Raw genomic sequence first — 72,089 nt, forward strand, 5'->3', positions numbered from 1 at the left:
AGTTGCTGCCGGAGTCACCATGGATGACTCTGCTTAGTGCTTAACTGTTTAAAAAAGCCTCTTAAAAAGCGCCCTCTACAGGAGGCGGCAGGAGAATGACGTGCCTCATCTGGTCTGACTTTTTATGCTCACTCGAGCAGAGTTAAACCAGGGTTAAAAGCCAAAAAATTCCTGACGTAGATGAGGCACGTCATTCTCCTGCCTCCTCCTGTAGAGAGTGCTTTTTTTGAGGCTTTTTTAAACAGTTAAGCAGTCATCCATGGTGACTCTGGCAGCAACTAGCCCAGCCTGACCTCAGCTCTTGCCTTTTTCCTTTTACATTTTTTTTCTTTTCATGATGGCAGGCAAAAGCAGAGTTGAAATCCTCTCTGAAACAGCTGGAAAAGGTATCTGTGGGTCGGAGGGAGGGGGAGGAATTCAAACTTCATCCTCATGGTGCAACTTTGTGTGTGTATGTGTTTGAGAGAGGGGAGAGGGAGGGAGAGAGGGAGAAAGGAGGGGAAGGGAGAAGAAAAAGAAAGAAGGAAACTTATTTAGCAAAGGAGAAAAACAAATGCTGTCGCTTTAAATCGGAACTGAGCATGCCTGGCTGTGGAATTCTGGGAATTGAAGTCCACAAGTCTAAATTGCTGCCTCACCAGCCATAAACCTCACCTCACGTCACTGGTATCTACACAGAATAGTTACTGCATTTTTCAGAGTATAAGACGCACCTTGTTCCCTCAAAAAAGAGAGTGAAAATCTGGGTGTGTCTTATACACTGAATACAGCATTTTTGCCTCCCCACCCCCATGAACACTCTATAAGCCTCCTAAAGGCTATGCATGCTTTAAAAAAAAAAAACAGGCCCGTTTTCGTGAAAAACGGGCCATTTTTGGGAGGTCTGCAGAGTGCAAAATCTTTTTTTTAAAACTTGCCTCTTCAAAATCTTAGGTGTCTTATACTCCGGTGTCTCTTATACTCCAAAAAACACGCTATACATAATTGCGAGCCTCAGTTATTTTTATTCTGTCCTTCCTTTCATTTCTTTCAGAAACCTGAAGAGTGTACAATAAACCTGCAATGTAGGTCTGAAAAATAAGGAAGGGCCCAAAAATTCTTAAGTGAACATCATGGTTGGGTTATTCTTTGTTTTTAAAGTGTGGGGTTTTTTTGTTGCTGGTCAGAACTCTAACCATGGAAATCGCACTAACTATGCCAGTTTAACTCTCTCTCCTAACCTTCTCCTAACCTGATATGTTGAGACTGTGTAGCCCTATCATTAAGCTGGAGGAGACAATCTGTTTTTAGCATCAAATATGGGAACGGTAGCAAACTGTCAACATATAGTTAATGTTGTTATTGTTGCTACTATTGCATTGTAGGTGTTCTGTCCTTGGAACATTTTGCCACCCTCACCCCCCCTCTCCAGGCCAATTTAAAGATACTGGCAGCACCAAAGAAGTCCAAATAAGATCAAGAGTAGGAAAGGGTCTGCAATAGTTTGCATAATTTGCAACAATTTACACAATAGTAGCAGTTCATCCTTAAAGTGCCCCAGATGTTTTATATTTTTTGCAGCAAGGAATAATCACAATTAGTCCCTTGCAAGCTATTGTATCTCTCTGCCGATCAAGCCACTATGGAGAAGCTGACTTAACTCTTTCTTTTTTTTTACTCTATGCTGGCAACCCAGAAACAAAGATTTGTGAGGATCTTAGGAGAAGTAGGATGAAATGTAGGTTAAACTTTATGCAGGGGATTAGATTCTTGTGCCTTGATGACCTGACAGTGTCCCAATTCTGGCAGCTTGGATGTACTATGTTGTGCTTTAATCAGCTTGGTAGGTGATCCAGACCCAGGATAAAGAAAAAAATGATGATTATGATCTATCTACATTTCTTTCTTTCTTTCTTTCTTTCTTTCTTTCTTTCTTTCTTTCTTTCTTTCTTTCTTTCTTTCTTTCAACCAATTTCGTTGTATTTAAGTACAATGACAATAAAGATTATTCTTATTCTCTCTCTCTCTCTCTCTCTCTCTCCCTCCCTCCCTCCCTCCCTCCCTCCCTCCCTCTCAAAAAAAGTAGGGGAATGTTAACTGGAATGATGCTGTTGCATTCCTTAACAGGAATGCCCTTCCAGTCTCCTTGCATTCCAGAACTGTGTTTAGAAGAAGCTGGTACCTATGGCAACGGCTGAAAAAGAATATCACAGGCAAATTTTCTGAATCACACGCTTTCTGCTCTGCGTGCTTATTATGCACTTCCAGGCCCCATTAAACAGAACAGAACCATTTAAAAGTCAGCATGAAGTGCAAGCAAGACATTTAGAAACAGGTAAAACAGTTTTGGAGGGGAAAAAAGGTGTAGAATGAACAACCATATATATACACCAGCGACGTTTGAATCTATTTTTGTCAAATCTTTCATCCAAAATACGGCAGCAAATATAAATCATAAACTAGATCTATAAATGAAAAAATAGTGCAGAAATTCTGAGTGTGAACTGCAAACTAATAATGTGTGTCTCCATTCACTTCCAGGTGAGGAAAGCCTTCAATATGTAGACATGGTTTAAATATCATGAATGAAGGCGAATATATGCGTCCCAGGATCAGCAGTGGGATTCCCTAGCGGTTCGCAAATGTGAGCGCTCGCACCAGTGGTGGGTTTTAATTTTGTTTACTACTGGTCCGCTCGTGCCCGCGCACCTGTGTGCATGCACAGAGGCTTCTGTGCATGTGCAAAAGCATTTGAGCGGGTGGGCAGAGTCTCCCGCCACCGCCACTACTGGTTCGCCTGATCTGGGCTGAACCGGGAGCAACCCACTACTGGCTTGCACCTGCTGCGTCTGCACATGCACATCGCCGCCTGCGCACACACAGTGCTCATGCATTATGTCAGGGAGAGTGGGCGGAGCCTCCCACAGCTGCCACTACCAGTTCACCCAAACCTGAGAGAATCGGCTGAATACCACCTGTGCCCAGGATAATGTTGCAGGATCCAATCTCGGTCGTTCACCAAGACCAGTTTTGTTTTCTGAGCTTTTTGGACTCGTGCTGGAGCCCATCCTCAGGGAACTTCTCTGTGTTGTGCACAAATATCATGCACAACTTTGGAATTTGCAAAGAGTTTGACCCTACTTTCAAAGAAACTTTCATTAACCAAGCCCTGGTAGGCCATGCAGCAAACGTGTGGGTAGAGGTGAACAAACCATTTAAATGTGCACAGCCTAGATTTCTGTTAGTTGCAATGCAAGGCCATTTATCTAAATTTCTCCTTGTCTGAACAGATTTCAAGTCTCCTGATTTATATGGACACAAATGTACGTGATAAATCACAATAGGTTTAACTATTTTTTATTGCAGGCAGAATTTCAGTTAAATTCATAAGACCGCTTTCTGAAAATGGTAACCAATATTGTTAAGTATTCCAAGCAAGGGTTCTATACACTTACCTTTCCTATCGGTTCTCAAATGTGTTTTGTTGTTGTTCCGCACATGCACTTTTGGTGAAAAAATGGCCTAAATGGGATGCCATAGAGCCATGCACGGGTAGGCGGAGCCATCCACGATTTCTGCTACTGGTTCGGGCAATCCGATCCAAATCGGTAGAATACCACCTCTGATTCCAAGGTACCAAAAGCAGAAGAGGCAAGTGTTCCAATATCTGGGAGGGTGCCACAAGAAAGGGTAGGGGGCAACCTATTCTCCAAAGCACCTGAAGGCAGGATTAGAAGCAGTGGATGGAAAGTAATGAAGGAGAGAATCAAACTAAAGCTATGGAGAAATTTCCTGACAGTGAGAACAACTAACTGATGGAATGGCTTGCCTCCAGAAGTGCTCCATCACTGGAGATTTTGAAGAAGAAATTGGAAAGCCATGTATGAAATGGAATAGGATCTCCTGCTTAGCAGAGGGTTGGATCAGAAGACCTCCAAAGTCCCTTCTGTTAAAGATCTTCAGCCTGGTATCATCAAGCCAGCATAGCCAAAGAAATGAAGAATCTATATCTGGACAAAGTCTGGTTGGAGAAACCAAGTGCAGCCATTAGATGGTTTTAAGGCTTCCATATCAGATCCGCAAATGTCAGAACAGCCACTAAATGGCAGCTGTTAATTTCCCGTATCTCTTTGCTGTCACCTGCAAGTCCTCCAACTTTTATAGTCCAGAGAGTGTAGCCTGGGATCAGTTCCACATATCATGTCGATAATATGATTTATCTGGTTTTACTTTAGTGTGATATGTGAACCAGCCACTTTAATTTAGGAACCAGAGTTTCTGGCCTATTATTTACATATGAATGAGACCACAAATGCTTTTCTAAAAAAAGATCAAAATATGGCTAAAGCAAACCACAGTGCCTGATTGTTTACTTTTGATTAAAGTTAAAGTTTTACTACACCCAATAAAATCAGAAAGACAGTCAAGGAATGGAGTAAGAAGCAGACTGATTAGATTTTTTTTTCAGAATCTCAATAGCAAAGAGTGGGAAACCAGCAATCAGTCTGCATTCTCTACAGAAGGAGATGAATATTATTGTAATCAAGATAATGTTTTTTTCTAATATAGAAAAAAATAAGGTTAATTAATTCTAAATCTTGGCTTAACTTCTTACAAAACAACACATGTAATTTACATTTGTCTCTGAAGAATGGCATATCTTGCATCCCACATGAGTGTACTGTGTGTTATCATCTTCTAACTTTAAATGCTCCCTTAATCATGAAAGCAAAATATTATCCAAGGGTTGAACTAGCCAATAGTCTAGTCATAATTGTTGGAAATCTTTATTTCCAGTAACAGTAGGGCTCTACCACAAGAGTAAATATCTGAAGAATTCATAAAGTCAGACCTCGTTCAAAACCTCTTTGAAGAATGCCATTGTTTTTTAATAAAAAATTTATTTTCAAACAAGCATAAACATGCAAAACATATAACATAAAAAAAACCTCTTCAACTACATACAGTATGTCGATTGGCTATAAAATCTTTCTCCGTCCTTTCCAAAGTCATCACCTGAGCTTTATCAAAAATCACTTATTGTCAATCAAATATCTTTGTATACATTGTTATTGTACTTCATTTGTTTAATTATCACTATTGTTTCACCATTTTAAACAAGGTATTCTAAATATGTATCCATTTATATTATAATGATTCATTATATCATCTTCAATATATCCAATAATAAAGAATTTTTTTGTATCCTATTCTAAATCATTCTATTATTTTAGCATTAATAACATTCTCTAATAATTTTCAATTCCATGTTTTTTCCATTATTAGTATCATCAATCTAATATACATTTATACAAATTATTATAATTGTTAAACTTCCATTAAGCATAGCTATTATTACATCATTTTATATGAAACATATTAAATTTGAAGTAAATTTATATTATGGCATTTCATTACATCATCCTGAAATCATCCAATGATATTACATCTTTATAATCTATTCTATATAGAATTATTTATCTTTTATAAAAAGGCTTTTCAACATCATCTCCATCATCCTCACTTACAGTTTATATAAAATTTCATATTATCAATCTAGTATATATAAATGCTTTATTATCATTATTGATCATTCATTTGACTACAGCTATTATTATTTTATCTTATGCATAATACTCAAAGTTTAATTACATTTAACTAAATTTCATCATCCTGTATCCTTCCAGAAATAGTGCAGTCCAATATCTCTTGCCATTTGTAGAATCTGTATTCTAAGTGTTTTCTTGATAAGTCTTATGTGGACTTCTCTTTATAACTTGTTGTTCATTGGTTATCTTAAAAGAATTCGAAACCCTCCATCTGTTCCTTTCATCTGCTTGACTTTTGTTATCACTGGTGCTTCTGCTGAAATTACTCTCATTGTTTCTGCCAAATTTTCTCCTCTTTCTTCATCTATGTTTTGACATCTGAGAGAGAGTTCCAGTTCATCGATCTCTCCTTTCCATATTCCACACTTATCATTTCCCTCCACACTCGATTTGCTGTCAATGTCAGCAATTTTCTTATCACTTTCATATGTTTCTGTAATTTTTTGAACTCTGTCCTCAAATTTCATAGTTGTTTTATAAGTATTCTCAACTCTTCCCTCCGTACTTTCTGTATTTTGATATTTTGTATTTTGATCTATAAACTCAAGACTCTTTTCAATTCTCTCTGTAGTTATTAAGAGTTTTTGAATTTCTAACATATTTTTTGCAATGTTAGTTCCTTTTCTTCTTCATATAGTGCCATTTTTCCAAATTATAAACACTGCCACTAAAACATCCAAGACTTTTGCTAGGTTTCAAACAAATTCAGTGAAGTTTTTTCCACTGACCCTTTCAGTAAACCAAGCTGACAGCTTTGTAATATTAGATGTTGCCAAGCCTCTAGCCACTAGATGGCAGTGTTAAATCTTTTCCCTCTTTTTTTGGCTCTCTTTTCTAAACTCCGGACTCCAGAAAGGGTTTTTCTCCGGAAAGAGAAAAAAATTGTTTAAAGATTACGATCCAGCTGAGCCTTGCAAGAGGAAGAAGGGGGAAAAAAGACCAGTCCAGTTTAAAAGTAAGAGGCTTTTGTAAAAAGTCCATCCATAAAAAACAAACAAAATTAAAGTGAAAAAGATAACAATAATTTTAACCCAGGGTAAATTCGCCGCTTGTTTCCTTCTGTCTTCAATTTTATTTTATCTCTGAGTCTTTTGGGTTTTCTCTTCTCTAATAATAAAGATTTTTCTCACCATTTCGACACACTGTCTGTTCTACCATTTCAGAAGCTTGTCCCAACCTTCTGCAGCCATATTGGGTGCTTCTCTTGGAGCCGGCAAAAAGAGCTTTTTCCTGGATCAATCAGGAGCTTTGAGATGCCCCTGAGATCAGCAGGACATGCCCTTCACCATCACCATTCCTTCAGAATGGTTTGGATCCAAAAAGGATCATCCAGCAACAGAGATATCAACAGCAATCCTGGAGCCCCAAGATTGCATGTCGTGTCATAGCAACGTCAAGCCCTGCCTCACCAAAGAATGCCATTGTTGATTCTGACAGAATGTTTCATTCTAGAGAAATGAAAGGCTGAGTAAAATATAACATCTGTTTCTATAAATAACTTTCTCTTTCAATGAAAATTATTATTTAAAATTTGGGGTGTTTTTTTCCCTGGATTTCTTGCTACTTCTGTTCTGAGAAAGCACTGTAATGTATTGATCGTACTGGAATATTTTTGTGATATTTTCTCCCTCTCCTCCTGGAGCTACAAGTGGAGGTTAATGGAGTAGCATATGGTTGTACAAATTACCTAATGGACCAAAGAAAGATTGTAGAAGAGCCAAGCCCTTCGACAAAAACATAGTAGAGCTCTGAAATTTAGAAGTAAGAGGAGTGGCACATTTTTTAAAACTGATTACAGATGTTCAACTGATTAAGCATATGAATATTATTTCAGTGAAATAATAAACAATACATCAATTCATGTGCAAGAAACTAACCAATTGGGCTGTCTTTGATAGACAAGCAGGTCTACAATGAGAGAAGCCCCAAGCTCTCTGCCTGTAATTTTTCCTCTGCCCCCAACCCCAATTTGAAATACCCTTTAAAGCAGTGGTCCCCAACCCCCGGTCCGCGGACCGGTGCCGGGCCGTGGAGTACCTGGCACTGGGCCGCACAGCGGCCAGGGCCCATGATCGCTCTTTTAAATCCGCTCCTCTTAAATGCATTTCTCTCCCCCCCCTTTGGTCCCACCCTCGGCTCTCTCTCCCTCCCTCCCTCGCCGTCTCCTCCCTTTTCTCTCCCCCCCTCCCGCACCGATCCATCGCCAGAGAAAGAGAGAGTGAGAGAGGAGGGAGAGAGGGAGGGAGTCAAGAAAACTGTTCCGGCCGCCGCTGAAATGACTCAGTAACTTTTGCGCTTGGATCTGCTTTTTCAAACCTCCCCCAATCATCATCGCCACCCTCTTCCTCCTCCTCCACCACCACCGTTTGTTCCACTAAAGCTCCTAAAGCTCTCTCCTCGGCTTTTCCTGCTTTCTCCCTGTCACCCAGATGCATGCTGTGGTTCGCGAGTGCGGCTCGGTTTTATGTGTCCGCTTCTCTCCCTTTCTCTCCACACACCCCCCACCTCCATTTAATTATTTTTTTTAAAAGAAAGAAAACCGTAGTTCTGCCAATTGCAAAAAAAAAAAAAGTGTGTGTGCGTGCATATCTGCCGGCGGGTGTGTGTTTGTGTGGTGTGTGTGTGTGTATGCGCGCGTGGAGAGAGACTGGTTGGAAAGGAAGGACAGGACTGGCGGTGTGTGTTTCTGCAGCCCCTCCGGTGGAGGCTGCACTAGCCGTCAGATCTGTTTGTTTTTTTTTCCCCTCTCCTTTTTCCGGCAGGTCGTTTTAATCCTTGCTAATTACTTTCTGTTCTTCGCTTGCCAGCTTCCTTCCCACCCTCCTTCCTCCTCCTCCCCCCCCCCCCCGCCGGGTGCGCCTCCCCGCTTTTACTCCCAAACAGTTATATATTTATATATATATATTTATTTTCTCTCTCTCCACGGCATTCGCGCGCGCGCGCTCTGTTCTTTGCCCGCCGAATGTGGTGGGGAGGGGGAGGGCGGGCAGAAAGGTTGGTCCGGGTTGAGGGTTCAGGATGGTCTTTGAGGAACATAAGTCTGTCCGGGTGGGGGGGGGGCATATTAAAGCACTTTATATTTATGTAATTGTATTTTATTTTGTAAGGCATGTTTAAATACAATAAAATAAAAGTTGTTTAATCAAAACAATCTGATATATAAACAATCAATGTGTCGTCGCGAACAACGCCCCCCTACCCCTGCGCGCGCTCAGCGGGCCACAGTAAAATTATCAAAGGCTGACTGGTCCGCGGCGATAAAAAGGTTGGGGACCACTGCTTTAAAGGATCAGATAAGCTTTCCCTTACTTTTTCACCTCCCTCCAATGTTTAGGCTCATTACAGGCCTGGGGGAAGGCATGTATAAATTACTTTAGACTCCTTCAAGCAAGTCCAGCCAGGAAGGACTGTCCCTTCTAAACAATAATACTGTCAAAACAGTACTTTGGAAAATAAATCCAGGACACAAAACATCCTAACAAATAGAAGAAATGCAGCATAACTGGTTTCATCGATGTTGACGTGAAATTGTACACATTACAACAGAATAGACCATTTGAATTCCCTTTCTGTCCTTGAAGGCACCTTTGACCACGATTGTGCAAAACTGACAGTAGAATTTCTTGCCCTTCTAATTAGAAAATAGGTGAAAAGTATGAAACAAACCTGGTTTGCATCAGATAGTAAAGAAAACTTCAAAATTATTTTGAAGAGAAAACCACATTCGATTCTGTGTAACTCCCAGTTCTTAAGTTCCAGATCCATCTGCCAAATTCAACTCGTGCCCCAGAAATTTTGCCATAACCTTTTCTATGATCCCCAGATTCTTCCAAATTCTGCTCCACTGACCATTTGTAATCACTAAAAAAAAATGGAACTTTTACATGCTTATTTGTCCTGCTTTTCTGTAATGTAGCCTGTCTATATAGACTGGGAAGTAAAACAAAAACAAAAAACATCCTGGAAGAAGGTACCGTAAATGGTAAACCATTTCCACTTGGCTGCCAACAACATGTCATTATTGGGAGTTTCATTCCATGAAGGAAACTTACTTGAGTCAAAGTCTCTAGCATGTCACATTTTACTATAAAGACTCCTTCATCTGTGCATAATGGTGCTTTCTGCCAGTCCCAGACATCAGCATTACATCATCCCGGATTTGCTGAAAGATTGGGCAGGTATGTGCTGTGAAAAATTGTAGAACTGCACACTATTTAGTGTGCCATTTGTTTAGTTAGATTATTCTTTGCCTCCTCCATTGCCCAAGCAAGATATTAACGTGCCAGAGAGAGAAAGAAGATAAGGCTACAAAGATTTCCTGGCTGGGGCCTAAGAGAGGACTGGGAAAGGAGTTTTTGTTCCGCTGTGCGTGTTAGCGTCTCCCTTTCCACCATTTCCTGAAAACAAGGCCAGGGGAAAGAAAAAAATCACACAGACACATAACATTTTTCCATTTGCAGAGGGAACAGGGGAAAGTAATAGGCTTGGGGGAGGGACGGGGAGGCATCAGATATCTGCTTAGTCTTCAGAGAAAGGAAAAATGCTTGGGCGCCTGATCTGCCATAAATTGCATCTGGTGGTTGGAGCTAGAGCAAGTTATTAAAGTGACTGCATTAAAGTCATAATTCAGCAGGTCAGCAGTGAGCCGACTCTGCAGTCTCTCTTCCATCATCCCTCCCAAACACATTTTCTGAGAGGGCTAAACTCCAGTGGCCTGAATCAGCTCTTACTGCAGTGCTTAATGACTTTTCTCCCCCTTAAGGGAACTGAAGCAAGGAGGGGAGGGGAAGGGAAGGAAACAAGCCGGTCTGCAGATGGCATCCTTTACACTCAGAAAAGGATAGTGCTGTCCACTCAGGATGAGCTGGGAGGAGAAGGAATTCCCCTATCCATATTTCGTCCCCAATCGGGTCAGAAGAAGAAACCACATTCAAGGCCCCTCTCCTATTTCAAAATAAATTCAATTTGACTCAATTTGACTTGAGGATGAAAAAGAGGACACAATATGTTGCTGAGAGGCTGCTAATGTGGTGGGGAGAAATAACCAGCAGTTATTGTGATTATCTGCATTATTAGAAACTCTTCGATTAGAGATTTTCACCCTGGAGTTTGGTATAGCTACCTGATGCTATCTACGGCTTTTTTTAAAAAATGTGGCCGAAATAGTGTCAAAATTTTCAGGGAATTCAGGCAGATATATTGAATTTCAACCGAATTACTGGTATAACCAGAGGGCACGAAGGCGCAGTGGTTAAAGACACTGAGCTTGTCAGTTGAAAAGCTGACAGCCCAGGTTCCAGACCGGAGCACCGTGTAATGGGGTGAGCTTCTGTTACCTGCACCAACTCCTGCCTACCTAGCAGTTTGAAAACAGGCAAATGCAAGTAGATTAATAGGTACCACTTCGGTGCAAAGGTAACAGCGTTCTGTGCACCTCGGGGCATAGCCATGCTAGTCACATGATCATAGAAAATGTCTTTGGACAATTCTGGCTCCCTTGGCCAAGAAATGGAGATGAACACCATGTCCTAGATGCAGACACAGCTGGTCAGGGAAACCTTTACCTTTTTACTGGTATAAACAGCAATGTACTGTACTTTCTTCTGACACTGAATCCATTAATCAGTATAGAATCAGAGCTATACAAAACAGTTTTTATGAATCTAATCTACATTAGAAACCTGAGGCCACTTTCAGAATGAGGATTTTTTTTTTCAGAGAAGGATGCCTTGACAAGCAAGCTTCTTCAGGATATGCCAATTCTGCACACAACCTATGTAAAATTGCCCTATATAAGCTCACCCCAAGACTCCATCTTGTTCCATTCAGGCATAACCATGACTTGTAGCAGCTCCAGAGCTTTCGGTAGAAGATTCTTAGAAGAATCCTCTATGTAAAGATTATTTCAAATAAGATAAAGAATTGAACCTGGGAACTTCGTGTGCAGTTCTAGGATTGATGTGATGACTTAGTTTGTTACAATTCCTTTCCAACCACATTGATTCCTACATTGATCCCAAGTAGCTCAGTGTCAGTGGTGAGATTCAAAAATTTTTACTACCAATTCTGTGGGCGTGGCTTGGTGGGTGTGGCAGGGGAAGGACACTGTAAAATGTCCATTCCCTCCCCACTTCAGGGGAAAGTTACTGCAAAATCCCCAGTTCCTCCTAATCAGCTGGGACTCGGGAGGCAGAGAATAGATGGGGGCGAGGCCAGCCAGAGGTGGTATTTACCACTTCTCTGAATTACTCAAAATTTCTGCTACTGGTTCTCCAGAACTGGTCAGAACCTGCTGAATACCACCTGTGCTCAGTGTCCTACAGCTCTGTGGAGCTTGAGAAACTGAGCTGATCAGTTTCTGAGAAGGTTGTTTTTCAGCATTTCCTATGTCCTGAAGTAAAGAAGGAATTGTCTCATTGACAGGAACACCTAATTCATTCAATTTCTTGGACTTATACCGTCCTCTCTTCTAAGCAAGGTGTCATGATCTCCCATCCTCCTCAGTTACTCAAGGAAGTAACAACTTTGTCATTCTCTAAACACAAAGGTTAACTGAGCTTCCCCCACCCATCCACATTCAACCGTTTCTAACCTACTGAAAAAAACAAATACAAAAAACCCACAGCAAGCAAAGGATGAAGGAAGGGCAGTGCACTAACTAGCTGCCATTTTTTTTTACATTCTCCCTCTGGCCCACTAAAGGGCTGACTAGATGCCTCCCTGGGGGAAGATGGCACACAGCAATGAGGACATTCACAGGTGGCACAAAACTGTTGCAGGTCAGAGAAGTCTGAGCTGGTAACTATAGAAGTCTCTGGAGTCCTACAGTCCTTCTGTCGATTTCCCATTGCAAGCTGAGTGTTGCAAGGCAAGTGCTGGTTGCATAGTCCAAACAAGGGATTATCATCCACACAAAGCTCCCTGCAATATTCTTTTTCCCCCCAGGCATATCTTCCTTTTTAAATTGCTTCTGCAAAGCTGTTTGCTAGAGAACTATAAATGCTGCATTATGGTACTCCGCTATCTGGAAACAGCCCGAGTTACAAAATGTTCAGTAAAATTTCCAGAAAGGAGTGTGAGCTGGCCACAAATAACAGACACAACAACAAAACCTGAGACCTGCCTGTACAATCAGCCGGAATCAGATCTGTCTTTCCTGGGATTTGGGTTTGCTAATGGAATCAAAGGTCTAACATGTTGCTTACAAAAAAGAATTCCCTGCATCTTCAGTTTATGATCCAATCGGACAAGAAAAGCAAGAAAGGGTAAAGAATGCAGGAGAAAAATATAGAGCAAGAATAATGACAAATAGCCAACTATGTGCAGCCACTTAGAATGCTTCTAAGGATTTATGGTCAGAATTAAGTCCAGACATACTCTGTGGTATGTTTGCAACTAAGATCTAGTATCCATGCCGTCCATGGAGAAGTAATTCTTAATAAAACCATCCAGGTTTCACACACACACACACACACACACACACACACACATTATTCAGGGTTGTGTTCCAGACATACAGTAATATTGTAGGACACATTAAAGATGTGCATTACCAGTTAAAAAATAGAATAAAAGGTTTAATGCAAACACTGTGCAATATAGTTTTTTATAGATACCTTAAATGATATTTTCTTCTGGTCCACTCAAATTTAAAAATATGCAATACAAATACTGCCCCCCCCTCCCCAGAAAATCACCACTTTTAAAAGAGTATTTGATTGCAAAGTGCTGTTTAAATAAAGTGCCAGCCGTCTGCTTGTCTGGGCTTTTATTGACTGTTGCAGAAATGCCTGCAGAGGCGGTGGGGAGTCAGAAGCTGGAGAGTGACGTGGGGGCTGGAGGGGGAGGGAAGACTCTTTTGACAATACCTTGCAAGATTCCAAGAAACAAACATGCAATTTCACAATTCCAGGGTTATCTCTCAGGCACTCTAAGGACAAATAGGCTGTCTCACAACCTGCTGGGGGTTGTAGTCCACCACTGAGAATGGAACTTTGTCCGTGAAATGGAGGAGGGGGGAATGTTGAAAATTACCAAAGTGGAAACCTCCTGAAGAAAGAATATCCAAGCAATAGCACTACTTCCTGTGCCCTGTGACTCAGCCTTTATCTGAATGCCCTGTTGACGAATGGGGGCAGACGAAGGGGCAGGAAGGAGGTCAGACCCATCCAGCAACTATCCTTTTATTTAGTAGGTCATACTGGACTCAAATATAGAGTGAATCTGGTTGGCATTCAAACACACAGTAAGAATTAGGAAGGAATGAAGAATACTTTATATAGTGCCATGATGGCGAACCTATGGCATGCGTGCCGGAAGAGGCACATAGAACCATTTCTCTGGGCACGCGAGCCAACGCCCATTGCTCTTCCGGGTTCTGGTATGCCAACCAGCTGGTTTTCACATGCATGGGAGTGCCAGAAACTGCAAGAACAGCAGCCTGGTGGGCACTTGCATGCCAGGAAGATGATCTTCTGGTTTCTGGCACATGCATGCACACCAGTGGTGGGTTTCAAAAAATTTTAGAACCTCTTCTGTAGGTGTAGCCTACTTTGTGGGGGTGGCTTGCTGACCATGTGACTGGGTGGGAGTGGCTTGCTGACCATGTGACTGGGTGGGAGTGGCTTGCTGACCATGTGACTGGGTGGGAGTGGCTTGCCAGTCATTGACTGGGTGGGCGTGGACAACTAGTAAAACGTGGTGAAACTCACTTAACAATGCTCTTGCTTAGCAACCAAAATGTTGGCTCAAAAACTCTGGCATTTGAAGCACGCAAGTCTTAAAGCTGTCAGGTTACAAGACCCTTGCACCCCTAACCCTTTAGAAAAAAAAACCAAGGGTGTTCAAACTTGTGGACTTCAACTACCAGAATTCCTCCTCTTGCTCTTCATCTTGATGATGTACAGACAGAACCGGTTCTAAATGACACAGTAGATTTGTGGAACCTCTTCTATAGAAGAGGTTAGAACTGGCAGGAACCCACCCCTGATGCACATCGGCCAGCTGCTCTTCGCACAAGCATGCATGCCAAAAACTGGAAGACCTGGGGGCCAGCGTATATGCGTACGCTGGAAACTGGAATATCATCTTCCTGGAGCATGCATGCGCTCTGAAAAACTGGTCTTCTGGTTTCCGGCACGCACACACAATTGGTCCCGAAAAGGTTTGCCAACACTGATATAGGGAATAGACAAAAGGCAGGAGCACACTTTCTAATGCTTTCTTTGGGCCATTAGAGGCATGATAGTAGTAGGGTGTGGCACGGTGATAGATGGGACAGAATTTGGGACCATTTTTAATGGGGGCTTTGCAATTATAACATAGGTTGTTAAGATTACTGGAGGCTTAACATATTGTTCTCTCGCCATTTTGTTTGGAGGTTGGGTGATGGGAAACATGTTGGGTCCTCTGCTTTGGATAAACCAGTTGCAAAACTATTAATAGAAGTAAATCTGCAATCCATGCAGTCCCAGAAATATAAGCAGTCTAGATTTTTTTTCTGAAATATAGCATGAGAAGGTAGCATAGAAATTTAAGAGTAAATAAATAATTGTGCAAAATGTTTCAGCAATTAGATCTTTTTGTAAGAAAGACCTTTCCTTTTCTGTGTGATGCTTAGGTGGAAGCAAGGAAAACCCCTTGGGATAGAAGAGGGCCCATCTGCCTAAAATAGGCAAAAATAAGAAATTTTCATTATGATGCTTATGAGTTTCTAAATGAAACAACAGAGGCAGACAGCAACCCAAGAACACAACTTCAGCTGTTGCTTACAAGCAAGGCACTAGTGTTGCCTCCATTCCTTCTTCAGATTCTATTTGGAGAGAACAGACAGCATTCCCATCACCTTTAACCATTTCTCCCAAGATCTTTGTAAAGGATTTGCGGGAATACAATGACATATGAAGGTGTTTACAGCAAAAGAGACAGATTAGACCGATTTGTTTATTTCATTCAGCACTTGTGTACCTCACAAGACAAGAAAGGCCTCAGTGGCTGGCTGAATTTAGGCCCCTGCAATCTGTTGCTTTTTGGCTAGACATGTAAGAAAAGAACAATGCAAGAGTTTTAGATAATAGAGAAAATGTAACATTTTTATATATGAGCGTAATTTGCTCCATGTTCAGAAACACTCAAAAATTGTAAAGTGCTTGAACCACATACAAAACCTATTAGTAATATCTGGATAGTACTGTATTTTTCAGGGTATAAGATGCACCTTTTCCCCTCAAAAAAGAGGCTGAAAATCTGGCTGCATCTTATACATTGAATACAGCTTTTTTTAGCTCCCGAAACCCTGCCCCCTTCACCAAAATGGCCATGCAAAGCCTTTAGAGGCTTATTGAGTGCCCCAGGAGGCTGAAGAAAGCAGAAATGAGCAAAAAAAATGCTGTCTTTTGCTCAATTTTGCCCCCCCTTCCCAGTCCCAAAGAGCACTCTATAAGCCTCCTAGAGGCTATTCATGCCCTTTTGTGGGGGGAAACGGGCCCATTTTCATGAAAAATGGGCCATTTTGGGGAGGTCTGCAGAGTGCAAAAACTTTTTTTAAAATTTGCCTCTTCAAAATCTTGGTACATCTTATACTCTGGTGAGTCTTATACTCCGGTGCATCTTATATTCTGAAAAATACGGTAATCTAGTTATTAATATCTAGTAATATCTAGATAGTAATTGAAGGCTCAGTGGCTAAGACGCTGAGTTTGTCGATCAGAAAGGTCGTCAGTTCAGCAGTTTGAATCCCTAGCACTGAGTAACGGAGTGAGCTCCCATTACTTGTCTCAGCTTCTGCCAACCTAGCAGTTTCAAAGCATGTAAAAAAATGCAAGTAGAAAAGTAGGGACCACCTTTGGTGGGAAGGCAACAGCACTCCATGCGCCCTCAGCATTTAGTCATGCCGGCCACATGACCATGGAGATATCTTCAGACAGCATTGGCTCTTCAGCTTTGAAACAGAGATGAGCACCGCCCCCTAGAGTCGGGAACGACTAGCACATATGTGCAAGAGGAACCTTTACCTTTAGATAGTAATCATTCTTAGTTGCAGTTGTAGATGACTGAATGTGGCAAAGCCGGCTTTGTCTCTGTATGCAAAATGGCTGAGTCAATTAAGGCTGAAATCCTGTGCACACTCACTTGAGGAAAATCTTCAATGAAAACAAGTTGGCTTGATTTCCAGATAGAAAGACTTTGCCATTGAGGATACGCTTCCTATTCTTTACAGAGCTGGAATGAATTTCACAAGATAATGAAATATGTCCTCAGAGATACAAATGTATTCTTTTCCAGTAAAATAAATTACCATAGTGCACTCTATAATAGACAATAAATCTAGTACTACAGTAATCTAATGATCAAACCATAAACAGGGAGGATTTTCTTCTTTTCCTCCTAAGACAAGAGTAACCTTGAAGTGCAATCTAAAATTAAAGCATCCTTGCGAAAGACAAGTCCTGCAGATCCATATTTCTTTGTGAATAATGGCTCTAACCCTTCCCTGCTATTTTCTCTCACCACCCCGAAAGCAGCAGGAGAGGATCAGTGCCACAAAAGAAAGAGAAAAAATCCTGACTGTGCTGCATACGTAATGCTCCTCTTTGCTTGTCTCCCTCTTTCCTGGCAGTTAACATCCCATTTCGCCTATAATCTAAACATCTTTGAAGGACAATCAAACAGGCACAGCCTATCTGGGCCATCAATCTCTGGAGGACTACTAGATAGTGGCAAAGAAATATGGAAGACTCGCTGCTGCCATCTCCTGCATGTCCAGTTACTTGTAGTGCTGATGTGGTAAATGTCAATCAAATGAGTTTAATAAGCCATGACAACACAGGGAATCCAAAAATACATCCTACAGCTTTGAAGGCAGCAACTTTTGCCTGCAACCCTGCTTTCCTTGGTGCTCACTTCAAATACCTAAGGCGGTCTGAGAAGCACTTAATTTCAAAGAAAAGTATGTGGATTCACTAAAAGAATTTCCATGAAGGTAGACGAGGAAACAAACTGGGGGGTCAAAAATCCCCCCAAATTCTGCCATACGAAGTTTGGTGCCTAGTTTGTCTATATATTTCTCTGTTCCTCGTTTCCGTATTTCACACCTAATCATTAATAATTTTGCATTATTTGGTTGCTGATATGTAATGGCATATAATATCCTGATACATTCTGTCCCCTGCCCAGCCCCCAGATTTCACTGGTTCTGGGACTGTCTCAGCTTGCCGAACAAATGTCTCTTTGAATTGGAGAAGGCCATGCTGCGTCTTTAGCCTCCAAGCTGAACGATCAGAGGTTCAAGGTTTCCCAGCTGTTTATGTCCATTCCCAAGGCCTTTAGATCCCTCTTGCAGATATCCTTATATCCAGCTGTGGTCTCCCTCTGGGGCGCTTTCCCTGCACTAATACTCCATACAGGAGATCTTTCGGAATCTGACCATCAGCCATTCTCACGACATGCCAAAGCCAGTGTAGATGTCGCTGTTTCAATAGTGTATACATGCTAGAAATGCCAGGTGATGCCAAGAATACATTGAAGACAGCACACTTTACCAATACGTTTGTTCAGCTCAAGGGGATGTATCAGAATGTATCTGCACTCAGTGTGGAAGGGATTTCCACTCTCGAATCGGACTTTTTAGCCACATCAGATGCTGTTTTAGGACCTCTTTCCAGAGCACGATACCATGGTTTTTTGAGACTGAAGGATGCCAATTCCAACTCAATATTATCCAACAGTTCTGATAGCTATTTTCAGCAAATTCTTAATTTGAGGAGACCCAAAGCAAAGTATCCTTGGTGAGGAATGGACATGCTAAGGTTTTCATTTGGACCCAGAACATGACTGTGCAAAAAGAGAAAATGATTAGCTATTGAGGCTGAGCTGGGTTGGGATGGGATGGAATTAAACTGAGTCGCAGTAATGAACTTAACAAGGGTTCCATTGGGGTCTCCGGAAGTTGCCTAAAAATAACACATAAGGTGGCACTTCCCACACCCTCAGACAATATTTGCCCCAATCTTCTATGCTGATCTCTATTCCAAATTCTACACTACAGCCTCAGAATCCTACTCACTGCAAAATTGCAGCACACATTCCACATGCGTGTTAAATTCACTCTGATTGCTGTTGGGCATCTCCAGCATGGTCCACTTGATCTGATGGCATACAGTCAAATCACTCAATGTTCCCCTTGACTACTCAAATAATGGGGGGGGAGTCATTAGAATAGCAATGATTCTCTGCACTAAATAACTCTGGGAGCTTCTGAACCCAGACTGTACACGTAGCTCAAGGTACAGCCACTCAGTGTTGCCTCCCACTGCGAGATGAGTAGTATATAAATTTGATAAATAAATGTCTTTGAATGCCCCATTTGGATTTTCTTTTCGGAAAAAAAAATGATTTATGGGATCTCTGCTTAAGATCAGCACCATAAACAGAGAGCTAAACCCTTTATAATAATGTTTTTTACAATGAATATCCCGTCATAAAAAATGTGCCTTTTGTTTCTACTAACAGCTTTTAAAAGTTTCAGTAGGAAGTGTGTGTATTGCAAGGGGTTAATCCCCAGCTCCGCCACCCCCATTAGTGATTGAGGTTGAGTGGGTTACACAACTGTTTTTAATTAAATTGACTATGATAATGTGGGAAATTCCAGGGATGTTCAGAAAGAGGTAAAGAAAGATTTATTGGACCTGCCATCAAATGTTACAGGAAGAAGTGTTCATACTATAAGGGTTTCATTCATTGAAATACTTTTTTCTAAATACTTCATTTTTCTATTTTTCATCCTCAATCATTAAACAAAAAATAAGCATTCGGTACCCTCTAAGCATATTCTATAATCCCAGGGCAGTGGGAAGGGGTAGAGATAGAAAAGGCTACATTACTAGATTTTCTTCTGTCGATTTTTCATAATTCAATAAACTGAGTTTTCCCCCATGTGAAGTAGATTCCATGCTAGCCACAACTTTTGCCCTGGTTTGGGAAATACGTTGTATATTAGAACAGAGAGTGACAAATTTGACTTAAAAGAACCCAATGAATCCTTAGGCAAAATAGGTTTTTAATTCTTATGTGATAGTTACTATACAATGGCATTTTATATCCAATAGCGTTTGATTGATACAATGGGGCGCTTTCCTGGGGTTTGACAACTTACAAGAATTCATTGCCTACCCTGTAGCACTGAATTCCCAAAAAATAAAAATCTACCGTATTTTTCAGAGTATAAGATGCACCGGAGTATAAGACGTATCAAGATTTTGAAGAGGCAAATTTAAAAAAAGTTTTTGCACTCTGCATACCTCCCAAAAACAGGCCAGGTTTTTTGTCAAAAAAAATGGCATGCATAGCTTTAGGAGGCTTTTAGAGTGCTCCTGGGCGCTGGGGGGGGGGCAAAACCGAGCAAAAACTGGCCTGTTTTTCAATCATTTTTGCCCTCCCCAGCCGCCAGGAGCACTCTGGAAGCCTCCATAAGGCTATGCACGGCCATTTTTGCAAAGGGGTTGGGGTTTCAAGAAGCCAAAAATGCTGTATTCAGTGTATAAGATGCACCCAGATTTTCACCTTCATTTTTTTGGGGGGGAAGGTGTGTCTTATACTCTGAAAAATATGGTAAGTATCTCAGAAATTGAGGTTTTAGTTAGTTCCAAAACACCTTAAAAATCCACATCCAAAAAGTAAATTTGATTTTTGCTTCAATGCTTCTAATTCAAAAATGTGAATGATGAAATTAGAAAGTGTGACCATTCTGAATGCATTTCCTTTTCTAATTTCTTGCTCCCCTTAAATTCCCCCCTCCAGCCTGGCATATCAAGCAAGACCCATGGGTTGTAGTAGTGGAGGTATTCATTCTCATTTGGCTTGGCTCCACAGAGAAACTTCCCAAAGGTCTTTGCTATAAACCTGCTGCCTAAATCTCCATGATGCTGACGCTGTGATGGGAGTATTTTATGGCTGGCTTCTTGCATTACCACCTTTTAGTTTCTGCATTAATCACTTGAGACTAAGACCATCCATGAACCTTTTTTTTTCTTTGTCAATAAAACTTGGTCAGCATTCATTCCTCAAATTCATTTCCTACTGAGATTTTCTTGGCTCATTTTTTTCAGTGGGTTTGTAGATAGTAATCTTAGCCAATTTTCAAATGTATCCTTGGCTGTCTGGATTAGCGAGTACAGGTTGTATGTTTCCAAGTTTAAAAAGAAAAATATAGACTCTCTGGCTCTGCGTGTGTGTATGCATGCGTGACACACATACACAGGGAAGCAGAGGAAGGGAGGGAGAGAGAGAGAGAGAGGGAGAGACAGAGAGACAGAGAGATTTGAGTACCAAACAGGAGATTGGGAAATTTTAGACATACATTAGTATTTATCCCACTTACTCTTTATTAAATTCATACTTTGCTTTTCTTCTTCATCCTATTTTATTCCTGAGGTAGGTTAGATTAAGAGAGAAAGTGATTGAGTAGGGATGTGATATGGGGTCTCCCTGATCCTAGACCAGGGGTGTCAAATTCAAATTCATTGAGGGCCGCATCAGGGTTGCGTTTGATCTTGGGGATGTGGGGGTGGCAGGGGGGGTGGCCAGCTCAATGTCACTCATCAAGGCTCCATTTTCGGCCACGATGGCCTCCTGCAATCCTCTGTCATGGCCAAAAACAGAGTCTGGGAGGGCAACTCACGGCCTTCCTGACCTCCGTTTTCCTAGCAGAGGCACTGAGGACCAGTCATTCACTGTTTCCAGGGCAGCCCCATGGGCCAGATCTAAGCAAACCGTGGACCAAATCCAGCCTGCAAACCTTGAGTTGGACATACCTGTCCTAAACCAACATTTTGAAGTACACTGGATCTCATGCCTTTGCTACAACATGCAGCTAAAGCCCCCCGTCTTTTGATATATGGTGATCATCTTGACTTTCCAGACCACCCTGCAAACAGCCATGCCCCAAATACTGACCTGTCATTGGACAATCACATTCTGATTACTTACCATTAAAAGAAAGAATAGACCATGGCAAATCTTATAAAGGGCTTTAAAGACAATATTCACAAGTGCACGCATATAATATATATATAGGTAAAGCTAAAGGTTCTCCTCGCATATATGTGCTATTCTCCCAACTCTAGGGGGCGGTGCACATCTCCGTTTCAAAGCCGAAGCGCCAGAGCTGTCCACGACGTCTCCATGGTCATGTGGCTGGCATGACTAAATATCAAAAGCCCACAGAAGTGGTTCCTATTTTTCTACTTGCATTTTTTTTACATGCTTTCAAACTGCTAGGTTGGCAGAAACTGGGACAAGTAATGGGAGCTCACTCCGTTACGCGGCACTAGGGATTCGAACTGCTGAACTGTCGACCGCATATATATACTAAATCCTATAAAAAAGTTCAAGAGCTTAAGACCTCACTGCATTGTATGGCCTGTTTCCTTTTAGCCCCTTCCCTTTCACATATTTTGCCAAGGCATGGATTGCTTTTGCCTCCTTCCAAAATTATAAAACTTCTTATCATTAGTCTGGATGTTTTCCACCCTTCATTGTCTCAGTCCTCCCTTTTCATTACAGAGATACACTAAAGCTAATTTATGGCCTTCATTTGTTACACACACAGCCCCTTTACCATCTCTATACTCCTCCCATGTGTATAAGTGCCTATAGCACTATACCAGTGGTTCTCAACCTTTTCTTCACCGTGGAACCCCTTTAAATACCTTTTTGTGGCCAGGGACTACAGACACAGACCCCCCCCTTCCCAAGACTTAAGATTTAAATCATAACATTTCTTCAAGCCTTCGTGGGCCCTCTGTGATGATATCATGCTCCCCCAGGTCATATTCACTTTACACTCCAATTGTTTCCAATTTTAATACTCATCTTCAGAATAATCAGGCAGTGTGGTTCAAAATGTTATACACTGGCAATCATCGAGTCATGGCAAATCTCAGCTCATGTAAAATGAAATTAAATGAATAAGGCACCATAGTTCAAAATGGAAATGTTTTGTTGAGCAAAGTCGCAAACCAACGGGAGGGGGGAGGAGAGAGAAAATGAACTGACCAGAAGTGTTAAACTTTTTAATCGCACATCTACTGTGTTTAGTTTCACGTGTAAACATTTAAGCTAGAGGTGATATTCAGCCAGTTCTGACAGGTTCTGGAGAACCGGTAGTGGAAATTTTGAGTAGTTTGGAGAACCAGCAAATGGGCTGGCTCCGCCCCCACTGCCTCCCAGATGATCTTCTTTTATTGCCCTGAACAGGAGGATGGACCTAGAAAGCAGGTTAGTGGGGTGGGAAGGGAATGGGGATTTTGCAGTATCCTTCCCCTGCCACGCCCACAGAACCGGTAGTAAAAAAAATTGAATCCCACCACTGATTTAAGCCAATTATTTTAAAAGCTGGAATAAAGTATTCCTGAATCTAAGGTGAATGCTGCTCCTTTCCTGATTCTTGCATTCAACACAAAGGGAAGAGAGGCAATCAGATTTGGTGGTTGTTCTCATCTGTAGGAAAACAGTGGGACTCCACAAGGGCAGAAGATCGCTGGGGAAAGCCTTCAATCTCCAGGTGAAGCATCCTAAATAACGCTCTGTATCTGAGTCAGAGAACTGAGCACAGAGAAAACACTGTCAATCTTGAACTGGCACCAGGCTTGAAATGTTTCTCTTCTGTTTGACGTGTGCTTTCATTAGCATGTTTCTAGTCTGCTATAGCTGGCTAAGAGGACAGCCCTCCAACAAAGGGCTCTTTATCCTGCAGAAATTGCATTAAAGGGGAGGGGCCTCTCTTCTATCCTGCAGGGTGGGGGCGGGGACGACGACAAGATGGGTCTCTATCTAAATAGCCTTTGGGAGGCCAAATGCTGAGAAAGAAATGTAGCACAATTTCTCAAGGCTGGCATTAGCACAAAAAACAAAACCCTTTTTCTGAGTAGGTGTTAATTAGGCTGACTGATTTCTTTAGCATTTCCTACTCCTGAACCTTTTCATTCTCCACAGATTTTCCAGTAGCGTGAAAGTTGTGTTGCAGAAGTAATTTGATGCTGCCTCCTGTCTGAAAGTTTTAACTCACTTCTTTTGCAAGTCATGCAATAGCTTGACACTGAAACCCTGTTACTCTTGAAAGCAATTCATCATGTTACTCTGGCAAAACAAACGTGGAATTGGCACACAGAGGTAAAATTAAACAAGTAGAACAGGACCAGGCGCAAACAAATGAGGTGACTGTTAAGTGAGTCGCATTCAACATTACGACCTTTTTTGCTGTAGTTGTTAAGTGAATAATTGTCGTTGTTAAGTAAAACATGTGATCGTTAAAGCAAATCCAGCTTATCCCTTTGACTTTTGTTTGTCAGAATGCTGGCTGGGAAATTGCCAAATGGTATCAAATGACCCTGGGATGCTGCATCCATTAAAAATGCAAGCAGCAGCCGGATTTTGGTCATGTGACCTTGAGTCATAAGTGTGAGGACGGGTCATAAATCATTTCAATGCTGTTGTAACTTCAAATAGTTGCTAAAGTAGCGGTCAAGTAAGTCAAAGACTACTAATATATCTTTCATAACTAGTTAATTCATTGCATTGGCAAATTTAGCATAAGAGGCTTTAGCACCATGTCCCACTTGCAAATTAGATTTTCCCTTAAGGATTGAGTCAGGGAATCTATGACCCTCCAAATGCTTGTTAGCCTCCAATTCCTGTTAGCCCTAGCCAGTTTGGATAATGGTCAGGGATGACAGAAACCAAAGTACCACAACATCTGGATAGCCACCTTCCCCACTACTTCCAGATGAGCCCCTTCTTTCCAGTCAAAAAGCTTCTGTGACTTAATGTCTTCCATGTCTCAAGTAAACCTTCTGTTTAGTAATATTTTTTTAAAAACTGTGTAAGAACATGATGTATTAGACAAGCCATTCAGGTTGCTTGTATCCTTCTTCTGTGTTGGAAAACACAAGTCCGCAATCAAATCACAATCAAATCTCCAAAACGAAGGGAAATTGTAATGGAGCAAAATGGAAAAGAACAAATGACGAAGAGGCACAAAAGTTGCTATCACATAATGAAAGCAAGGAAGGGAAATGATAATAATAGATCTTAGACTGTGGAATGTATGGTTAGTTTTTAAGATCTTAGGAGGCTAATGAAAAATAGGAGGGAATTCTGATAAATCGTTTATCAGTAAACCAAAGGAAGTTCAATCCACCGTCCACACTCAATCACTGTCATTCATTCTAGTTTCCTTCATACCAGTGAAGAATAACATTTACCCTGATGGGTTTGTAAGCGTCCAAAATAACAGCTTTGTAATACAAACATTTCTGACATTTGCTGTAAATGTAAAGCTAAAACTTGCTTGTCAGCAGTCTTCCTGTCTGCACACCAGGGACACATGAGCTCATAAAGCTTCCTTGTGCTGCACAGACTGTTTCAGTATAACCCCCCCCCCAATCAAATGCCTTTTGAATGGGCTGACTACAGTGCCCATCATCCCCATTCACCTAGAACATAACTGTGAATCTAGCCCCGTGGCATTCGTTTCTGTTGTGAATTTTCCTGAACCTTTTGCTTAGAATTATGTTAACCTGAGATAGAAGGGATCAGCCATGTGTGCAATGCTTTCTGCAAAAGTAAGAGGCATGCAATTAAAAGGAGGCAGGTATGTCAGAGGCTCTCAGGGCGTACAGGGATTTGAAGACCTAAAGCAAAATGGAGTTGGGGGAGGCTTACACTCAGGATTTAGTGAGGCTCTTATGAACTGATACCTAATTGCATAATAAAAATAAATAAGAGAGATGGAATAAGGTTGTGGGGGTGGGGGAGGAGACACAGTTTAAATATTCCCTACAGAGAACACAGTCCCTAAGCAATTCAAGATTTACTGGAAAATGTCGGGATAGCTGCATCCAGGAGGACACTGTTAAAATAAACAAGCAAAATTGCAAGTTACAGATAGGATCTGGACAATGAAATCTAAACATGAAGGTTTGTATGTAGCCAAGTGGAAATCCTACTTTGTCTGGCAGGGTTTTGCCTTTTTCCTTCCTCCATAAAGAAAAAAAAATGCACTTCTGTTTGTTTCTTCTTTAATCAGATTAAAAAAAAACATTTCACATAATAAGAATACCCAAAAGAGGCATTCCAAGGATAGGAAATAGCAACCAAAATCGTATCAAAACATTTTTTTCATGTTCTTATGAAACAAAAAAAAGAGCCCAGTTCCACTGAAAGATGTTCCCACATGCAGATTGTATGCAATATATAAATACAAAAGAAATATAGACTCAAAACATAAGCGTAGGCAGGATGGACAGACACACAAGTATGTTACCTCCTCAAAGCTCCCAACCTTCTGTGCCACTAAATAATCATAGCATACTTCTTTCCTGCTGGTTTCGGAAGATGGATAGAAAGATAGGATAATTTTTATGCATAGGGCTGCCCCTGAAAAACCATTCAATGCAGCAGCTTATTTAGTAGCAGGCTAGACTTGTTATAATCATGTAATGCCTTCCTTGCAGGAACTGCATTGATTGTTGTTTTGCTTCTGGGTTCAATCCAACATGATGCTTGCCACTTATAACGCCCTGTATCCAAGGATTGTAAAACCTTCTAATTCAGATAAAATCAGCCTAATTGAGTCTATCTGAGAGGGCTGCTAGGTGTCCCTCCCTACTGGGAGAAATAACAGGACAAGACCCGAAAAAGTACATCCTCTGTTGGCCACACTTCTCTAGAACAGCTGGAACACAGTTAAAACACCAGTTTTCTGCAAAGCCTTTGGAACTGAAAGATGTTGTTGTTGTTAGTTGCGAAGTCGTGTCTGACCCATCACGTTCCTCCAGGCCTTCCTGTCCTCTACCATCCTCTGGAGTCCATTTAAGCTCATGCCTACTGCTTCGGTGACTCCATCCAGCCACCTCATTCTCTGTCGTCCCCTTTTTCTTTTGCCTTCAATCTTTCCCAGCATTAGGTTCTTTTCCAGTGAGTCCTTCCTCCTCCTTAGGTGGCCAAAGTATTTGAGTTTCATCTTCAGGATCTGGCCTTCTAAAGAGCAGTCAGGGTTGATCTCCTTTAGGACTGACCGGATTGATCACCTTGCAGTCCAAGGGACTTGCAGGAGTCTTCTCCAGCACCATAGTTCAAAGGCCTCAATTCTTTGGCGCTTAGCCTTCCTTATGGTCCAACTTTCACAGCCATACATTGCAACTGGGAAAACCATAGCCTTGACTATGCTCACTTTTGTTTAGCAGGGTGATGTCTCTCTGATTTTCAGTATGCTGACTAGATTTGCCATAGCTTTCCTCCCCAGGAGCAACCATATTTTATTTCTTGGAACTGAAGGATGGAATATACTATATTATAAGGATGGAGAGTGGTGGTGGTGGTAAGTGAGAGTAATGTAATGTGTTAGGTATGCTGAGTTAGTGACAATTTATTAAAATATTTGATTTTCTGTATTTGTGTTATCTTTGGTACACTGGATAGTACTGGATTTTGGAAACCACTCAGGGTCATGCAATGAAAGTAGAATATAAGGCACAGAAACAAACGAACATCTTTGGCGCTCAGATTTTAAGAAGGGGGAGTAGCTAAACATTGGTGGTTTGCAGAACAGTCATTTCTGCTTTTGATTAATCAGCAGTTTGAGAAAGCCGCAATACAACTACGTCAAATCACAAGGCATGGGTGTCTTTTTCACACCGAGAATGGGCTTCTGGGGACAAGGAATTATCATGTGAAAACCTCATTGTATATATCTGTCACTCTGATGTCATAACCAAGCAAGGATTTCCTAGCAAAATAATGGATGTGGGAAGCAGCTCTAAGCAATTCTGGCCTGACATGCTCCAGCCATCCATTACTTAGTCATTCAACAAGATGCCATTTATAACTGATTCATTCATACTCCTGGGTTGTTTATACAATGCTTACAGATGATCAGGGAGTCTGAAAGTCTGCATGACTATGATCTCACCCAACATGTGGAAAATGTGCCTAGCTCAGAATCCATAGACATCTTCAAACTCAGTGGTTGCCAAGTGACAAAGAAAAGTCCTGTCTCATCTGCTCCTGAGCTTTAAACAGAGATCTGAACATCAGCTTGTTATGTCAAGGAGATAAGTACTGTACAGCAAAGTCCTCTTTCAGGTCCAGCTCTTATGCCAGCATTTCTTCTCCTTTTCCTCCTGCTGCTCATCTTAAGGTTTTTCCCCTTGATTTAAGATTTAGCATTCTTGAGGTCTTCCACTTATAAACAGTAATTCCCATCTCAAAGGAATGGGGAAACATACCACCCATTTTTAGAAACTTTGTGCCCCAAACAGAGCAGTCTTACAGGAGATAATATTAAGAAAACACAGTTGGATTAGGCCAGGGGTGTCAAACTCATGGCCCGTGGGCCGGATGCATCACATGCTGGCCATGTCCATGCCCGATTTAGCAAAGGGGGGAAAAGTCACAACACTCAGGTTTGACATCCCTGGACTAGGCCAATGACCCAGCGTTGTTTCCTGCAGCAGCCAACCCAAAGCTCACAAACAGCTGACAATGCCTTTATGATTCTGAATGTGATAAGTAAGCATTAACACTGTGAGTTGCTAATTGCCTCATGGATTTCATAAAATATTTTTGAAACCATTCAAATTGAGGGTCATTAGAGCACATTAAATAAGGTAATACTAGGCCACATGTGGGACATGGTAGTTCAGTGGCTTAAGACGCTGAGCTTGTTGATCGAAAGGTCAGCAGTTCAGTGGTTCGAATCCCTAGCACCGGGTAACAGAGTGAGCTCCCGTTACTTTACCCAGTTTCTGCCAACCTAGCAGTTCAAAAGCATGTAAAAATGCAGGTAGAAAAATAGGAACCACCTTTGGTGGGAAGATAACAGCCTTCATTGCGCCTTTGGCATTTAGTCATACTGGCCACATGACCACGGAAACGTCTTCGGACAGCGTTGGGTCTTTGGCTTTGAAATAGAGATGAGCACCATCCCTTAGAGTTGGGAATGACTAGCACATACATGAAAGGGGAACATTTACCTTTTAGGCCACGTAAAAAGGAATTTGGACTTAGCTGCAGCCCATGGGTCAGAGGTTGCCTGCTCTGTACTAATCTATGGGGCTTGTACAGCATTTCAAAGAATACCTACAAAAGCCAGTTCAATAGTTGGCATATACACTGTAGCATTCCAATAACGCTCAACTTTTATTTTATAGAAGAGTATATGCCTAGTCCTGGTGGTCACAATTAAGTAAATGTGGAAAAAAGCATGGTGCCAACAGGAGTACATAGGAAGTTATTTTTAAATCCATCCAAGTAGTTTTCAAAAGACAATATTGAAAGAACGTCAGAAGAATCTATCAATGGGATAAAGAAGGAATGTGGATCTGAAATTATTCTAGACAACAGTATATTGTCTTTGAGCTTACAAAAATCTTAAAACTGACTTGGGGAATTTTACTAGTACCTCAATGCTGGATTTTTATATTTATGAGAAAAAAACCAAGTTAAAAGTCTACCCAAATAAAAGTTGCTATGCCATCTGATCCCATGTTCTCGCATACACGTATTCCCTGTATTCAGCAAGACTTGTTCTTGAATAACTGAGCCGTCTCTGATTAATCTGATGATGTAGCATGAAATTCAGAAGCTGCTTCTCCAAATGCAAAGGCATCGGGGTGGTTATTCCATTTAGAGGCATGTCATCAAAGTGGCATCCTTTTCTACCTGCTCCAGCTGCCAGCTTTTAAACCAACCCTTATAGTTAACCCTTGACACTAGTTTGATCTGCCAGAGAGTGTTTACCACCAGTACACAAATAACTTCATCTCCTGATGCCTGCTTATCAAGCGTCTCTTAAAGGCCAGAGGTCCTTTCTCTAGCCAGCTGGCAACCTATCAGCCTGCCTCTGAAGCAGCCTGGCAGAGGGTCAATCAAGTCAGGCCTCCAACCTCTTCCCATCTTCTCTGCCCAGCTTGAAATTCTCAAGCCTGATATTGCCTGATTCTCTTTTTCTTCTTTCCTTCCTTCCTTCCTTCCTTCCTTCCTTCCTTCCTTCCTTCCTTCCTTCCTCCCTCTCTCCCTCCCTGCCCATCCTCTCATGCAGCATCAAGTCAACTCTGAAACTCAAAAAACCAAGCAGGTTTCTCTCCTTAATAAGCAGAGACATGGTAGGATCTAACTCTAGCACTCTGGGAACCACCAACATTTCAAACATCAAGAATGAGCTTTTCTATCAAGCAGAGGGAGAGTGTGGGTTATCTTCCCTCTTCTCAAGGTACCAGACAGAAGCTGTTATATGACACCTTCTGTCAACAAATAGCAAGAGCTCAAGTTGGAGGAGGGCCTCCCAGAGTTATTTCTCCTCATACTTGGCTTAAGTGGAAGGCCCATGTATGGCATTGGTTGGATTATATCTGTGTGGGATGTTAAATGGTACACAGGAGAGTAAAAGTCCTGCTTATGTACAAAGGGGCAAACCTAGAGTTGAGAAAGAACCATCTGTGTCACCCTCAGGGCCAAAACCTTTCACCAGACATGGTTTCACTGGGCGTGCTGGTGGCATAAAACCCCAAACTCTGGCCTTAGAAACAAGCCACCCAATGTTGCCACTAAAGTGTATTTTTTATTAAATATCTGGAATCATATTATTATCTTTACATTTTATTTCCTATTTCTAAATCACCCATCTCCCTCAGAGAGATGAATTAAATTAAACAATATAATTTAAGTAGCCATCACATTAGAAAACATTCTGGTGCTGCTGAGTCTTTTTCCTCGACCCCTCCCACTTTATGGAACATAGTTCCCATGTTCCACAAAGTGGGATGAGTCCAGGACAAAGACTTCTTCTGAATAGACGATCCTGCATTCTCAGAACACTAAAGGCATCCCTGGATCTCTGTAGCGGGTAGGCTATGCCTGAAGAGTAGATTATGCTACAGTTTCTCATCCATTTAAATGTCAATCTATTAATTCAGGGAAATCCAAAGAGAATTCATTCATTTCTCTAATTCTCGTTTCTAAAAACATCTGCAACTTTAAATGAACATATTGGAAATTGAATAAGTTCATTTGGCAAGACCAATTTCTTACTCCCTCTCATCTGAACCCACCTCACAGGGTTATTGTTGTGGGGAAAACAAAAATGGAAAGCATTATTAGGTGTGTTCACTGCCTTGAGTTATTAATAAAAATAATATAGATGGGATATAAATCAATAAATAAGGTCATCATCTATTATAGATAGTTCTCACTTAACAATCACTCGTTTTAGTGACTGTTCGAACTTGTGAGGGCATTGAATGAGTGGCACTAAGGCCCTCAAAGTTCCATCCATTGTTACATCCTGTAGTCATGTGGTTACCATTTGTGACTTTCCTTGCCAGCTTCCTACAAGCAGTCAATGGGGAAGCTGGCAGGAGGTTGCAAATGATGACCATGTGCCATCCTTGCTTTACAACCCGTGGGATGTGTTGGAAATGCTGTTGCAAAGCAATGTAGTCACATGCTTTGTGACCGCATCACTTAGCAGCAGAAATTCCAGTCTCAGCAGAAATTGCTGAGATTGAAACTACTGTACTGCAGGCGTGGCTGATTTTCTCAAGAGTTTTAAAAATGCTTAAAGAGCAAAGCCACCATCTCCCATGTGAAATACCATCTTTTTATGTTTCTATGTGTATTCATCTATAAGCTATGGTAAAAGTAAAGGTAAAGGTTCCCCTCTCATGTTCTCGACTCTAGGGGGCAGTGCTCATCTTCATCTCAAGCCGAAGAGCCAGCACTGTCCAAAGACATCTCGGTGGTCATGTGGCTGGCATGATTAAATTCCAAAGGCGCACGAAACACTGTTACCTTCCCACCAAAGGTGGTGCCTATTTTTGTATTTTTACATGCTTTCAAACTGCTAGGTTGGCAGAAGCTGGGACAAGTAACAGGAGCTCACTCCCGAGGTGGGTTGCACCCAGGTCAGGCGAACCAGCGGTGGTGGCAGCAGGAGGTTTCACCCACCCACTCAGACGCTTATGCACATGTGCAGAAGCATCACGCGCGCACTAGTGAACCGGTAGCGCCGGGATTTGCAACCCACCTCTGGCTCACTCCATTATACGGCGCTAGGGATTCGAACCACCGAACCGCTGACCTTTCTGATTGACAGGTTCAGTGTCTTAGCCACTGAACCACCGTGTCCCTTATAATCTGTGGTATGATCTACCATCCCAGTAACCAAAAATCTTGTAGCATATTTTCATTGCATTGCATCTGATGAAGTAAACTCCAAATCACAAAAGTTTGATTAGGTGCCATCTAGTTGTTTTAGACTCCTAACCCCCCCACATCATAGATTCTCCATTGTGTATCCTAAGCTGGTTTTTCAAGCCTCCCAGGAATATACCTATTGCCAATGTAACTGAATCCATCCAATTTGCTGCTGGTTGTCTTCTTTTTCCTTCCACCTTTCCCAGAGATGGATCTTTGCATAATATGTCTGAAATAGAATAATTTTGAGTCTGGTCATTTGTGCCTTGAATAAAAACTCTCTGTTCGTGGTATATTCTGGAGTTTTCTCTAATACCAAATTTCAAAAGCATCAACACTCTTCTCATTTTGCTTCTTCTTTTCTTTCATCAAAGCTTAAGTCTTTTAATAAAGTATGTTAGCCTGAAAAGCTAAGAGCCATGGTGATGCAGTGATTAGAGTGCAGCACTACAGGCTACTTCTGCTGACTGCTGGCTGCCAGCAGATTGGCAGTTCGAGTCTCACCAGCTCAAAGTTGACTCAGCCTTCCATCCTTCCCAGGTCAGGAAAATGAGGACCTAGATTGTTGGGGACTATAAACCACTTAGAGAGGACTGTGAAGCGATATATAAGTCTAAGTGCTATTGCTAATGCCTAACCCTAACTTTCTTTAATCTTTCTTCCAATATAGAACATTTATCCCACCAACTACTTTCAAATCGATTGGATTATGTTGCCCATCGTTCCTAGTTCACCTTACGGGGAAGGCCACTATGCAGACAAGACATGTAGTATATCTATGCCTTTCCTTTTCTTCTCCCAGCCTTGGTAGACATGTTTGTACATGTGGGCTTTCTTTTCCATTCTCCCCGCTTTCTCAAATTCACAGCTATTTTTAGTACATTCCACATTTCTAGGAACTACAAATCTTTCTAAGATGGGCCTACAGATATGGTTTTATTTTTATTTTTAGTGTTTTCTGAAATATTCCTCTCTTCCCACATCTGTGATTTTGATGTATTCAAATGCAGATAATGGTAACATGATGCAGAGGTCCAACATATATTGAAAATGCCTGATAAAAAGTGTATGAGAGGGAAATAATGAGTATTGTGACACCAGTCAAAACCAATTATTATAATTTAGTCTGACCTTAAAACAATTTTGTCTAGCCTTGGAAAGTATGAACAGATCTAATGTTCCAGCTCCAACTTGCACATTGAAAAATGTGAAAGTTGCAATTATAGGTTCACTCATTCCTAAACTTTCCCCTTTTTATAAATTCATTGGAATGTGGATTTCAAATGTGGATTTTGATGAGCAAAATAGGGCTATCTGTGGGGAAATGGTTTCCAGGTTGGGGGAAAATAAAAATAAAAAAATTAATTGGGTTTGGATTAATTTGGGTTCTCAGAGGGGCCTTCTCCTATAGCAGGGGAAGAGTTGTCGTCTCCTTCAGCCTTCAGAGGTAGATATGGTATGCTTTAAATTGGTCAAATATGCAGGGTGAATGAAATATCAGATTCCACAGACTAATTACATGTTTTATTAATTGTATTTTTTCAGAGAAAGTGCTACTGTACCTAGGAATGTTCAAAGGCCACGTGGAAAATGAACGAGGACATTTCTGAAGAAAATATCAACCAATTTGAACATTTAATATAATTTATCTAATAAATTTTCTAGTGGGCCTGCCTTTTGGTACATCTGCATAAAACTCTCAGTCATTCAACCATTCCGTACAAGTACATTCATTCAGCTATAGTTTGCTTTCAGAGTTCCCATTTCCAGATGTGGAGCTTGGATGATTGGAGAAGTTGGGTCAGCAATGCATCTCTTGTCTTCTACACACATCTGACGTTTAGATCCTGATACAGGTCTAGAATTAAATAATAGACTGTTAGGATCTTCAATTACTCTCACACATATTACAGGTAGTCCAGTGGTGGGATTCACTTACCTTTGCTATCAGATCACAAATGTGAGCGCGCTCGTGTGCATGCTCGCTTCACCCTTGAAGGTCGCGCATTAGGTCGGGATGGGTGGACGGAGCCTCCAGAAGCCACCGCTACCAGTTCACGTAAACCGGTAAGACTGGCTGAAAACTACCTCTGAAGTAGTCCTCAACTTACGACCACAACTGAGCTTAAAGTTTATGTTGTTAAGCGAGGTTTGTTGAGTTTTGCCCTATTTTATGACTTTTCTTTCACTTTGTTAAGTGAATCGCTGCAGTTAGTAACATGGTTGTTAAGTGAATCTGATTTCCTCATTGACTTTGTCATGTCACAAAAGGGGACTCACATGACTCCAGGACACTGAAACTATCATGAATATGAGTCAATTGTCAAGCATCTGAATGTAAATCACATGAGCATGGGGATGCTACAAGTCATAAGTGTGAAAAATAGCCATAAATAACATTTTCAGTGCCATTGTAACTTTGAACGGTCATTAAATGAACTGATGTAAGTCAAGGACTACTTGTATTTTTTTTCTTTGAGCTTTCAGAATATAACTGGGTGAAAAATAGAGGAAGGAGATCCAAATCTATCGCCTATGCACCTCTTTTCAACAGGGAGCTATCATTACCGAAGATGATTAATATGGGCACACAGGATCTGTTCCCCTAAACTTCAGATCTTAACAGAAATCAACCATCATTGCCATAAAACAAGCATGACCCAGCTATCCTATGTAAATGGCACATTCCCTTCGGCATCATCCACAAAGGCTGGACATGCAGGTATATGTATATGCAGGTAAAGGCTCCCCTTAAGTCAAGCTGGATTCTCACTGACTTAATCTAAGGATTTGAAATTGTTTTCTTGTCCACAATATGGAACTGGGATAGCCGTTGCCTTCTTCCAATATGTTTTTTCAGCTTCCCAGTTGCACCAACAACCTCAGGCTACCTTGATGATCTCCCACAATCCAGGACTACTCACATCTGATCCTGCCTACTATTTAAGGTAAGCCAAACTTAGATATTGCTATCTCTGCAAGGATATTGAGGGTACCAGGGCCTACATCAGTAGATCTCGTCAAAATAGACAATAGAGTTGTCACTCTTTCTAAGTCCCCCTTTTCCCCCCTTGCTTCAACATCTTTTTTCTTTCTCTCTGCGTAGCATGTTGTGAACGATGGTTCTAATTAGGGATTTCTTGCAGAAGCTTTCTGAATTTAGATTGATACTGAAATAAAACCAGGTTCGGGGCTGCGCATCTCCCTGAAATCTAGATCAGCTACTTCTGATGCAAGGTTGGAGAGATTTTTCCTCACATCTTTATTTTGTTTTGGAAACAGCATTAAAAAAAAGCCTAGAGCTTTCAGTGGTTCATGACTCAGTGTATTTCACAGATATATAATTAAGCCGCCCAATCGTGGGATGAAAATGGAGATATCACATTTCATGACTAAAGCAGAAAGGTTAAGAAATTTGGCCAAACAGAACAAATGCCCTCTGAAAATCAGAATGGAAATAAAGGAATTCTGTACACATAATGAACAGCCTTTGTCATAGACCTGAGAAAACACTTATTAATTGCATATTTCTTTAATTCAAAAAGATGCAGAAATTTTGTTATGATGCACATAGTAAGACGTGCAAAAATGAATTGGTGTATAGCTTGTAAGGCATCTAGATATCACACCTGCTCCTTGAACCTGTCCAAACAACATAGTGAATTGCACTCTTTTCTCAAAAAATGGAGTAGATGGACAGAAGAGATTTTCAAAAATGACAGAGCTTTTACTATGAGGTATGTTCATGCCCTAACCTGTAAAACGTAAGTATGTTCTATTTTTACATAAAAATGCAAGTATAAAAACTGGTGGCTTTATGTTAATAGATGTTTGGCTCTTCCAAAGTCCACAAAAAATGAGGGGGTGGGGTGGAAATAACAATGGAATTAACATCCTTTTCTAGGTTTTAGATTTCACCTAAAGAAACCCTTTTTCACACTTCAGTTCAACACAGATAATCTTACCAATTAAGCTGGAAGTATATAACATCCCATTGATCTTATTACGTTGCCTATCTGCTGGGCTCCAATTATAAAATGCAACCATCAGTTAAAAAAGGTGTGTCATGTTGTGTCAACATAGCCAGCTCCAGAAGAGTCAAAATGAGTCACTGAATTCTTGAAATGCAGAATAAGATCTTCCCAGCTGTGTTCTTCACATACTTTATAGGCAGCACATTATTGGAATGGCATCACAGAAAATCTGGAATAAAATATTTTACTTTTTCATGTCTGAAATATTTCAAAATGCACATGTTTATTTCCATACATTTATAATTCTTTTGTTTCAAAGATTGAAAAATATTTACCTAGCTTTTTTTTTTAAAAAAAGAGAACCTTAAAATGAAAAGGAACATCCGAAGCTAAAAAGATCAGTAGCAAAACACAGATTAAATCCAGGGGCTATTGAAAAACTCCTAATCTATGGGTTTCTGAATTGTGTACCCTAACCTCAGTTACATATACTTTCCTAACCTGGATAGTAAGCTGGACTGCAATCTAAAATATATTTTCTTAAAACCAGATTTCATAAATTTCAACAAAGACTTTAACTAAATGTAAAATGTATCCAGCTCTGGGAATGGGAGTCACAAAGAAGCATATCCTAATCCTGTATTTGTCATGATCAGAGTTCAAAAATAGTTGTGAGAAGATTATGCCACAAAATTCCAATGTCTACTGGTGCATGTTTTCTTCTCAGATGGAAACAATACAACTACATTCAGTTAAAGAAGGCAACATTAGAAAGCCCTTGCCTATGCCGTGTGATGGTTCCTCACCTGTTTTGGCCAATGTCTATGCAAATAAGAAACCATGATTCCACTGGTCTGTTCATCTAACAGTGGAATGTTAAAGGACTGGCGTCTTGCCAGACAAAGCACTTGGCAGCCCTTACTTGAGACCAGGGGTGAAATTCAGCAGATTCTGGAGGACCGGTAGCGGAAATTTTGAGTACTTCGGAGAACCAGCAAATACCACCTCTGGCTGGCCCCAGAGTGGGGAGGGAATGGAGATTTTGCAGTATCCTTCCCCTGCCACGCCCACCAAGCCATGCCCACAGAACTGGTAATAAAAAAAATTGAATTTCACCACTGCTTGAGACTATAGAACTAAAAGGCTGGGTAAAACATTCAAGATGGTAGTCACCATTCTTTGGTCAACTGGAACAAGACGGCAAGGTTTTAATCATGTGAAAATGACCACAATTTTTTAAAACTTCCCCCCCACCTCTCCCCAAGCTAGGGCTAAATGTCTGCCAGGAAGATGTACAACAAAGACAATCTAGCTTTGCCCTACATATCATTACTTTTGCTTTCTCTCTTTTTGGTATGGTGGTTAAAAGACTGTGAGCCTGTAAAAAAATGGTTAAAATTCCATGTCCCACACATGCTAGAAATAATTCCAGAAACACATACAGTATATTCTGAAGTACTTTATAAAATGAGCTATGACTTCAAATAAGCATGGCTTTCATAACTTACTATTTTCATGTGTCTTAAATAATTGGCTTATTTTAAAAATGGGAAGGCACTACACAATGAAGCACAGTCACAGTTGAATCTAACACAATGCATGATTCCAGTTGGGATAATTAACTTTTGGTTTAGGGTATCATGCAAACCCAGGAAGAGGGGCTACATAAGCCATAGGTGTGTTCTATAGGCATATTACCCTAAACTGTTATGAAATGTTTAGATTTGACTTAGCATGTTTTATAACCCAGCTACTATAGTTTTCAGATTCTAAGGTATACTTAGCATTATCTGTGAGTCCAAACAATTGTGAGTTATTCAACAAACTATGATTTCACAACTCATGACTTTAGATGAGGTTGAATTCAGGGAAAGCCCCTCCCCAAGGTATGTATCTACACACACACACACACACACACACACACACACACACACAAAAATATGTTTACGTTCATTTTTTTCCAGAAACTGTGCTACAATACTATAATCCCATGCTTACCTAGAAGTGATTTCCACTGAATACAATGGGACTTATTCCTGAATAAACATGCATAAGATTGTGAGGCTTAACCAGTTTCGTTCTGCATTTTTGGTGGGGAGATTTGTCATATAATCATTCAGGAGAACTAAGTTCTGAGCTGTGCTATCTTCCTCTTGAGAATGACGCCGATCTGTACAAGTGACTTCAGTAGGAGGCCTCAACAGTTGACTAATACTAGTACAAGCCACAGAGTTTTGCACACCATCGAAATCCAGACCAAATGAACCCAGGTGTATCTGGAGGAAAAGGCTGATTGTCTGTTTGGAGTCTTAAGTAGATCAAAGCTGCAAAAATCCATACAACCATTAGATGGCATCAATGAGATGCACAAACATAAACTTGGATCATCCGAATTTTGCAGCTTGGATCTATTAGGGCCCCGCAGGAGAAAGGCTTCGTGAATACACAAAATTCACTCTCCTGCCTGGCTAAGCATGAAAGGTTGGTCAAGTCAGCCAAGAGAATGGAGCCACCTCAGAATGTTCCAGCCTCAACTGGGTGGTCTTTTGTCAAGTATGCGGCTTCTTCGGCCCTGCTTTGCCCCGCTGCAAGACAGTAGGCCAGGAGTTAAGGGCTCATGCTCCGCTGCAAGGGCCCTCACCTTCTTCCCCTCCCCAACCACGGGAGGAAAACTAATTCCCTTTCTGATATATCGGATACAACTGTCACCTACCCCGCCTCCATCAGCAACTGAGCCTAACTGTAGGACACTAACTACGGGAAAGGCAGAAACGGATGCGAAATTAATCCCGGACGCGGCAACTACTCTATCTCCCCCTCCTTTTTTTTTTTGCAAACCAAGCCTAGTCTGGAACAATAGAGTGGCTGTGCGCCATCGGCCTTTCCCCTCCCACCAACAGAAGCCCTGCGGGTACAGGGTGACAGCGTGGAATTCCGCTGGGCTCCAACCAGCCGCGCAGACGCTCTGCGTGTCCCTATTCCGAACCCTCCCGTGGGTGGCCGGAGGCCGGGGGGGGGGGATTGTCACGTGCCTGTCTAGTCCAGGGGCCCCGTCTAGCGGCGTTAATTCCTTGTGTCCGGAGGAGGCCGTGGCTAACCGAGGCCGCCCCCTCGCAGCGCTCGGCTATTGCCAAAGCAACCAAAAATCAGAACTTAAACGGGCTGGGATTTGCCTCCCTGTTATTTTTTTCTCCCGCCTCCTTATCCTCCTGCTTCGTTTGTCAAAGCGACGTCGGGGCAAAGGGGGCTCCCGTTGCTTTGGGGGCTTGTAAACAAAGCGACCTTAACCAGTTCTGGGCGTTTTAGCGGGTCTGGGAAGAGATCGCGCGACCAGCTGGGGCTCGACCTCACCGCTCTTGCTAGGGAAGGGAGGCGGAAAGCAGAAATCCCATCCAAGATTAAATTTCCTTTTTATAAAGGGCATCTTTCTTTCTTTCTCCCCCGCCCCTCCCCGGCAATCGGTCTCTTCCAAAATGGAGGACAAGAGCGAGCGTGTTTGCGGAAACTAGGTGTAGCTACTGCGGGAGGAAGGAATGCGCAGTTTGGATGAAGGGGAGGCTTTTTTGACACGGCGCCAGCTTCCTCCGAAAGGTCGCAATGGGCATGCAAATGAGCGGCACGGCTGCTGCATCGCCCACTTGGCAACGCCTCAATCGGAGACATGCGCATTTGAGTTTGGCTCGCACAGCTACAACCGCCGAGAGCGCTGGAAAACACCCGAGTTGTGCAAGAGTACAACCATCAATCACAGTTCTACCCCTTCTATGAAATACAATTTTATCCTTTCTGAAAATGTGCCCTCGGGGACTCTAGTAGCTGTTTCGATTTGCTTTCCGCCTACTTTTTTTTTTTTTTTTTTTTTGCATCTGCGCTTTTGGGCCGATTTCTGCCTTTTGGTTGAGTGCCTTCAGTAAGAACATGCAAAGACTCCCCAGGGGTTCCTAAGAGTCAAACGGGGCGGGGGTGCAGATGTACAAGTTGAATCTGCACCCTAATATCCTTGCATCGCTCGCGGAGAGCAACCCTTGTAGTCGGTAAGATTGGTCTTGACCCATCTACTTACAAGCACGTAATCTCTCCCTCCCTTTTTATTGGACGTGCCGGGGGGGGGGGGGGAGGCTTTGGCTTGGGATTCTTTTTGGACTTGGTTATAAACAGATACGAACCGACCCCGTGCCTTGTGAAGGATGTCCAATCTAGACGTCAAAGTACGAAGCCCTCCCGTGATGGATATTTATCCAAAGCCTTCCTGGAAAGCAGACCTGCAACAAAAGCAAATCAGCTGTGATCAGCTGTCACCCACCCACCCACTCACTCCCTTTCCCATCCCATTGCTAGGGTTGTAGCAATTCTTGGCCAGGGATGATAGGGGGGGGGGGAGCTTCTTTTGACTTAATACAACTTAGTATTTCGAGGATTCCTGTCTTTCCCCCACAGAACCTTATTACATGTTTTATTCTGCCTTTATTCATTTAATAAATAAGGGGGTGAACATAACCTAATCCTCACAACAAGCCTGTGAAGTGCTTTGGGCAGACCCAACTGGCCCAAAGTCACCCAGCAGGCTTTCATGCCTAAAATTGGACTAGAACTCATTCTCCTGGTTTTCAGCCTGGTACCTTTATCCCCTACTAGACCAAACTGCCTTTAACATTGCAATGCTTTCCCATGAACCTTATAGCCAGCCTTGATGACTTGGATAACAAGATAATGAAAGGTAATCGCTGCTTATTTGATTGGAGAGATGTAGCTTTTAAGTTTCAGGCTGCAATGGGAGAATTGTGGCTCAGAGCCAAAGAGGAAGCTGTGTTGCTGTTGAAACTTTGACAGTCAGCATAATAGCGACAAAGCCAGTCTTCTAATTCAAAGCAACAGGATGTGTCACTTTGGCATAGAGAAAAAGTTTACCGAGTCCTAATATAAACATCTATCTTGTGAACCAAGGGAGGGGGCAGGACATAAAGATAGCCAGTCAAGACTCTGTTGCTAATTGCTATTTCCATGCAATTTAGTCACCAACTTAAAATGGAAACAATTTTTTCCTTAAAAACAAAAGGCAGAAGAAGGGACCTTAAAAGTAATTTTGGAAATCGTGGGGCAAGCTAATGTTTATAAGAACTTCATCTGCAGCTAAACATGTTTCACTCAAGGGGTTGCTTTGTTTTACTTTTTGCTTTAGGGAGAATCACTAAGGCCACACCTCCTGAACCACCACCCCCTGCAGAAGGGGGGATAAGCCCTTCCCTCTTTACTGCAGAGTTGGGCTTTTCAGCAACTCCCTAGCTCAGGAATTTCTGCCACTTTTTAAAAATGTTTTCCTAGTGTATATGTACATCTTGTATGTCAAATATCCTAAAGCAATGTAGCTTGTAGCAAGAGATAAAATGTTTAAAAATAATTTTGGTCTTTTTAAAAAAAAAACTTCCAAAATGGAAATAAAACACTACAGAGCAAATAACAGAATTTCATAGAAAGAGTAGAGCAGAGAATAGAATAGGTCATATTGATGTTGTCATCTGTATGTAATGTTTAAAAAGCTTCAGCAATCATTTAAAAGGTTCATTCATTGTGACTAGCTCCTTAATGGATCAGAGGAAATGGAAAGTCACATGGTTACAGAAAATCTTCATACAACAAATGCTGTCTAGTTATAGTTAATTTTAATTTGTGGCAGTGATTCAATGCTTTGCAATCTTCTTTCTCACATATGCCCAGTCTCTTGACAATTTCCTTGTCAACAGAAGCAAGATGATGGAGGGATAAACCAGATTATTTTGAAAAATAGTTATAAATAGGGAAATCTACAAGTTAAGGATATTTGTAGAACATTTGCTACAATGCCCTTAATTATATATTTACATCAAAACTATTTCTTGTGTGAAGTAATGATCAGTTAGAATTGAAAGGGATTTTGAAAATTGTCTGATCCATTATCTACCTTCACAATACAAGCATAAAGCTTAAAAGTCTGATGCATGTTTGCTGAGAAATAACATCAATGGGGGCTTATTCCTAAGAGGCAAATTGAGGACGGCATTATTACATTGCTTGTATTGCCTCCTGGGCTACTCTCTTATTCTGTAAATTCCAATAAAATAGAATCAGTATGGACTGGTGCCATCTTAAAGAACTTTATTTTAAAAACAAAAAATATGTATTGTACATGTATTCATTCCAAACTGCAGCCTGTATTGACAAGCAAATCTCAAAATAGTGAAGATACTCGGCTGTTGAAATCCAGATGCATAGCACAACCCTAACAAACGTAGCTTTATTTATACTCCCATCCTGAATAGAAACTGTAGTACTCACACCAAATACAAGCCCAAAGGCCAAGAGGGTTGTTTTAAAATGCCTCCTCCCATCTGTTTTTCAATGGGCCAAATGTGTAAATGCTACTGGCTGCTGGTAACCTGTAGTACAATGGACTGAGGCCACCTCTTCATTCATACTACAAAAGCATTGAAACATCAACAATGTGCTGTTTGTTTGCATTTCCAGCTAGAGGGGCCTGTGTGTTGATTCTCCCAGTTGATCTGATCAACTAGCAGGCATTTTACCACACCCAGATCTCATGAAAATGCAAATGTCACTTCTGTAAATGTAATAAAAAGAATAATTGCATTCAACCACTACCAGGAGGAGTACAGTTCAGTCTAATCTGTCTGCAATTAGTAACTATTTTAGGGGGTGGAGGAGGCAACCATTGACGTTCTATACCTGCATGTGTAAGGAAATCAATCTTTTTAAGATGAAAAGTTGTGTATTAAAACACATGCTGCTTTAATCTGACCCTCTCTAATCTCCCTCCCCAAATAAGATTTGGTTGTTATTAATTGCAAAAGTCATTGGATGCTCCCTTACACAATGTAATCTTAAATATGCTCACTAGGACATAAATGTAAAACTGAACATAGATTTAGTGTCAAACAAATATTTATAGTCTTATAGTTACATGTTTTTGTATGAAAAAGACCTTAACAAATTGCAATCCAATTTAGTACCTGTTTCTTCAGAAGTAATTTCTAACTTATGTCATGGGGCTTACTCCAGAGAAGCATACATGACTGCAGACTTGAACAGCAAATAAAAAAAAAATCCTACTCCATACATTTGGGACTGTTTCTGAATAAACCTAGGGAGGATGTTATCTCCCTGTGCATCTCTTTTTTAAAAGCCTATATATAACAAAATCCTTACAGCTGTAGAATTAAAAGGGGAAATGACAGGGAGAGAGAGACAGAGAACAAGAAAATGCTTAGTCAGCAGCTGTCCTGTAATATTAAAAGGTGAAATGTAAGTAGGCACAGTGCCAGTGTCTAGATAAGCTCAATGTGTGTGTACAAATGGCACAGAGTAAGTGTGTGTACAAATGGCACAGAATAAGTTAAAGACCTGTGACAGAATTAAGGGTATTCAAAAAGGTCAGCACATTTTGTCCTTTCTGTTGTTTATGCACTGGGCAAAAAAAAAAACCCCTTACTCAGGAACTATTAATATCAATTGAATTTATTACAATTTACTAAGCTCCAAGGCACATTACAGTGTTCTGTTAACTACAGAAATGTATAAAGGACAAACAGAGCATGTTTTCCATTTACAGCAATTTTGCTCTAGTGTTAAAAAGCTTCCGTGCATCAATAAAGCCAAAACAAAAACAATTAACAAAACAAAAACATGATTTAAATTTCTCAGATCAATAGAAAAAAATGAAACTTTTTACAAAGTTGCAACAAAAAAGTCTCTCCTAAATTACCCTACCATGTTGCAAAAGAATAAAAAGAAATAAAAACAGGAAAGAAAAGAAAAAGTGAAATACTAACATTCTGGGGCTGTAAAACATAAGCTGTCACCATTTTTGTAGCATTTTTTTAGGCATGACACTGGCCCTGGCAAACAAAAAGGGTATTTTCTTTTTCTTTTAGAGAAGTGCATACATTTACAAAAATACACACCAGCAGCAGGTAATTGCTAAAGGTTATTTAACCATGTACCTAGCCAACACACTGTCAAGGAAATGAGAAACAGGTATTATATGGTGACCAAACAATATTATATTCTGTTTTAACAAAACAAAACAAAAAAGAACAGCTCTATCCTTCAAATGAAGAAGGGTACATACCTTTGTTTCAAAATATAGAAACATACGACGAAAATAAGATCTATACATAAGACTAAACTTTTTGTAGTATTGTCCCATGTGTTTTGAATATTCACAATTCTACATCTTCAGATGGCTGAACAGCATTGGATTTGCTGTTTTGATTTCAAGGGTCTCTCTCCTTTTTCACTTTCACATCCCCAGCTAAAATGGTCGCAATTTCCCCTTGCATAAATGCCCAAGGTACGTTGGAACCTACTAAAGGGCATTTCTCTCCACTGGGGCAATAGACTTCACCAGTTGCCCCCTGAGCCTTGATACTCTCCCGAGAACAAGGGAAGCAGAACTTGTGACTGGGCACCGAAGGGCATTGCACAAAGTGTGTGTCTTCCAAGCGTTCGTGGCAAATGGTGCAGCACAGGGGTCCGCTATTGGCCATGGGCGAGTCTGGAATGTTTTGGGGGTGCACTTGGTCCATGCCAGGGTGGGTGTTGGGGGGTGGAGGGGCTACTTGCAAGTTCAGATCCCCATTGCGGGAAGCCAGGCGACGTTGGCCTGGCACAGAGGCAGGGGACACTGGGCTGCTGCTGTTTCTCCGGGTTGAGGTGGTTGAGTGCACAGAACTGCCATCCTTGGGTGAATGGGCATTGCCCAGGGTATCAGCCACTGACATGAGTGCAGCCATGGGCGACTGTCCATTCTGTGGGGCTGATTCAGGTGGGGTGGTCCGGTTGGAATGAGGTCCCAAGGGTGGTGGAGGTGGCGGCACCCCACCAAAGCCACCTGCAGTCATGGTAAGCTTGAGTGCCTCACTCTGGCTAGCCATCCACTGCTGTCGCTGCTGCTCATCACTCAACTTGAGGCTGCCCTCTGATGCGGAGTCCGATGGCTCTGGAGAGGCCTTCCTCTTGCGCATGCCACCACTGCTGCCTGCACTGCTACTTCCCCCACCAGGCCCACGGCTAGAGGCTGGCCCACCTGACCCCGCACTAGAGGAGGAGGTAGGGACCCGGGGTAATGTGATAAGAGTAGTGGGGAGCATCGGGCAGGAAGCATCAAGGTAGGGCTGGGGTAGCATATCAGCACCCACCATCTCTTTGAAGAAGCGCACTGACTCAGGCAGGAGGTCACCCAGGAGACGCCAATCCCCTGAGCCATGTTTCTTCTCATATTCGAGGTACTTGAAGCCTGAGGAGAGCCCACGGCCAAAGTCTTTCATGCAGTCTTGGTACATTTGCTTGGCCACACCTGAGGCACTGGAAAACACTGTGCCAGAGCCACTAGGATATTCAATGAACAGCTTTAGCTCATAGTCCAGTCCAGGCTTAGAGACAGCATCAAAGGCGAAGATGCGGCCCAGCAGTGCATGGTCCTTCTTGAATCGCACTTCATAGGGTGTGCAACCAGCCAAAGTCAGCAAGGTTTCACGTACCAGCTTTGGCTTGCTGGCCCACTCCTCGGCACGGTTGCGGAGGCTCTCGCTCAGCTCTGCCAGTGCCTCAGCATTGCGCTGCTTCTCCTTTAGCTCCCGCTCTTGATCCCCGCTGCTTGACACAGAGCCCGGCCTCTTCCCACATGGGTCCCCTGAGGAAGACGTTGAGGAGGAAGAGGACGATGAGGAAGAGGAGGAGGAAGCTGGGGGGCCTCGTGGAGGGGGCAGTGCCACCCCAGAACTGGCCGGCCCATTGAGCAGCGTCTGGGGCAAGAGGTTGGGTGGCACGTTGAGCTGAGCCCCGCTGCTGCCAGAAGGAAGACCACTCACCAGCCCGCCGTGAGCTCCTCGCCTGGAGGATGAGGAGGAAGAAGAGTTCGGACTCTGACGATTCAGCTCCGGCGGCCCGTCATCCGGCGCTTTGGGGAAGCCATTGGGTCCTCCCAGGCCGTTGGGGAGGCGCCCCGCATGGCTTCCACTCAGGCTGCCTGGAGGTGGCGGCGGCGGGTACTCAAAGCGGCCTCGTTGCTCACTAAGCCCGTAGCGCTCTAGGCCCGAGGGTGCTTTCGAGGAGGCGGCGTCCACATGGTTAAGCCCCTGAACGGCGGCAGCAGCAGCAGCAGCCGCGGCCGCGGCCGCTTCTTTGGCCGACAGCGCGACGGCTTTGACGCCCACCGGAGGCGGCGGTCCTGGCGAGCGGCCGTCCTGGAAGCAGCCATGAGCCCGCTTGAGCTGCCGAGCGGTCTCGATGACAAACTCGATGCGGTCGGCTCCTTCGTAGTTGACGCAGCCTCGGCAGACGGGCTCGCTGAAATCCCAAATCATGGCCCAGGGCATGCGGGGCAGGTCGCACAGGTAGCAGGACTGCCGCCGCGAGGACGACACCTGCGCCGCCGACATGGCTAGCCGGCGAAGGGGCTCTTCTTTGACCCCAGGCGCTCTCTCCTCCTCCTGCCACCCTGAGGGGAATCTCCCAGGCTTCCTTCTTCCTTGAGCGCCTTTTACCTGGCCGGACGGGAAGCTCTTCCAAGGGTCCTTGAGCGAGGGCCGGGGAGGGGGGCTGAGTGCGCCGGCCGCTTCTTCAGCAACCACTTCCCGGCACTTCTTCCGACGGCGCCTGTAAGTAGCGGCTGTCCTTCCCCCTCCCTTCGCCTCTCCTCCTCCTCCTCCTCCTCCTCTGGCGGTGTAGGATGCGGGAGGGAGAGGTGGTGAGGGAAAAGGCACGGAGGAGGAGGAGGAGGAGGAGAAGGAAGGCGGGGGGCTAAGAGGAGTCTGCTACCTGCTGCTTGACCCAAGCGGACCCCTTTCCCAACGGCGTGGAGAGACGGGTGGAAGGAGAGAGGGCGAGTGGGACACCCCACACAAGGCGCGCGGGCGCTCGGACCGCTCCGGGAAGTGGGTGCGCCTCAGGTTGGCGGCGGCATCATGACAAGCGGCGGGGCCGCCGGGTCGACTCACATCCTCGAGAGCCCCTCGGCATGCGACTGTGGGGGAAGCCCGAGAGTCACTCCGGACAGCTGCTGCTGCCGAGTCTTCCAAGCGCCGCTCTGCCCCTCCTCGCACGGCGCTCCATCCGCTTCTCGGCTACTCAGTTCAGATGCCACCTGGGTGGAGCGCTCACGTCACGGCGGGGCGCTTGCTCGCGCGCGCTCTCTCTCTCCCTCCCCGTTTCCCTCCCCTGCTTTTGCTTGTTCCCCTTTCTCGCACTGACTGAGTGACCGATTCACCAGCTTCTCCCCCCCTCCCCCTCTTTCCTCTGGGTGGAAGGAGGGGAGAGCCCACTTGTTCCACGGCTACTGCGCAGGCTCGGCACTCCGCCCATTTCCTCCTTCCCCTCCCCCCTCCCTCATGTGTACAACAGCTGAAGCGAGGCGAGCTGCTTCTTGGAAACCAAGGAGATTCTCTCTCTCCCTCTCTCTCTCTCACACACACACACTCACTCTTCCCCCCCTCACAGTCACACACAAACATAACCCCCCCCTCTCTCTGACATGCAGCCTGGAGGCTATGTTTGGAAAATTAAACGCTGGGTTTCTCCCTCCCCCTCTCCTTCATGGCAGTTTTCCCCAAAGCAAACAGGCAGCCAGAAAAGCACATGCGGAAGATGATTGCGCGTTCCTGGCCGAGTTTTCTGCTTACAAACGTATCGGGTTTGTGTGTGTAAAGGGGCGGGAGGGAGAGATGATTTGGTGTAAAAAAAAAATTTCCCCTTTCCGTTTTAGAGAACCGCAGCAGCGATCTTTTTTTAATCGCTAGCAATGACAGAGCTGTTAAATATGGGGCTGCTTTTTTTTTCTTTTTTTTTGCAAACTTCTCTTTGGTGGCCCCAAATTATATTAATGACTGGGTGGGATTTTGCGAGGCCGTTTATTTGCAATACTTACAAACCTTTTAGGTCACAACCTCCTCATATTTTGCAAAGCTTGCGTTCCCTTATGGTAAAAGGTTAGGGTCCTGTGTAGGTGTCTACTGAGCATAGTGGGAGATAAATGAATTTCATTCAGGATCTAAGGCTGCAAAGAACTTGTCCCTGAGGAATCTGTCGGCACCTCCTCCCCCAAACTCCCAGCTGCAAGTCAGTAACCGGGCTGGGTTTCTTTTTTTTCCCCCGCTTTGAAGTAACTGCTCTGCGCTTTCTGTCCCCAAGAGAAAGATATCTATACCCCAGCATCGCTTGGAGGGGGTCTTTTGCAGCCGCCTGGAAGTTTAGCTCCCTTGGATCAAGAGAAGAGGGGCCGACTGCTTGGAATCCGGCTTCACAGCCCTGCCGTCCTTCCCTCCCCCTGCTTCCAAAGCCCGATTCGCTGCCTAGCTGGCGGTGCACTCGGGTTGCAAAGGGACCAGCCTGCGAGGCGTCCCTGGGCAGGCAGATCCAGGTTGCGTCACCGGCTTGCTCCAGCCCTTTGCCGAGTAATGAACTGTCCTGGGTGAGTCAACATTCCCCAGAGTGAGGAAACGGTGCTGCCCGCGGATAAATCGTAGCATGTTATGGATGGGTTGGGCTGCACAACCCTTGCCTTGGCAATAATATTTGCTCAGCGCTTTCCTTCGATGCCAGACGAGAGGGAAAACGAATTCAGAAAAAGGGCACCCGTTTCATTCGGAGTACAAAGGTAGGGTTGCACCTATGTAAATCCAAAATCAACACCTCAGCCAGCACCAGCCTTGAAAAAAATACATTTCATGAGTATTGTCAGATGGCGTCTCCTAGGATAGGAACATTTAGAGTTTAGACCTTCCTGATATATCTAGGAGTTTCACTTTTAATGCAGTAATGCAAAACCAAAAGTCGCCCTGGCCAAATGAGTATCCAAAGGCTGGCATAAACACAGCTGGATGACAAGAGGCTAAGGATTATGGGAATTGCAGCATAGTTTGCAGGAGGTTGAATTAAACTTTTAGTTTTAAAAAGCCCATTTTCACAGGAAAACCCCTCTTAATTCCATGGTACATGCCCAAGATTGCAGTCCTAATCTGATTTGCTCCAGGCATCAGATATGACGATTGTGCAAACCACACCAACACCCCATACTCAAACAGGATTTATTAAATTAACCGAATTTCTGGCTTCCCAAGGCTCAGAAGCAAACTGCATTGGACACATAGCTAGGCTAAATACGTGTTTGTGTGAATCCACAATTCCAAGGATTCTGCAGGCAAATCAGGGTTGAGTTGATACAATGAAGGTTGTTTATGACCTAGTATAGGTAGTTCTTCAGTTACAACCATAATTGAACCCATAATTTGTGTTGCTAAGTGAAACATTAAGTGAGTTTTCTCCATTTTACAACCTTCTTGCCACAGTTAAGTGAATCATTGCATTTGTTAAGTTAGTAATATGGTTGTTAAGTGAACCTGGATTCCCCATTGACTTTGCTTGTCAGAAGACCAAAGGGAATCACATGACTGGGACATTGCAGCCATCACAATTATAAGCCAGTTGCTAAGTGTCTGAATTTTGATCACATGACCACGGGGTTCCACCACAAAATCGCGGAGGACAAAATCGCGCTCGACGAAAGCGCGCATTTGACGTCATCACAGCGCGACGAAAACATCGCGCTGTGATCGAAAAATGTAAAAATAAAGCTAAAACCTTCCCCTAACCCCCCCAAACCTACCCCTAAACCTACCCCTAAACCTAACCCTTAACCTAACCCTAAATCTAACCCTAAACCTAACCGTTAACGTAACGCTAAACCTAACGCTAACCCTTAACCTAACGCTAAACCTAACGCTAACACTCTAAACCTAACCTAACCCTTAACCTAACCCTAACCCTAACCCTAACGCTTACCTTTATGTGAATCGGCTTGCTTTAATTTTAATTTTATTTCAATTTTTAATTTTTTTCGTCACGCTGTGATGATGTCACATGCGCGCTTTCATCGAGCGCGATTTTGTCCTCCGCGCTTTTGACTGGTCACGGACCACGGGGATGCTGTAATGGTCATAAGTGTGAAAAACAGTCATAAGTCATTTTTTTCAGTGCCATTGTAACTTCAAACAGTCATTAAATGAACAAGGACTACCTATATCTCCTGTCAACCAGTTGTGACTAAATCCCCAAATCCTGGTTTAAAAAGCATGCTTTGGAACATTATGTGAACATAGCGTAAGATTTAAATAAGAGGCAGGAGTTGGAATGGGAGATTGCCTAACTAATTGGATAAGATGATAAGTTGATAAGCTGACAAATTCTGAAAAGCTGGACTTCCTGGGATCATTGCATTGAGGAAGAACGTCAGAAAGAATCTTACCTTGATCCTCAGAGAGTGACCTTGGCTAACTGTCCTGAGAAGGTCTCAGAGCCTTTCAAGTGACTGCTGAATAGCTTAAGGCGGAAGCACAGAAGGAGGCTGGCAGTATCCTTTGGAAGCAGAGGTGGTATTCAGCAGGTTCTGACAAGTTCTGGAGAACCGGTAGCAGAAATTTTGAGTAGTTCGGAGAACCGGTAAATGCCACCTCTGGCTGGCCCCGCCCCCATCTAGTCTCTGCCTCCCAGGTCCCAGCTGATTGGGAAGTAATGCGGATTTTTCAGTATCCTTCCCCTAGAGTGGGGTGGGAATGCGTATTTTGCAGTATCCCTCCCCTGGAGTGGGGTGGGACTAATTCCATAGCAACAGGCACTCTCATTCTCAAACTTGATTTGGTTCCCTCCCTCCCCGCCAGTCAAAACACCCTCTGGTTTCCAAAGTTTCCATTTCTGCTTCTCTGTGTTTATGAGATGCTAATAGTTAACTTGCCCATGGTTTGTTTAGTTAACTCAAGGTTCTCAGATTTGCAAGACACACCAAATCATAAACGAACCCATGATTTACTTGGGTTAAAATGTGGCAGATTATTATATATGGGTAGCCTTCAATTTACATTTAGTGACCATTCAAAGTTACAAAGTTACAGCATGAAAACAATGACATGACTATTTTTCACAGTGCTGTAATATCCCTATGGTCATGTGATCAAAATTCAGATGCTTGACAACTGACGGTCGCAGTGATCATGTGATCACTTCTGCAACTTTCTGACAAGCAAAGTGAATGGGAAAGCCAGATTCACTTAACAGCCGTGTTACTAACAACAACTGTAGTGAGTCACTTAACAACTGTGGCAAGAAAGGTCGTAAAATGGGGCGAAAATCACCTAATTTTTTCACTTAGCAACATACATTTTTGGCTGAATTGTGGTCATAACTCAAGGACTACTTATCGTTCAGTTCAGTCAATTACACAAACATTGCCCAGTCTTTTAAGTTAATTGGTGCTTCTCTTTACAGCAGATTTCTTAACTCGCCTGTATGAAATTATTAGATTTGCACTTTTGATCCAGCAGCTAATTCCAGACCCTAGATCTGACTTCCCGTTATCTGTCCTTGCAGGTACCTGATGCTCTTGCTAAAAGACCTTTCAACTTGGGGACAATGCCATCATGCTCTGAAGGCTTTCCTCTCAGCAAAAGGTTTCTCTCACAGCCTTGGGTTAGGTGCTTTCTGAGAAAGCTCCCCAGAAGGATCATGGATACCTATCGGAACTAAGGGATAGGTTAAGCCAGAAAATATGTGCGATTGTGACCCTACAATTCAATGATTAATCAATAACCCAATCAAAATAAATGAATAGGAAGTAAATTTAAATTAAATGTCAATCAGCCATCCCAAACAAAACAAACTCTCTCCTCTCAATAAGCATGAGTGGCAAAGACAAAAGAGTGCCCATCTGCTAAGGGGCAAAAATGCCAGGCCACATTTCTCTAAGCACCTTTCCTCAAGTGAGGGGGCAGAGCCAGTTTTGTCAGCAGCAAACTGATTCATCAAAAACAAAGGAGACTTATGGGAGAACCCAAAGGTCCGATTTTAAAAGATGTTAGAAAGAACTGAACAATTTATCTACTCAACTATGTCAATTTGCTTACAACAAATAAACAAAGGGGGGGGGGGCAAGCAAAGAAGCCAGGCAGGAGGTGAGAGAAGGAAGGAGGCCCCTTGGCCAGCTGGTCACAGAAAGAAGGAGGGAAAGAGCAAAGGAAATAGAAAGAAGGGGCAAAGCAACCACTCCAGAGTACAGTTTCCCAGTCTATCCTGGCCCTCTCCAAATGGGGGGGCCTTGGGAGTTTTTGTTCTAAATATTCTAGTCCCACCTTAGGCATGAAAGCCGACTGGGTGACTTTGGGCCATTCATTCTCTCAGCCCAACCCACCTCACAGGGTGGTTGTGGGAAAAATAGGAGGAAAAAATACCAGTTCTGTTTGCCAGCTTGAGTGATTTATAAAAACCAAATAATCATGCCAGGTCAGGGGAAGCTACTTCTGCGGTCATCCGAAGCAGCATTTCTACCAGCTTGTGAGAGTGGTAAAGCACCATGTGTCATTAAGGAGTCATCAAACAAACATAGTACAGTATTAAACTATGCCTAGAAAAATACATGTGTGGAGGAAGGGCTTGGCTAGCAGTCTTGCATACTTGTATACTGGCCAGCAGACTTTCCGCATTATTGTAAATTTCAGAATTAAAAAATAAAGTTTTAAGTTATTGCCAAACACAAGCAGCCTATTGTTGCTGAAAACTGCCATCTATAGAGCTGTGTTTCAAATCTCCACTGGATCTGAATAGCTATAAAGATCACACCGAGTCTCACCTTGGCTATCTGTCTTAGGCAATTCTCATCGGAGCCCATTTTTGGCCCGGAATATCCACTGCTCTAGGCACATTTCTGTAGTTGCCAAAATAAGTAATGCTTTATGCAGTAACTTAAATCTGCAGCACTGTAAGTCACAACACATTAGCTTGTATTGAACAGCCTCCCTCAGATTATCATCCCCATCATTCCCTGACATGCTGGCTAAATATGATGAAGGTGGTTGTTTAAGGCATTTAGAGGAGGCCTGTTGGAGGAAACTTGATCTTTCAAATGACATAGGAACTATGATTTTTGTTGGAACCAAACCACCTCACACCCTATCTGGATTGGACTTGGTGCTGCCTTTAGAGGGTGGCCCCTGATTCAGTCGGTGCTTCTGTAAAATGCTCGAGGGAATGAAGTGGTGAATGGGTCAGATATTCCTTTTATGAAGGCAGATCATAGGCAAGCAATTTCCTTACAATGTTGGGCTGTGGCTGTAAATCTAGTCTCTGCCAGCACAGCTGGTTTGCTTTGGGGGGAAAGAAAGAGAGGAGAGCTGGGGGACTGTGTTCTTGCATTCCACAAATGTTTGCAAATGAGTTCCTGATTTGTGTCAAGTAAAAATTTGTCTCTAGGCTGCCAGAAGATGCCTGTCAAGACACCAATGTTATTCAGGGTGCAGTACTAGCCTCTTTTGTATTTTACTTTTGCTGCAGCTGAGAAACTCTTTTCTGTACAGCCCCTGGTTTTGTTCCACTTTGAAAATAAAGCCAGGAACTGTATCCCGTTGAGATGTAAAAATCTCATTAAAAAAAAAAAAGATGTCTGCGATCCACCTTCCCCCTTTTCTCCAGTTTTAAATGACTCCGGTGCTTTTTTCACTCTATTCTCTCAGGTGACATTTTCTCAGTAAGGATTTACAAAACTCAGCTCTTTCCTCTCCTGGTTTCTGCTGCCTGCTTTTCCCATCTAATCTATGTCCCTTGTTGCCTTTCTTATAACAGAAAAGACTAAGCAATTGGTTTACCTCTGAATGCTATACTGGCTGCTGCCAGATTCTCATTGTCTCTCAAGTGAGAAAGCCAGATAAATCTTCCCCATTATCATCAACAGTAACACTCTCTCCATTTTTACAGTTTTTCCTCCATTCCCCAGTTAAAAGACCTCTGATCAGTTCCCCCTCCCTTTTGTAGCACCTCACTGGATGGCAGGAATTCCCTCAGGATAAAGACAGAGGCCAGAGGTGGAATCTGCATATCAGAAGGCCAGGGCAATCTTCCTTTCTGATTTCACACATACCGCAGGAGCACCCCAAAATGCATAGGAGGGACACCTTGAAACCAACACATACACAAAGCACACCCTGAGTTCACACAAAGGACCAGTCCCCCCCTATAAAACCAAGTCCCTGCACCCCATTTTCTTTGTAGACTACCTTCAAGAACAGAGCCTTTTGTTCTTGTGAATAAAACCTCCTTTTGCACAGTGTGTCTGGATTTCATTTTTCTTTTATTTGTTCTTGCTTTAACTCAGCTTGTGGAAACTCCAAATTGTTCTTCTAACAATTGGCACCCTGTGATAGGACCCAAGGCTAACCAAAGCCAGTGGACTCAGTCTGGTAAGTAATCACCTAGCCAGCTCAGACCCGATTTTTGTCTGAAGGTGTTGCTTCCCAGACTCTGGCAAAGATAGTAAAGGAATCTTTTGAACCAGACAGCTGTTTGAGAGGAGAAGCTTGGCAAGTATCTCCAAATTCTGTAGTTGTGCCCAGGGGGGGAGGGAGGGGGAGAGAGAACATGTCTAGGCAAGTTACCAGCCTAGTTCCTAAATGAAGTCCTTGAAATAGAGAGGAGAGGCTCTTACTCTTCATGGAAAGTAAGTGTCCTCCCAGGCAAGAAAGCCTAGAATTGTTGGCAGGTTTTAAAGGAAAAGTGAAAGAAAGAAAAAAAAATAAGGACTGTGTACCTCACTAGGGGGCTCTTGGGTGCAGCAAGTTGCACCCAAAAGAGTCAGGAACACACATCACAAAAGATAGGAAAATGGAAAAGGTCACTTTGAAAGTTTCCTTGGTATCTTCAAGGGAGTTGTTGTTAAATGCCCAGAACAGTATGGTGTCCAGGTAGGAAATGAAGTCTGTGCACAGGATAGGGAATAGACTAAGTTTAGGGATGAGGCTGGTAACCTAATTGGGAAAAACAAAAGTGCTTTCAATTGACAAGAAAAAGGAAAGGAACTCTGATCTTTCTTCACTTTTGTGTATTTTGCAATCATTGAGCAAGTATGCTTATTGAATTTTTGTCTTTAAAAATAGGGAGGTTAATACGGAAAATGGGATTACTTATGCAGTTGATTGAAGAATTGCTAAGTCTTTACAAGTTTGTTTGAGCAGGAACCAAGCTAAGATTTAAGATAAAAGTGACCAACCATGGTGTGTAAAAACTAAGAGCTCTGAGGTTTTTTTGTCTTTATGTATATGTATTAAGATCTTGATTTGTCTTAGAGGTAAAAGAATAGATGTGAAAAGATTAACCATGCTTATAATAACTGATTTACACAAGAAATCATAAAAAAGCAATGTATCTCCCTTCTTTGGCATAAACTAAGCAAAAAGCCTTGGAGGCTGGTGTGTGTGTGTTTGTGTGTGTGTACAGAAAAGCCCTTTAACTATTCTGACTTATTAACCCTCTCCTCCCCAGTGACAATACTGCAGGGAAATTGATGACACTTTTATGCAGCTATTGAACATCTTTAATTACCAGAGACAAGGTTTCTTTAAGCCTTGTTAGGAAAATACTGAAATAAGCCATTAAAAAAATCTTCACCTAGTTTGCCTGGCTAGCAAAGCAGTGTGAAGAGAAAGATATCTCTTTGAGTTTTCACCAGTCTTCAGAAGTAATGTTTTAAACTCACTTAGAATAAAAATTTTATTTTTGGATTTTCTGTATGGATTGTAAGTGGGTTTTATTTGTCTATCCATTTTTCTAAAACATGAGCTATGTCCATCCACAGAAGCCTCATGAACTCAAGTTTGTTTGTGTGTATATAAGTAGGGAAATAACCTCTTTTTCCCAAGGATGACTTTAAGCCTTGGACTTTCCAAATTCTAACTGCAAACTACTCACCCCCAGCCCATTCCCCCTCTCCTGCCTTTCCTCCTGAATCTCCATTCCTCATCTCCTACCTGATTGCTCTACAAATTCCTATTGAGCTAAATGATAATAAATCTGAATGATTCCCCCTCTGCAGCTAAAGGAACAACTTTGTTGCAATTAAACTTTGAATTTTAAAAAGAAAAGGAAAGTAGCTAGTTGTAAAGGAATGGAAAACTAATGTTTTCAATAAAAAGACTCAGCGTTTTCAGTACAAAGGACTGTCTTTCAAATAGTTTCATTCTTTCTGCATGCTCTAGGAGGGGAGAGGTTTGGACAATTTGAGTTACTCTATAAGCCATGTTCCCTGAAAGGTTGATCCCGATCAATGTGATCTCAAAGGATCTCTTTAAGTGTCTTAAAGGAGTTGGGAGCAGAGAGCTGAGACATTCCTTTCAATGTGAATTTCTCTGTACCTGCTCATTTTCACTTGCAGATTATCTCAGAACTGCGGTCAGGATTGAAAAGAATTGGAAAAGTGGGGAAAAGGCTACAGGTATGTGCCTTTACTATCCTCCTTGTAAGGTTGAGTTCTGGAATGTGGGGCTGATTGAGGTCAATTCCTTCTGTTATTCTCAGTGTTTGTAGGCAAATTTATTTTTCTATAGTATGTTTGATTTTTAAGAGTATATATGCCTTGTTTGTGGGAAGGATGATTGATGGTTATGTGAATGGGATATTGATAGGAAATAGAAAGATCATATGGTGTGTTTCTCTTTCTTTGCATTCTGGTTCTAACCAAAGGACCAAGGATATAAAGTTTGACATTCTTCTGCTTAAAATAATTTAAGATCTAATAAAGCATGTGCATTTGGAACTCCTTGCTACTAGAAAAAGAGGTGACAAGCTATTGTTAAATGTGGTTACTAAATCTGTTCTTTTCCCTGGAGCAAAGGAAAAGAAAGCAAAGGTTTGTTTTTTAAAAAAAAAAGTTTGGTCTTGTAGTTAAGGCACCAGGTTAGAAAGTAAGAGAAATTGTGAGTTCAAGTCCTGCCTTAGCTATATGAAAGCCAGCTGGATGAGTCATTCACTTGGTCAGTCATTCTCTCTGAATGCTAGGAAGGAGGCACTGGAAAGCCACTTCCGAAAATGTTGCCAAGAAGATGGATTCAGCAGCATAAGTTTGTTTTTTTCAGGAAAATGTTATGTAAATTTTCCTTTTAGTCTTCAAAAAACAAGGGTTTTGCCAAACTTGATGGGGTCAGGGAAAGGGGGGCTTTTGATTCCTCAGCTATCCTATTGCTACCTTTTATTTTCCCAGTTACCCTATTTCTACTTGCTGTGGTTTACATTACAGCTCAAGGCTGGCTTTTGAAATGCATAACTTTTACCTGTGTGTTTTACCAAGATGGGTTATGGGAACAAGTTTATTGGATTTCATCTTTGTCCCTTAAGGTGGCATCTGATAAGGGTGATAGAGGAAGAGGGGGGAAAGAGGGTAAAGTTTTTTGGAACATTTGATGGAGCCTCCATGAACAGTTATAGTCTATCTGAAACAAGGAAAAATTATTTTCCTTAACTTTTGGCTCTGGAAGCAATTCATTTACTAAAGGGACACACATCCTCTCAGCTCTGCAAGATCCCATCCTAGAAAATTAGTAAGGAAATGGGAAAGTATAAAAATCCTTTGCAGCAGAAGCAAGTAAGATTGTAATGATCAATCTAGATTTTTTTTCAACAGGCTTGTTTTAATGTTTTGCAATTATGTTAACCCCTTCTGATTTATTGCCTGTAAAAAGCAGCCATCACAAGCAATAGACACCCCCTCCATGGAAGGCACAGAGATGAGCCACTGAGACTTTTCCATTCTCTGCATTGCAAATTCAGGCAGTCCCTTTCCACAGGTTACTTCACCAACAGGAAAAAATAAAAATGTGGACTCATCAATTTCCTTAAAAGTTTTTTTTTCCAGCTGATCTTTGTCCTGTCCAACCATTAAAGGAGGGGAAGCCACTCATCATCACCTCCTTTATGCAGCAAAAAAAGGTTTGAAAACAAGAAACTGCTTTCCTGCTAGTGGACACAATTGAGAGAGAGGGCTGCAGAAACCTGGCAAATGATTCCTGTTGTGGAACAAGCCTAGCACTAATGAGCGTAGATGTACAGTGTATGGTATAATAGGAGCCTGGCTTCCCCACAATAACAGCTGATGGTTGTCTTTTTGGTTGGGTAGACTTCAATAGAATGAGGAGGGCTGCAGCCACTTCACAAGGAGCATTGATGCTTTCACCAGAAAAAACAAGGCTCGCCTTTCTCCCTCCTACTGACAAGGTGTACCTGCATTTCAGCTGCCAGTTTCTTATCTTGGAACAAATGATTTAGGACTGATGCTATGCTTTTCAGCAGATTAATCTAATGCCATGGAAGAGGTGACAAAATGGATATTGACCTCTATGCTTCTACTTATTATGTTTTCACCTGTTATATGAATTTATTACATCATGTGGTTACAACACACATACATAAAGAGGGTGCTTTAGGCTAAGCTAAGAGGCTAAAGAATAGGGAGGAAAAGGCAACAGAAAACTACTTCCCACTGTTGCTAAGAAGACAATATGGATGTGTTTCCAAAGTTAGGAATAGAATTTGACATGAGGGAGAATCTTTAAGCTGAGAATAGAGCCCATTTGTTTTTTTAGCAAATTAAGAATTTGGGGCAATTCTTGATTAGTTTCTTCTTTCATGTTGAATTTCAGGTCATTCTATGCTTGTTGTCACTTTGAGAATTTGGTGCTACAAAGCACCAACGTCATTCTTTTACCTTACACAAAGCCAAACAGTTCAACCCCACACATGGGCTTGACTGGCAAATCCAACTCGGATGATGTCATTGAATATGTTTGCTGGTAACAAAGTCCTCTTGCTTTGATGGTGTTGATTTTCCAGTCAGCATGTTGAAGTGATCCAGCCATACATTAATCTCTAATGCACAGATCAGCCATAAATTGTGTTTGTAATTAACTTTCTTTCTGTTTAGCTTAGAAGTCCACGTACTTGAAATTGGTTGTTGTTGTTTTTTGCTTGCATCTTAATTGAGGTTCATATATTCTCTGCATACAAGCTTGCATGTAAGGAAAAGAACTGCTAGCCCTATACAGCGCCTGGCCCTGGTGTGCTATATTTCCCTCCATTTCTCTGCTGTGTTCTCCCTCCCCTCCTCCCCCTGCCCCTAAAGACCTTGTTGAGCTCTCTCTCCTCTTGGGAACATAAACAATCAACATGACTAAATCAACACAATCAGTAATTTTTCTTCCCCAAGGCTATTCCCACCATGGGACGCTCTGTAACTCTCGTGATGGTGCAGAATCCGCTAAACATTATTAGCTTGGTTACCAGCAGCTAGCCAGCTGCCATTTCTCTTCTCCACTCCTCCCATTCTCAATTCTGCCTGTACACAGATTGTTTATCAAAAGGAGGTGCCAAAGAAAGGGGGGGGGATCTCAGCTGTTGGCCTGCGCTTCTGATTAATAAAATATTGATTTAAAATCCCTTTTCCTGACTCATCTCTTCTTTTTTTAAGAGGAAACAAAAGATTCTGAAAAGGGCTATTTTTAAAAACAGGTGGAGGCAAGGAAGGAAAATAGAATATTTTTAGGAAATCAAAGGATAGCAATTTAATCTATTTTTTCAGGCTACTGGAGATTCTTTCTGTGTATAAGCACACATATTTCTACTACAATTGATGGTTTATTCACCCTACCAGGTTTAGACAGAAGGCCACTAAACCTGAGGAGGGAGATTATTATTTTTCTGATTCCCAAGAGGAAGCAGGAGTGAGAGGCAGACTCAAGATAGGAAAAGGTGCCCTTTCCTCCTAACTCCAACATCTTGCATGCCTTATGCCATAGCAACAGTTAAAAATATTGGTCTTGAATGTGCTTCATTGAGACATGAAATGGGCCTCACACCTCAGAAAATGGGTTGAAGTCCTTTTTCAGTCCAGGAAATTCACTACATTCTGCTGACTAGTGAACTGTTACAATTTGCTCAAGACTGATCCAACCCCAGCTGGATCTGGCAAGCTTAGAGATTATAATTCAAAGATCTGCATACTTTTTCCTTGCTTGAGCCATCCTAGGGAAAACAGACGGTTAAGAGGAAAACTGGTGAGGGAATCAAATTTGATCGAATTAAAATGTATTGAATTATGGACAACATGAACATCTCTGATTATATTTTACCATTTCTGCTTTCCATCATATCAACATTGACAATTTGGTGGCATGTGAAGTCTTCAGTGCATCACTTGCACACATCAGAGCCCTTCCTTACTAAAGACTTTAAGTATGATTTGATCCAAATAACATCACAACAGGACTATTGGTCTGGGCTCGCTCTGTGTCCTTGATGCTAGCACACATATGGTCCTCATTTGGAGAGGAGGCAGGAGGGAAAGTATTGTCAGCATGCTGAGTAACAAATAGCAATGGCACCGATTTCTGCCCTTCTCCCAGACCTTTCTCCTTGGAATCTGATCAAAGCTGGTGTATGGATGAACCTCCCAAAAACTTAGCAAAAATGAAACTGTTGCATACTTTAACTTTGTGACAGATGAAACAAGAAAAACTGGTTGTTTTCTAGAACTGGAAAGATTAAACATGAGATTATTTAAAATGTGGGATGGGAAAACGTAAGGCCAGCATCACTGTAATCAAAGGGGGATGCAAGGATGCCAGTTTTCTGGTGTAAAATAGGGAAGGACTGAACTGCTAAAAACATGAACAAATCTTTGTTTTTCAAAGCCCCCCCCCCATAAAGGTTAGGCCATACTAAATCTGTAACACTAAAACCCTGTATATACTTTTCCCTGTCCAAGCATGGGGGCAGATGTCTGCCTACAGAAAGCTTGATTGCGGTATACTAACTTGGAACAAAGAGGTGATAGATGGTAGTAGGTAACCAACGAGGCATATGATTATTTAAGCATAATGCAGAGAAGATAAAAGGAAAAGCTTGAAACTCCACAAATCCTTTATCAGTTGGACTCCTTCAAAACTTCCATTTAATTTTCCTCCCATCTCTGAAATATTCTGAAATGTAATGACAGCTTGGCATAGTGTCTGTGCTTCATTTCAGGATGCGGTGTGGTTGTTTAAGAGAGGGAGAGAGGGAGAGAGAGAAAGAGAGAGTAATCTAAATCTGGAATCGGAGGCACAGCTTAGTAGGACAGAGTTCCCAATAAACCTACTTGTATAGAAACTGATCTAAAAGGTGATACTGGAAAATGAAAATGACTGGCTCCTTTTAATTTTGCCAAGTTTCTGCTGGATTTGAGCCTTTGTTTGGAAGAGAGAGATATAGATGAAAGCTGTTTGTAGTGTTTGTGTGCAGGAATGCATTCTTTAGCAGAGAGTAATGACAACAACTCTTTGAGGGGTGGACTGGAAAGAGGCTGTTGACATTAATGGGGCTGGGACACAACCAAAGCTCCACTTCTGAATGAATGCCAAGCGTTGCTTTCCTGAACTCCTTCCAAGCCCCGATTTGCATTCTCCTGGTGCTAAGCGCTTCTGGCTTCTGAATCGCACTGCAAGAAAATGGACCCCTTTTTCTTTCTACCTCCCCTCATGTTCACATCTCAGAAAAGATTAAAACACAAACAGAGGGTGGAGGGGCGGGGGGAGGCAGAGAATTACGGTATGCCAATTTGTTTCTGTTGCCAGCAGAAGTCCTTGTCCTTTCAGTAATGCCAAACAGGATAAAGTTCCCAGGAAAAACTTCATTGAGAAGAAAACCTTCCAGAGCCTCTCGCCCCTCCCCCACTGCGGCATCGATCACCAGCCTGTTCAGGAGATTCTCACAATGTCAGCAAAATGCGAGAATGAGGAGGCGAGCTGTATGCGTGTGGGTGTAAATCCTGATCAGACTTTGCTACCAATACAATAATCCACAAGCAAACCTTGCTCCAATTTATTCAGTTCCTAAACAATTTTCTCCCAGGTTGCTAGTCTTCCCTGTCCTGACTAAAAAAATAATCCACAGGTTGTCTGCCTTGTTTCTTCCAGAAGCTCACAATACCATTCCTAACACTTCCTCCCTTATTTTTTTCCCTTATCTACCAACCCAGTAAGTGTTATTGGCCATAAGCGAGATTTCATGGCTGATGGTGGACCTGAATCTGGATCTGTTTTTTGCTCCACACTTAATCACATGAGTTCTTCCTATGTGTTGATCCTAGTTATGACAGCAGAATTCTACATTTCACCCAAGTAGCCAAAGTGTTCTGTTTTTGTCTTGTACCAAACTCCCTTCCACTTCCTCCTCCTATGCTATATACCAGGAGTCAACAGCTGGTGGTCCGTAGACCACTGGTGGTCCGAGATAAAGTTTTGGTGGTCTGCAGAAAAATTATTTGCATTTTTTATATTGCACTAAATCAGGGGTCCTCGAACTACATCCCTTGGGCCAGATACGTGCAATGAACAATTATGTTGCTGCAGACTTGCCCCCTTTGGGGTCTTTTTGTGCGGGTCGGAGGAGGGCAGAAATTCTGACTTGGGGTCTGCTTCAGCCTCCTGGTGTGGGGCTTTGGGCGAAGGCTGGAGGGAAGCACAGCTGGTGGCAAAGAGCCTTTGTTCCAGTGGGACTGCATCATGGCCTGGAACTGGTTGACCAACTCTGCCCAGTGAGCCTCCAGGGGTCAGTACCTGGTCTTGCACTCCCACAGGTCTTTCCTCTGCTTGAAAATCTATGCTTGTAGTCCTCAGTGAGGTGCTTCTGCTGAGCCTCCTTCTCAGTCAGATCCAATTTGAACTGAGTCAGCTATTTTGTCAACTCTCGCGGTGGCTGCTTAGCTCCAACAACTGCTTCCTGTTGGGGCCCTAAGGAGCCCGGGCAGGCAGGTGAGGAATGGCTGGGAGGGGAGGGGTGAGTAGAGGCCAGCAAGGCACCCCTCAACATGAGTGCCATCAAGTTGGCCATGCCCAACCAGTCACATGACCACCTAGCCACACCCATCCAGCCAGCCATTTGGCAGATCATATTAGTCATATAAATTATGAATTTAGCGGTCTCTGAGAACCAAAAGGTTGGTGACCCCTGCTATATACTGTACATCCTACAGAGGAACATTCATAAATGACATTTACAGTACTCGATAATTCTTTTTTCCCATTTTTTTAAAAGGCAAGGTTCTGTTTTCATTAATGAAAACCTAGGGTTCTATGTGTATATATCATACTATCCAGGGACTTCCATCCTAGAGTACCATAAAATATGGAAGTGTATCTCTTGCTCATATATTTTTGCTCCATCACTTACATAGCTTCCCTTTTAAGAGATGTTTTAGAGAGACAAGAGAAATGCCTGGCAGGAGCTGCTTTGAATTAGAAAAGCAATTATGCTTAAAAATAAGTCCTCGAAGACTTCCGCCATTTGTCCTCGAAGACTTCCGCCATTCCTTCAAGGGTTTAATTCCAGCTTAATACAGCATCTGACTACATTATTGTGGCGTCCAAATTATAAAGCAAATTTTGCTAGATGCTCATTCATTTACCTTTTAGAAAGTCATGCTATACTTCGTTACGTGAGAAATATTTTTTAGTAATTATTACTTGCATACAGCATTTTAGTAACTATCAATTATTATTTTCTCCTTTACTGCATCATCTTTTAAAATATTTTATAGACTTTAGTCTGAATAGATATGGCCTTAACCTATGTGGGCTAAGCTAAATTGGACAGTTAGGACTTGAAAGGCAGATTTCCAGAAAATTCAGTGAAGTCAAAAACATCCCAGAAAAAGACCATAACCACTTCCACGCTATTGCTAAAAAGTAACTGAAACCACTGAATGACTACAATTTCGTTCAGACTGGAATAGATCTTTTTAAATGTTTAGTTAACCAAGTTAGTCCCAACTATTGCCAGCTGTATAGGATATTTTAACCTAGTAGCAGCCTATAGCTTTTCTAAGAAAATGCCAGTGGATCTCCCTGATACCATCTATCTACTTTATTCATTGGTTTTTTTTTTACAATTCTATTGTATCTGTTGTAAAATGTATCTGTTGCCACAATCATGTTGTATGACTGTGAGTGTGAGTGAATATGTAGGACAGCCACACAATCTAAGTGAAAGATACACTGTTTTAAAGGGTTGTAGACACAGGTATCCACATTTAACAACACATAAATGACAACATCAGTATCAGTATCTCACAGCACATTTTCATTGCTTGTGTTTCAGTGGCAGAATTAAATCTTAACATAGTAACATGTTTTGTTATTTTCCTTTCCTTATCCCCTTCCTGTGACTATCCGTGATTGTAGAAAAGTGCTATTTGAGTCAGTGGTGGGATATGACCGGTATGTGCCAGAACGCCCTGGTACGGGCGTACCGGTGCCTGCTGGGAGCACCAGGTACTGTTCCAGTACAGTGCTCTGGAGGACCCGCCCGCCTGCTCTCCTTGGCAGTATTTGAGCTGATCAGGGCTTTCGTGCACGTAGCGTATGGCACCTGCGTGACGCTCTGCCGAGCAGCTGGAGCGTTAAGTACGCAGGCATGTGCTACGTGCATGCACATGGTGAACACCGGGCCCTGTTGCACTGTACCGGTTGCAATGTGATCTGGAACCCACCACTGATTTGACTGCTTTTCATGGGCTCCAATGCATTTTTCTGCCTTTGAAGCTGAAGTACTGAACAACTATAGTACTGTGGCCTTTTAGATGCTGCATTTAGCACCACCTACAATTTGTCAATAAATTCTTTAAAATTTGCCACTGTTGCATTTGTGGTACAGGACATATATTTGTACAATATTGATGACCCCGGATGCCCTCTAATTCTAATATCCTGCCATTTTTAGACAAGCAGAAATTTAATGCCCTTTTTTGAGGATCATTTATATTTTATTATTAACCAGTTCAGTCACCAAGTGTACTATCTAATATTTTACAGAACTCAGGCAGGCAGTCAAGCAAAATGGGGGTGCAGGGAATGCAGCTGAAAAAAGTAATATACTGAAACCAAAGGGGATCTGTGGTGGTGGTGAATTTTTAAAGATTGCTTCACAGGTTTAACTCAACCTTACACAAAACTACACATAACCATTATATTGCAACCCCAAAGAATAGCAATTCACACATGCCATAAGCAGTGGTGGAATTTAATTTTTTTACTACCGGTTCTGTGGATGTGGCTTGGTGGGCATGACGGGGGAAGGTTACTGGTATTTATCTACTCAAAATTTCCTCTACCAGTTCTTCAGAACTGGTCAGAATTGCTGAATACCACCTCTGCCACACATCCTGAGAAGAGCAAGAACACATGAAAATACCCGCCTTCGCCCTTTCTCAACTATACACATTTCTAACTCAACCCCTTTGAACTGGAGCGAACCCCCATTTTCAATTCAACAAACACATCATCAGCGAGAACATGCAAAGGATATTGCTAAATGCCAATAGCCATTAATTTGGCATGCATCCCTTTGCATCTAATGTACTAAATTGCCATGTATCCCTTTACATCGTGTATATATTTCGTGTGCTCCATACCGATTTCTCAATTATAAAAGTATATATACTCAGCGTAAAGGAGGAACTGATTGGAATTATTGCTAAATGACCCTTCCCCAGCATTATTCCCCCTCCCCGGCAAATCTCTACCAGCAGCGCCAGGATTGAGGCGGTGCTTGCATTTGGGCGCGCGGATAATTTTCAGGGTACAGCAATGAATAGCAAAGTTGGGGGGTCGTTGGCTTCTCTTCTTCGTTCGCTTCCGCTCGGGAGTTGGCAGCCTGCCCGTCGCGGAAGCAAAGGACTCTGGGAAGTCGAGGGCTCCCCCGCCCAGAGCTCCGGCATTAAGTAGGCCTGACAGCTCCGCGCCTTCCCCACTTGGCCGCCGTCCAAAGGGCTCTTTCATTTGAAAGGCTGGAAGGCTGCCATGTGCGATGCAGATTTGCTGTGCCTGCTCTCATAAGGAACTGATAAATGCCGCTGCTGTTGCCATGGCGACGGAGGCTAGCAGAATGGCCTTGTGATCTGCTGCCTCGCCGCTGTGCTGGATTTCCCCCCCCCCCTCTCCTCTCTCTCTCACATTCCCTCTCCCCCCTTTCTGCCTCCGGTGGTGAAATAAAAATCTGTTTTTACAAAGTTAACCCTTGAATGGCAGGAATGAAGCGACTGGGAAAGTGCCAGAGGAATTTCTTCAGCAAATCTCCCCTGCCAGCATTGGCTGCAGGGGAAGGGAAGGCCTTGGCTCCGTTTTTTGTCCTTGTCTGGTGCAAAGGAGGAAGAAGAGGGGGGGAGTTCCCCCTTCCGCCTCATTCGGGCCAGCCCAACCCGTTCTTGCTGCATCTGATTTCACTTTATTGACTGGCTTCTCTGAGCACGTGGAGAGCTTGCAAGCATTGGGAAAATCGATCCTAATGACTTTTGAAAGTCTGGCTGTAAATCAGTCAAAATCCCAGGTTAGGAGGATTCCAAGCAGTTGAAAGCTGTGTAATATAATAACAAGATACTTCTACCATTATAAGTTGGGTTATTATTTATTCAATCATTATCTGTGCTTTTTTCCCTCCCCTCCCCTCCCCAGAATTTCCCATCTAGCATACTGGCTAGAGCCGTGATGGCAAAACTATGGCATGTGCGCCACAGATGATATGGGGAGCCCTCTGCAGGCATGCAAGCCTGCGTCCCAGCTCAACTCCACCATGCTGGCGAGCATATTTTCAGGTCTCTACCGCACATGCGTGGCGGTGGGGCGCATGTGGGAAACATGTGTATGCATGGGGGGATTGCATGTCCATGTGCGGGGGTTAGGGGTGCAGCGCACCCCCTGCATCCCGTTTTTGGTCCCAGGAGGTGTCAGGGAGGCCTGCTAGGCCCAAAACACTCCATGGGGGGAGGGGTGTGGCGTCCCCTCCCCTGTGCCATGTTTTTGGTCCCAGGAGGCTGCAGGAAGGTCTGCTAGGCCCTAAACAGGGTGTGGGGAAGTCACATTTGTGGGGGAGGTGGGGAAGTCATGTGCACATGCACAGTGGCGGGGTGCACTGGGGGGGTCGCACATGGATTACATTATGGGTGTGGGTGCGGACACATTTTTGTCGCACAACAAAAAAGTTAGCCGTCACTGGCTAGGGAATTCTGGGAGTTGAAAGCCACAAGTTTTAAAAGTTACTAAGGTTGAGAAACTCTTCTTTAACCCAATGCCCTGCCTTCCTGTGGCAGTACAGGTAGTCTTCAATTTATGACAGTTCGTTTAGTGATGGTTCAAAGTTACAATGGCACTGAAAAATGTGACTTATGACGTTTTTTCACATGTCCGTTGCAGCATCCCCATGGTCACATGATCAAAGTTCAGATGCTTGGCAACTAATTTATATTTACAATGATTGCAGTATCCCAGGGTCATATGATCACTTTTTGTGACCTTTGACAACCTCAATGGGCAAGCCAGATTCACTTATTCACTTAACCATTAACATAACTGCAGTGATTTACTTAACTGTGGCAAGAAAGGTCATAAAAAGGGGCAAAATTCACTTAACAAATGTGTCATTTAGCAACCAAAATTTTGGGCTCAACTGTGGTCATAAGTCAAGGACTACCTGTACTTTTCAATCAAAAATTGATCAGAGAGGAAAGGGAGCTGATCACACCTTCTCACATACCCAAAACACACTTCTGGACACCCCTATCAATACGTTCGGCACTGAAAAGGGAGTGCGCGCTTGTACCCTGCTTTTACTATTTTTAAAAGTAAAGTGTCAAACATATCCAACACATCTTCCTCCCCCTCCCCCCCAACAACAAACCTTGTGGGGGGCTTGGGCTGAGAGAGAGTGACTGACTCAAAGACACAGCTGGCTTTCATGGCTAAGACGCACTTGAACTCACAATCTCTTGCTTTCTAGTCTGATACTTTTACCTCTAGACCAGTGATGGGCAACCTTTTTGGCGTGGTGTGTCAAAAATTGGCAAAAAATCGAGCATAACTCGCGTTGTGTGTCACTTCGACAAAAACATAATTTTGCGCAATTTATAGTTGCAGTTCCCGTTGGCACTCCGCTGTTCCCTGCTGTGGTGCGGTCGTAACCGACAGTCCCAGGAGTAGACTCTCTGTGCCGGCCTGACTGGAGAGAGGCGCGCACTGTTCCCGCGCTCCTCTCCTGCGGGTCCTCCCTCGCCGCACTGATGACGTGTGTGCGCACAGCACGCACGCCTTACCAGCAGCCCCTGCGCTCAGAAAGGGGCGGCGGCGATACAGTAAGTGAGTGTGGGTGGGGGAGATCACACGTCCCGCCCCCCCCCCCGTTCCTCCAGCACAGATTCTTTCATCCTCGGCGGCCGTGCAGGAGCCGAGGATGAATCGCGTGAAATCCTGTGCGTGTCACCCCAAATGGCTACGCGTGTCAGCACTGACACGCGTGTCATAGGTTCGCCATCACTGCTCTAGACCAAAGTGGTTCTCAATCATACTTTACAATCCTCCCTCAGTCCTAAAAATAGTCTACTTGTATATGTATATGGATGTATGTACAAGATGTACGGTATATGTAATGTAAGAACACACACTGTTTTCTTTATATGCTTGTTTTATAACCATCTGGAATATGCATGTTTTGTCTTCTTTGTTTCCCAGGAATTATGTGTGGATAATTCAACAGAACATTGTACTTCCCACACTTCACTGTTCATTACTATTTGAATAACTATTGTTTATTATGTGAATTTCTAAACGAATATGTTTTCACTGGGAGGAGCCTGGACATTTTTTCAATGCTGAGGAGTCCTTGGTATTCTCTTGAGCTTATTTGTTTCCTTGCAGACATTTCATTACCCAAAGGTAACATTTTTCAATACTACTAGAACACACTGTAACTGTGGAATCAGGAATAAAATAAAATAATTGCCTGGGAATTAAAGGAGACATTCCTAATTCTACAAACTGAAAGAAAGGATGGGTAAATATTAGGGTTTTTATTTTGTGATTGCTTTTTAAAAATGTATTCTATAGTCTTTTGAAAAGATCAAAAATCATTCCTGAAGCATCTTAAAAATCTAATGGATATTTTATATTGGTATAGACTGAATAATTAAAAAATATTGCGTTGAACCAGCATATTATTGGAACATCCTATTCAGAAACCATAGCAAGGAATATGTTAACACAAAAAAAACCATGTTGGCATAATTTTGTATATGTTTATATAGGAATAAATCTCAAATAATCCAGAGCACCTTTCACATATGGTAATTAAATTTCTACAAAAATAATGTATTTGGGAATATTCTGGCCTGAGTTCTAAGGAACACAATTTAAAATCAAGAAAAATCAAAAGTACCAATTTCCTTTTCTTGCCTGAAGCAGCAAATTCAGTGCTACTGAATTGGGCAAGGCCTTGCACAAGTCACAGAAAAAAGAGGGTGTAACAGCAGCAGGCAGGAAGAAAGGCAATATTAAGACATATCCTATCCATATCAGCAGTTGCAAACAGCCTCCTTACATCCTATAAAATAAGAATACTACCCTATATGCACATGTTAGAGTCCATGTCATAAACTGACAGAGGCCATAAATAGGAAGTCAAAAGATTATAACAGTTTAAATACAATTCTAGATCTGCCATTAATAAGTGCTGGTATATACAGAAGCAAACAAGACACTGCTCTCCTCTAATTAATTCATGAACTTTAATAAACCCTGCTGATCTTTTGATTCCTTGGACCCTGTGAATTTGTTCCCGTTCTGACATTGCTGGAGATACAGTTTAAAATATATTTTGGCATAAAATTATTCTTTTTTTAAAAAAATTATAATTTAAGAATAGAAATAAGTTTTATCTCAAATGGGTTCAACTCTGATTCAATTGTATTGTTCATGTCTTTTCAAATAGTCTCAATGAAATTACCTCAGGCGTGAAATGCTATCATCTTTGCTACCAGTTCAGAACTGTGTATGCGCAGAGCATCTGTGATGACATCTGGGCAGGTGGGCGGAGCCTCCTGCCACCGCCACTACTGGTTTGCCTGAACAGGGGCGAACCGGAAGAATGTCATCTCTGAATTACCCCATTCAACTTCCTTTCTCTACCTGATTTCTCTCCAGGTATGTTGGGCCTATAATTTACCCAAATTTCTCGGCAACCAGCTGAACTAAAACAGAGAATTTTGAAAATCATAATCCAAGGATATCTTCAGAACAGATGGAATGGCAATTTTTGATTAACCAAAAGCAAATACTTTATTGTGCTCTTGTTGCAGTGAAGATGATCAGAAGTATATTTTCTCTAGCTCCTCATCACTGTTTAATACTGTACACTCAATTTGTTTTTTTGGGGGGGGGAGAGGATCTGATTTCCAAGCACAAAATAAAGGTAAAGGTTCCCCTCACACATATATTCTAGTCATCCCCGACTGTAGGTGCTCATCTCTATTTCAAAGCCTAAGAGCCAGCACTGTCCAAAGACGTCTCCGTGGTCATGTGGCCAGCATGACTAAATGCTGAAGGTGCACAGAACGCTGTTATCTTCCCACCAAAGGTGGTTCCTATTTTTCTACTTGCATGTTTACATGCTTTCGAACTGCTAGGTTGGCAGAAGCTGGGACAAATAACGAGAGCTCACACTATTGCGCTGTGCTAGGGTTTCAAACCGCTGAACTGTCAACCTTCTGATTGACAAGCTCAGCATCTTAGCCACTGAGCCACCATGTCCCATAAGCACAAAATACACTTGAATAAAATCTTGCATGAATATGACAACCACCTGAGCAGAGATTAACACTAAGATTAATACTAGACCAACAATCAAATAAACCCCAAACAAGGAAGTACCTAGACAGAAAAGCTAACAGTAAGCAACAGCCAAATCAAGGAACCACCAAGAACACTCTCACCAATATTGACAGAGCAAGCCACTGCTGTAAGATCAACTCCCATTCCTTTCTAGCACTGATGATGTTATCTAGTTTGGTAATGAAATGTAAGAAGAAAAAACCACCAAGCTCAAAGAACCCCAAATAGGATGACATTTGTGTGCAGAATGCATGCAAGCATTAAACATTCAGTAACTATCTACTATAGATATTGTTACCAGTAACTGTGTAGCACATTCAACTATCTTCTTTTTCAAGTCCATTACTTATAAGGAACTACTTCAAAGATAGAACAGGGAGGAGGAAGAGGAGGAAGCTGAGAGTTCACCCACAGTTTCCCATGGAGTAATGTTCTTGAAATCAATTTTAAGGGCAAAATAATAGTGTTCAAGAGCATAAAATTGCTACAGTTTTCATTGGAGACATGGATATATGAAGATTAATACTAGCTACAATAATTGAGAAAGCAATTTCAATACTCTAAAAGAAAGATTCACTTTCAAAGCTTTCCTCTTCAGGCCAACAAGCTGAATCAAAAGAGACATTTCCTCATAATTGCATAGTCTTTTTGGTTTCTTTTGAAAAAAAGAAAATACACACACACCCCTCCCAATCAATTCAGATTTTGTGAAGCTGCTTGTATTCAACTGTAATTTTGTTACCTGATTTCTGGATCCCTGCCTATGGTTTCCATGACAATTGTGGCCTGCTCTTTATAATCTGTCTCCCTGGAATTTCCTGATTATTCAAAAACTCTTCCAAGGAGGTGGGGGGGCAAACACACTATTTTAGACAGTATTAATGTAACCGTGCAAGGTTTCTTTTAGAAATTTGCTAACTCGTTCACCTGGAAAGAGAGGTAGGAAGATAAATGCAGACTTTGAAGTATTTATTTAAATATTATTTTATAGGTCAAAAGAGAGGGAGAGGAAAAAATAAAGGTTAAAAACCAAAATTGTCTGTATATAATATCTCACATGATTGGGGCATTTCCCAAGGGGCCATTTGCTTTCTATTCCAGATGTTATTAGAAAAATATATACCAATAGTTTTAAAATGATTTTGTTTCATTCTAAAAGAACACACACTCACACACACACTCAAACACACACACACACACACACACACACATGTACACACATATATGTGAAACAAGAATGATACAGAATTTTTTTAAAAAAAGAGCCCAGAAGTCATTAGATCTGTTGCTTAGATAATCTGGGATTATCACTTGCATATTTTGGATTTGCTTTGAAAAGGAACGGCAGAAATAATCTTACATTTGTGAAAAACTGAATAGTTTGTGATTTGTAGAACTAATATTTGAGTGGGAAACCTAGCTCTGCTATGCTCAGATTATTTTCATACCTATCCATCTTGACTTTCTAATCAGCACACTCTTCAGCAGTGTTTCTCAAACTTAGCAACTTTAAGACATTTGGACTTCAACTCCCAGAATTCTCTCTTCTTTCTCTCATCCTCTTTGTTTGACCTTCATTCCTATGCAGTCCTTGACTTACAACCACAATTGAGCCCCAAATTTCTGTTGCTAAGTAAGATAGTTGTTAAATAAATTTTGCCCCATTTTGCGACTTTTGTTGCCACAGTTGTTAAGTGAATCATTGCAATTGTTAAGTTGGTAACATGGTTGTTAAA

General features: G+C 42.3%; 1 protein-coding gene and 2 long non-coding RNA genes across 3 annotated transcripts in view; 1 reads left to right on the forward strand and 2 right to left on the reverse strand.

The window, feature by feature from the left end:
- Positions 1-35,351: 35,351 nt before the first annotated feature.
- On the reverse strand, positions 35,352-39,280 carry LOC148049730 (uncharacterized). The gene is made up of 2 exons (XR_015697908.1): positions 37,811-39,280; positions 35,352-36,041 (listed from the first exon to the last, which is right to left on the reverse strand). It is a non-coding gene; the product is annotated as an uncharacterized LOC148049730 (long non-coding RNA).
- A 2,647-nt stretch (positions 39,281-41,927) lies between these two features.
- Positions 41,928-47,015, reverse strand: IRF2BPL (interferon regulatory factor 2 binding protein like). Its single transcript, XM_014064388.2, has one exon. It carries the CDS (start codon positions 46,243-46,245, stop codon positions 44,080-44,082), a length of 2,166 nt encoding a protein of 721 aa, XP_013919863.2. The 5' UTR covers positions 46,246-47,015; the 3' UTR covers positions 41,928-44,079.
- A 21,201-nt stretch (positions 47,016-68,216) lies between these two features.
- Positions 68,217-72,089, forward strand: part of LOC148049731 (uncharacterized) — a 20,254-nt gene continuing 16,381 nt past the window's right edge. The window contains exons 1-2 of the long non-coding RNA XR_015698232.1: positions 68,217-68,403; positions 69,455-69,666. This is a non-coding gene — a long non-coding RNA (uncharacterized LOC148049731). The remainder of the gene's footprint in view (positions 68,404-69,454; positions 69,667-72,089) is intronic.

The sequence above is a fragment of the Thamnophis sirtalis genome, unplaced genomic scaffold, assembly GCF_051295495.1.
Source record: "Thamnophis sirtalis isolate CommonGarterSnake01/CBP01778 unplaced genomic scaffold, rThaSir2_p1.2 scaffold_1, whole genome shotgun sequence".
Classification (NCBI taxonomy): domain Eukaryota; kingdom Metazoa; phylum Chordata; class Lepidosauria; order Squamata; family Natricidae; genus Thamnophis; species Thamnophis sirtalis.

Excerpts from the sequence above, each read along its gene's own strand:
- IRF2BPL (XM_014064388.2), bottom strand. The coding sequence starts at position 46,245 with ATGTCGGCGGCGCAGGTGTCGTCCTCGCGGCGGCAGTCCTGCTACCTG.